The sequence below is a fragment of the Lolium rigidum genome, chromosome 2 (genome assembly GCF_022539505.1).
Source record: "Lolium rigidum isolate FL_2022 chromosome 2, APGP_CSIRO_Lrig_0.1, whole genome shotgun sequence".
Lineage (NCBI taxonomy): Eukaryota > Viridiplantae > Streptophyta > Magnoliopsida > Poales > Poaceae > Lolium > Lolium rigidum.
The window spans coordinates 241,802,949-241,875,037 of NC_061509.1; the positions used below are offsets into that span (position 1 = coordinate 241,802,949).

The window sequence follows — 72,089 nt, forward strand, 5'->3', positions numbered from 1 at the left end:
GACTCGGACTTGATAAAATTAACAGGCATTCCACCTAAAAGTCCTAATCTAACTCCGTAGAACTGAAGAAATCGTAAGAACCATGGGCATTAAGAGAGCGAACAAGATGTTTAGTCATAGATCATCAGAACCTCAGATAGTATGCACATTCCTAAGTAATCCACTAGGTTTGTCCTTATCAGGTAATTCGGGGAAAATGTTTAATCTTATGTAGTATCAGCATAACGGAGATAAAAAGATACCACCCATATTTACATGTAATGTAACTGACCAAATTTAGAAAACATTTCTATGGGCCCAGATGATAGTCCAGAAATAAATTTTAATTTGGTTTGGTGTCAGCATACCAGAGAAAAGATCAAGATAAAATAAAAGATAACATTACCCCTTTGGAAAGGTCTTTTCTCTTCTTCTGATGACTTGGCAGTTTCAGAGGATTCTGATGACGTACCTTCCTCTTCACCAACGACTCTCTAGAAGCACAAGCAAATGCAAATCATTATGAACTACAAACACATGTAAAAATAAGAAAGCAACATTGAGGGAACATACTAGAGAGTACAACTAATTTCTTATCATACTTCGATGCTTCTGAAAGGCAAAGTAAGATTGCAAATTCAGGTTGGTGAAAGTTCAAGCACCAATCCAAAATTAACAGCAGATTTTTGAAACATTTGTATGCATGAAGTTCTAGTAACGACCAATGGTATTTTATTGAGGATAACACTCTTACTTTCCTCGAGACTGTCTATTGTCAGATGTTGTCTTCTTTGCTGACATTAAAAGAAACAAGATACAAAGTGTACAAGATAATTTTCTTTGAACAACTAATCATGAAACCTACATGGAAGCAAGCATTTATTGGTTGGTACAGTCAAACATCTCAATATAATATATCACCTTGGCAAATTCCTCAAGAGTACATGGGACCAACTTCTTGAGGTCATCCATAGATTTTTTGAGTTCTTCAACAGATTTCAGAGCATCCTCGTCATCACTTTCCCCTGATTTAGCTTCATTGCTGCTTGTCCAATCATCATCACCTTCATCTTCCATCTCAGACTCCGAACCTTCATCCTCTGACTCGCCATGCTCATCTTCTTCCTCGCTTTCTGAATAATCTTCCCCAAAATCCTAACAAGTTAGGATTTATTAGGTTTGCAGCTACCGCTTTACATTGTGTATGTAAGGGTTCAGCATCTTACATATGGAGCTAGGACACTGCTGTCCAGAACTAGTAGTGGCACCCGCAACTCATGTGCAAGAGCTCTTACCAATCTCTCTCTGTAGAGCTCAGTTCCTACATTGAACAAATATCAGAATTGGAGAGTTTACATCTCTAAGCATTTTCCTCCTTATCGATTAATACCTGGCAAGCTCTGGAGCAGTATTCTTCCTCCAGAGGATGGCAGCCGAGAGCCATATTCAGATGTGATGCCCTTGTGCCGCAGGTGGGACGCGGTGCACTCCCTCAGCAGCTGTCTTGCATTCTCACTTGCAATCCAAAGCACCAAAAAACACATTAATCTTAGCACACTCATATTAGCTTGGTTCAAACAAAACATCGAACAGATGGTGTGTGCGGCGTCTCACTTGACATAGTAGGGGAAATTCTGCCACGTGAGGTTCCCCTTCTCCCACGGCACGACGCGGCGCAGGAACTCGATGCGGAACCTCTCCCGCCGGGTGAGGAACGGCGACTCGCGCCTCTTGCAGTCGCTGATGAACCTCTCGCCGCTCAGCCACTCCTGCTGGTCCCTCTCCCCGAGGCGCGCGTGCTCCTGCTCGATGCACCGGCCGCTGCTACCCGCCGCAGCCTCCGCTGGCCCGCCGCCTCTGGCCTCGGCGCTGCCTACGCCGCCCTTGGAGCCGTAGAACCGGCACAGCCGCCGCCCCGCATCGCACGGCCTCGGCGCACCGACCGCGCTGAACCTGCGGACGAAGCAACCGCCTCCACTCGTGGAGATTCCTAGGGAGCTGCACTTGCACCAGAGCGGCGGATGCTGGAGGAGGCAACGCAGCCGCATCGCATGGTGCATCTCGGGTAGCTTCCGGAGCAAATGGGGGGAGGAATTGGCGGTCCCCGGGACGATAGGCCGCGGAGTTGGGCGTGTGTCGAGGAGGAGGGGATGGTGGTGCTATGGGAGGACGGGCAACCCGGAATCGGGCCTGTGGGTGGTGGCGGAGACGGTGGCGCGCGGCCGGCCGCGACGGAGGGGAGGGAGACGGAGATGCCACGGCAAGCGGCTCGGCCAATCCGCTTCTCACGCCTTACCGCTCTTGCTTGTGAAGTTGGGACCTTCTGGTATTGTGGGCCCTTGGGCTGGGCTGCATTCTGAATGGGCCTATGGATAACACAGCTGAACCCTGATTTCCCTCCAGTTGTTTTTTTTGTACTTGATTTCTTTCTTCTTCTTTTTTTTGAGTGGCTTTTAACTTGACTTGTCTCCTCGTGTTGTTTTTGTGGAAACGCTCCAATAATAGTTGCGCTCGGGACCGGTATTTCTAACTTTACTAACACCATCAAAGGTGCTTCAAGATCTTAAAAGAACAACGTGAATGGGGGTATCTATTTGTTTTGTGGCTGGCACCTGATGGTACCTCGATCCCAAGCATCATATAGTTGCTCTTCTAAAGGAAGGGTAATATATCATACGCGGAGAGGTCTTAGGGGACAACATCATTCTTATTCTCCTATTTTTCTGTGTTGTCTCTTCGCTTCAGCATGGATGCACATATCCTCTTATTCCATCGTTGTCGCAAATTTTCTGTCACTGTTTTTGCATTTTTTTTCTATTGTCGGCTTCCCCAAAACTCTCAAATTGCTCCTCCTACACCTTGTATCCAAACCAATAGAGAAAATAAACAATAATAAATACATGTGACACTACATTAGAATAGGTTATGCACTCATCATTGTCACACTCCGTCATCATCTTAGTCATCGTTGACACATTTCTCCTAGTGTGCTAACCGTTGGATCTACCGCCTCACACATCATGCTATAACATTTTACTTGGTGTTTCTTCCTGGTCGGCCTCCACCGCATGTTTTCCCTTGCCGCCAAGGAAAGGCCTAGACCTAGGGTTACGAGAGATCCAAGCCCATGTATATATACCTACTATGCGATAGCGTACAAATGAATCGCATACTACATGTAGCCCCTTTTTAATTGAAAACTTATATTTTGAAGTTTTTGAATAATATGATCTTTTCGATATTTATTCCCTAGTTTCAACTCCCTCCAACCAAACACGCTCTTAAGGTTTTCGATATCTATGCCCGATTTGATACATATTTTTTCAGTTGACTGCCATATCGTCATGCCTTAGATTCTCAACAATATGCTGCGAGGAGATATCTAGTGCTACGTGGGCTGCGTGTGCGTGCTATGTAATTCCAACATTCTGGATCGTCCAATCTAAATCAAAGAACATGATGAAATATGACTCCACATGTGCCACCCCATGCCTTATATGCAAATTGGTCCCACTGTTTCTTTGTATTGTGAGATAGGATCCAACCTTTTATAATCTCTCTCCCACACGAGATTCAAATCGCCCCGAAATGCAAGCTAGAATGGAGCAGATCAGCACGCCGATATTTTTTTCTTCCCAAATCGAAGCTAGGTAAATAGAGGTAACTCATCACGCAGCGGCAAAATCCAGTACGCTCCCAAATCGAAGCTAAGTTAGTTGTTGCAGACAAGTATGGAGCTAGATTAATCCTGCCATTATAGGGCTCACTAGAGACAGCATCTACCTGCGGAGATGTACTAAATTAGGTTGTTCTTGAAACCTCCATCTCATGGGCATGCGCAGACTCAAATCAGCACAAATCAGATCGTGGTTATCGCACTGTAGAGTTTCTCGGTATAGGCTAGGAGCTGACCTGAGAATCTTCCATTTCTTTGTATCGGCATGTACTATTGCTTTTCTATTTCTTTTCGTTTATTATTCCACCTTCCTAATCTAGCAAGATTGCCTTAATACTTCCATTTTGGCATCGACCCAGGAAAGAGAGTTTAGATCATAAAGGATTATGTGTTACATATGGTACAAGTAGAGGCACTGGTGGGCATATTTTGTGGTGGGTGGCAAAACGGAACCTTTGATCAATCCCGTTACTTGAGTCAAAAGGAATGGCCTAGATCGTTGTACCACTATATATCTTCTCAATATGTTGTCACATCACTGACATTTACCGAAAATCAGAGAGGACCGTCTTCATTCAACAACAAACATTTGCTCAGCTCATGGCTTATGGACCCCCAGGGCTGGTCCAAATAAATTTTGGATCTGCGGGGAGTTCAATAAATATAATTTACACTAACTATATAACTTATTTTATTATACTATTGTCTTAATAATTGTACCTTTTCCATTACACAGTTCGCATAGTTAATCAAATATGAAACATCACTAATATTAATTGTGTCATTCTTTTTATTGCATCGTGCATTAATTATTATACTTCTATAGTGCTAAAAATGTATTTTGTACAAAAACTCGTGTTACTTTGCACTGCATACACATTGACAAAATTGTACCTATCCTTGTTATTTGCATATACATTGATGTTCAAATATCTTTAATAGTTTGTAAGATGTATCAGTTGCTTATGCTCTAATAAATATCTTAATAGGGATATTTCTAGTGTACCATTATGTAAGAAAATTATATAACTTTTAGAGTATAAATTGGATTGTTTGCCTGATTTTCTATCGGGTTTTCAAGGCCACATATGTCTTACAAGTTACCGTGTGTTCAACAATATTTGACAATGCATGCACTATATACTAGGTACTAAAAATTAGTAATCACCAAATGTCATAAAAATATAACAAATTCTTTTAAAACATTGCTAGAGTCGTCAAGATGCCTTTGTTATACACAAATTGTCATGTTATTTTTTTTTAAAAAAATCTTAATATTAAAAATAAAAATTTAGTTACCATTGCTTTTACTACAACGAGGGGAACTTTCATCAGATAGAGACTAACATATAGCCAAATTCCCTTTCACCGATCAATTTGTTTTGGTCCAATATGATACGATGTTTGTGGTGCGGATTTGCTTCTACCGACGAACATAGTCTTTTTATAGATATCTCATAGTTTGTTAAAGATAATAAAACAATACTAGTTTGATGATTGAGACTTTAGACTTTTGATCATTTTTCTAGATTTACACACTTTAATAAGACCCAAATATGAGAAATATGGCCCTGTCAAAGTAAAATCAGTACTCCTTCCGTCCCAGCTAAACTATCTTACATTTATTAAAACTTAGCTACATCCAAATTTTAACCAATCTAAAACAACATAGTAAAACAGAGGGAGTGTACATGAGATAGTCTGTCGGTGACCCACGGCGGACGCCCTTGGCCCCTACGGATCGGGTTGCAGGGGCGCCCCAACTTCTCGAAGAAAAAAATGGTCGGCTCCACGCGCCGATCCGGCGACGACCGACGAACCGGCAAAGATGTCCCCGGAATCGATACCATGAGTGTTGCATTCATCAGGAACTGTACGTGGGAGGCGTAGTTCAGCCGGCAGAGCTGGAAAGGAACGAAGCATCGATCGAGTGAGTTGTTTGCAGCGGCGAGTGGTCGCCTACACACGGCCCGGTGCTACTCCAGTGGTTCGCCTTTTCGGCACCATCATTTCCTTTCGGGATTCTGGATGGAAGCCGCTAAGGAGTCGTTTGGAAGCCAGGCTTTCATTTCATTTGTAGCATTTTGAAATGAATACATACATTCATTTCATGTACATTGTAATTCCAGAAATGGACACTTGTTTGGTTGTCACAGGAATTGCAAATGACAATATAATTCAATATTGAATTTATAAATGGCTTCCACAAGAATTGCAAATGACATGTCTCAGCTTGGAATTGTGTTTACCCATGGTGTCATTTTACTGGATTTCCTAAATGAAATGATGACCCAATTCTGTGACAACCAAACAGCCCACCTATGGAATTCCAAAATGAATTCCAGAATTCCAGGCCCAAATGATAGATACCAAACGACCTCTAATTGGAAAGGTAGTGCCATAATGGTAGTCTTCGCAATGAGCAAAGGATGAGCTTGACGGTTTTGATTTTAGCAGAAACAAGAGGCGGGGCCGCACCTAAGCTAATGCTAAGCAAGCTGGCAAGGCCGTTTTCAGCATTGAGAACATGTGCCCGTGCTGCTCGATCGGCTTAATTGGCGGCACTGCTTCCATGTTCACTTGTTTTTAATCCACAATCCATGTTTGTTGAAGAGATATTTAGACTGCTCATAGTGGGAGTAACATAGCTAGTAACATCACACATCTCAAGGTATTTTGGTGACATGGCATGCTAATAAATGAAGAAAGAGAGTGAGGTGGTAACTAACTATGTTACCATAACATCACACTTTTCAAGACAAAATGAGTCTACAACATAATAAATATTAGTTTGCATGACACCACACATATGTTACTCTCCACTATGAAGGTAGTAACATAAACTAGTAACATGGCATATGTTACTAGTCTAAGTTACTCCCCACTATGACCACCCTTAGAACCGATTGAGAAGAAAAATTAAGTGCGGCTAGGTAATCAATCAGCACACCACAGCTTTCGGCTTCTATGCAGACTGCACTCCATCAGAGCATCTCCAGTCGCGTCCCCCAAACCGCGTCGGATTGAGCGTTTGGGGGACGTGTTTCGTTCGTGCCGCCTTTGGGGGACGTCGCTCCCCAGTCGCGTCCCCCAAACAAAAATTTGAAAATTTTAAACTTAACGAGATTCGATTAGATTCGTCCAAACTTACATAGATTCGAACGAAATTTGACTAAATTTAAACTAAACCTAATCTAGAACCACTTGCGGCGGCCGGAGGCGTCGTAGTACCGCTCGGAAGTTGTACATCTCCTCGGTGACGACCTCCTCGCTTGACGCGCTCCTCGACGGGCTCGTCGACGGGCTCGTCCTTCACCAAGCCGCTTGGTCCTGCCTCGCCGTCATCGGTGAGGTCCACCAGCGGCTTGCCGGAGTCGCGGATGGACATGGCGATCGCCGCGTCCGTGTCGCCCCTCCGGCGTCCTTGTCGTTCATGGACGCCAAGAACGCCGCCCGCAGCCCCGGGCGGTCCTCGGGGTCGTCGCTGCCGGCGATGAGCCGCTCGCTGCCGCTCGTACTCCGCAAGCGGCGCCGCTCGCGATGCTTCCTCCGGCTCCTCCTTCACCTCCGGCCGGGATGAGGAGGGCGCCGCCGCGCCTCCCTTGCTGCCGCCGGCCGCCGCCGCCGTCACGCCTCGTGTTGACGGGCGTCGCCGGCTCCTCCTTGACCTCCCGTTTGGGGACGGTGTAGGGCGCCGACCGGTACGACGAGGACGGCGTCGATCGCGCCGGTCCCGAGGAAGAAGAGTGCGAGGAGGAGGAGTACATCGTCCTCCTCGACTGCCATTGAGGAGACGGCGACGACGGCATCTCCAGCCTTGGAGCACCGTTGCGGATGCCGCGGATGACGTTGTCGAGGGTGCGCCCCGGAACGCCCCAGAACAGGGCGCGGCCGTCCTTGTTCCAGCTGTTGGGGCCGCCGGCGAGGTTCTCGGTGCTGTGCATCTCGACGTCGTACTTCGCCTTGAAGTACGTCGTCCACCAGGCGTCGTTGTTGGTGACCGCCCACGTTGGATCCAACCGCTCTGCGGCGGTGAGTTGAGCGGCGAGAACTGCAGGGCGTCTTAAAACAGCGGCGGCAGCGGATGGTTGCACGCAATAACTCCGGCGCGGACGGCCACGCGGCCATGCACGACTAGACGCGTCCCTGCGTCGCCTGGGAAAACAGGGACGCCATTAACGTCGCTTGACCAAAGGTAGGCGACAGGGTTTTAGCCTTCCGTGCCGCTGACGGGTCGGCCCCGCCACTCCCCGCCTCGCTTTTCGTTGTGTCCGGCGTGCCCGTGCGTCCCCCGTGGGACGGGGACGGGCTCGGGCGCCGGACACCGTATGGGGCGCGCCGGACAAAATGCGGCCGGGGACACGGCCGAGCGGTCTGTTGTTCAGCGCGCCCCAAATCCCTTTGGGGGACGCGACTGGAGATGCTCTCAGCACCCGGTGAGCTACCACGACGATCCTGTCTCGAATCCACCTTGCCGTGTCTCGACGTCCACTCGCAAGTACGACGAGAAGAACAGTCCCCATCACCCGTCCCAATCTCAGCTCCAATCCGGTAGATTCGGCAGGTCATTCCAACGCAACCTGCTCCTGACCTGGGGAGTAAAAATATGGCCGCCCGTCTCATCACACTGAAGCACGAGCACGGGAATAAGCTTTAATTTGGAAGTGCCGTGCACTATGCGAGAAACAAAAGGCAGAAATGGCGACAAACCACCGACCCTTGCGACGAGACGAGTGGCAGCAGGTGAGTGACATGCCACCCACGCGCCAAAAACCCTCATCTCCCGGAAGGAACCAACACAATCAATCCGATCAGATAAAGAATACTCCACCAGCTACTAGCAGTCAGCGGTTCAGCACCAACCATGTCCAAACACCGAGCACAAAGTAAATCGAGAATCATTTCTCGAAATGTGTTCAGACTTCAAGAGAAAATTGTGCAAGCCACTTCCCGTTGCTTTGTTGCACAAATTTGTTTACATAAACCACTAACTACACATCTGTAACTTGTTAAAATCTGGGAATAAATTGGTTAACAATAAATCTCACAATTAGGGTCCATACATCAGTGATGCTGTGTCGTCCACATACCGACAACTAGACCTTTTTGAAACTTTCAAAATAGGATAATATCCCAATAACTGAAATAATGTAAACTAACGAATATGGGAAAGTTTGAAACAATCTAGACCATCTGTTCAAAATATTTATCACTTTTTGTGAGATTTAACAGAAGATCGCTGAAATTTTCAAGCCTTTCAAAAAATTAAAACATTAGCATGAAGTAACTAAATCTGGGGAAACTTTGGAAGAATTGACCTTCCGTTTAAAAGTTGTTAATATTTTCGAGATTCGGGAAAAATTGATGATATTTTGTAAATTTTCATAAAATCAGGAAAAAATATCTAGTAATCGAAACAATATGGTATAAGTAATTTGGAAAAGTTTGGTATATTTTAGGCAAGTAAATTAGGTACAAGATAAATTTGAAGGTTGAGTAGATTAATCCAAGATTTAACCTCTATGCAACGGATTGCACTTATTGTTTGTGTCTTCTGCAAATGATAGAAAGGTAATTTTTGCAATAGAAGTGAGCATTTTATAATCTACTCTAGACTATAGTAAGTCTATAAGAGCATCTCCACTCGCTCTACCCATACGGCATCCGGCGCAGCTCCTATAGGGACCGTATGGGGGGCGCCTGCGCAAAATTAGAAATAGGGACATGGTGGCGCCTAGCCGTGCATCCCAAACGGCGCCCCCAATATAGTTTCATATATATTTTAAATTTAAACATCAAATAAACTGTGATAATTTATTACAACTTAAATAAATGTTGGAGATAATTCAACAAGTTCAACATAGCACACAAATAATTAAGGTTTATCAAATCACACAAATTTAAAAGTTTAAATCAGAATGGCAAAAAATAAACAAACTAGTCGTCGCCTTTGAGAGTTCACAAATGCTCCACCAGATCATCTTGCATTTGGTGATGAGTGTTGGAGTCTCGGACTTCTTGACGCCTGGCGAGAAAAGCAGCAAATACGGAAGGCACATTGTGATCAACATCTGCAAGAGGGGCCCGTTCATATGGTTCAGTGTCAAACACTGGAAATTCCCTCTCGCTCTCGATGATCATGTTGTGCAGTATGACACAACATGTCATGACCTCCCATATCTTCTCCTTGGAACATGTAAGAGCAGTGTATCGGACAATGACAAAGCGAGCTTGCAGCACACCAAATACCCTCTCCGCATCCTTTCTGGCAGCCTCCTGCATTAGAGCAAACCAAGTTTTTTTCTCCTCCAGGTACAGGGTTCGAGATTGTTTTCACAAATATTGATCATCTTGGATAGATGTCATCTGCAAGATAGTAGCCCTTATCATACTGGTGGCCATTGATCTCAAACTGCACCAGAGGAGCATTGCCTTCGACAAGCTTCTGTAATACATCTGAGCACTGCAACACATTGATATCATTGTGTGATCCTGCCATGCCAAAGAACGAATGCCAAATCCACAAGTCCTGGTCAGCCACTGCCTCAAGCACCACACTGCATGCACCCTTGTGTCCCTTATACATGCCCCGGTGTGCAAATGGACAGTTCTTCCATGCCTAGTGCATACAGTCGATGCTGCCAAGCATCCTAGGAAAACCTCTCTCTGCATTTTGTGCCAATATCCGAGCTGTGTCTGCCGCATTCAATGTTCAAGAAATCGTTAATCTTAACTTATCGGTCAGCCTTAAAATGAAGATTAATCGCTTATCGGCCGATTAATCGATTTTATCGGTCAGCCATTTATCGGTTTATTTTTTGTAAATCCTAATTTTCGACACTAAATTTTCTATAATATGCTATGCAAAAAATAATATTTAAGCATTGCACATAAGTATTACCTTGATTCCTTGCATTTGAATCAATAATAATGGAAAATTTGAGCTAATGCACAATTCTACAAAACCATAGGATAAAAATATCGACTGTCATACCAAATGTCATTGAAATTTCAGTGACAATCAGCCGAAATATCGGCCATGAGAGTGAAAATCGGGAGAAATATCGGCTCTTATACGTGAAAATCGGCCAAAATATCGGTGGAGCGATAAACTGGCCGATATGCCAAAATCTTATCGGTTACCACCCGATTCACGATAAATCGGACGATAAATCGGCATCTCGGATGATTTTTAGAACAGTGGCCGCATTGGGTGTGCGCAGATAGGTCTCTCCAAACACCGCCACAATTTCCCTACAAATCTGTACATGCAATCAATGGCCGTGGAATCTGCCATGCGCAGATAGTTATCTTGTGTATCACCTGCAATTTCATAGGCAAGCATCCGAAGAGCCATTGTGTATTTCTGAATTGTCGAGAAACTAAGCTTGCCGACGGCGTCTCTCTTCTATTTGAAGTAGTTGATCTCTCTCAAATTCTCGACTATCTTCAGAAAGAGTTTCCTACTCATCCGGAAACGACGGCGGAATACGGTGTCGCCGTGCAATGGATCGTCGGCGAAGTTGTCCACGTAGAGCATGCAGTACCCTTCCATCCTTTGCCTTGGCTTGCTCTTGCGGCACCCCGGTGCGGAGCCAATGACCGGCTTGTCCTCCTCGGCGATCATGGCCAAGAGGGAGACAAGGATCGCCAGATGCTCGTCGTCTCCAGCGGCGTCCCTGGTCGCAGACGCGACAACGAGCTCCTCGTCCATGAGCGCGGCCATGATGTCCTCGTCGCCCGAGTACATCGCCTTGGCAAATGGTTGAACACCTTGCGTGCATGGTGGGAGCGCGGTGGGGACGAAGGTAGGTGGTGGGAGCTGGTGAACAGCGACGGTGGGAAGGGCCGACGAGGTGGCGGGGGTTTGCGGCGGAGCGTATGCGGCGGTGGAGTGGGCACTACCGGTGGCAATGGTCCATCACGACGAGAGGTGGGTGCGGCGGCGACAGTGGTCACGGGGCGAGAAGGGGGAACTGTTTGGTATTTTTTGGCTCTGGTCGCCAACAGGGCTGGTCTACAACGTTTTCTCGCCCCGCCGGCGACCCCGCTAGCTTTCATGTAGATTGGGTTCAGCCTACGAAGGTCGGGTGAAGAGTTGGACCACGTCGGTGGAAAAACAAATTTGGAAGCCACAGCTGGGTGCTTGTTTACGGGCCGGCGTCCCTAAATCGGCTGTTGGATTCTTTGGGGAGAGCCATGCAGATGCTCTAACTTCATATCGGTAAAATTGTTGTTGGCTCGTGGGAGTGAGGAAGTAGTCTAGCAGTAGCTGAGAAGGACGTCTCGGTGACTCGGTTGTTTGACTGTGTAAAAAGCTTTGGCCGGTTCCTAGGCTGAGCTTTCCGGTCGCCGGTGGCGGTGGACGCCGGTTGGTTTGGACTGCGATGCGCCTACGTTTCCCTTGCGATGACCCCGACGCCTTCTCGTTTTGGGATGCGTGAGGAACGATCGCAGAGTTCCCTTTGCCGGGAAAGAGAGAAAGAAAAGGATGGCCTGTCGGTTGTCATCTCTTCTTTCAGAAACTTGCCCGCCATGCCGAATTCAAGTTCAGAACGTAGCTTGTTTTCAGCAAGCTTTCGTACCACGCGATCTTAACATCGCCACCTACTCATCCACATTGCCTCGGCGGTCAACATCATCTTGATACAATGGCCGGACCATGAAAATCGCATCAGCCGAGGCGCCCCGGCAGCTCGCTGAGGTTGATGGCGTACTAGACTGGTAGTACCGCCACGATCTTGATTCTTGCTGACGGCTGCAAGTACCATTACTGTTTTCTTGTTTCTTTTAACATGCGCTGGGTACAATAGGACCCAGAAGCTTCATTTCAAGCGGTGGGTACACGTTATATGGAGAACCAAAAAGAAGAAAAAGTCATGTTCAAAAAAAGAAGAAGAAAAAGTTACAAGTGTGTACTCACATTTTCTAAAAATAATCTCTAAAGAAACAAGGAACTGCGATCGAGTCCTTTACAGCCACCGAGACTGCACCTCCGAGCAATGGCCCTCCCCCCCCCCCCCCCCTCCCCCCACCCGAGCACACCACTAGGGATGAGACCACTTATAATGTGTTTGGGCGACAGCAAATCGGGCATGAAATTGGAGAGTTAGAATTCGAACCTTCAATTCCGTTGTTTGGTTACACTTAGAATTTGAGTCCTGAAATGGTGGCCAATTCCAGCCCGTGCCCACCTGGGGCGCATTTTTCTCACTTGCCAATTCGGAGGGTCCGAGCTCTGAATTGACTCAGAGGAAGCCGCCGCCAACGCGGTGAGTCCTCCCTGTCCTCCGCATGCTATTTCTTTTAACATGTGCACAAGTTTATACTGTCCAAACTCGACGGGTCATGTAATTACATAGTTTATATATCCAAACGGAAATTGGAATTGGGTACGCCCTCTGATTCAATAGCAAATTTCAAGCATATTCAAACAACAGATTGCCAATTCATTTTCATCTTAGATTTCGAATTTCCAGTCCAATTTTATTCCAAACCCAATTCACTGCATCCAAGCACATTGTTAGGGTATTGCTGATGTGTGGACCCGCGTCGATGTTGGTGAAGATCCTCTGATTTGGCACTCTGGCCTAGAGGAAGAAGACTCCATTGGAGCATTGATTTTTGAGATGCAAAGTGCTCTCCTTGGCCGAACGAAGCGGCGGCGCAATCTCATCGTTGTTGATGAACTTCGCAAGCATAAGGTTCAAGCACCACCTCAGGAGCTCCAGATCTCCCCATCCCCCACCTCCGACCGCGGCCATCATGGCCAAATCTAGGGAGAACCGATCGACTCAGAGATCCACGAGCTTATTCTTCATCGATGGAAAGATGACACCGCTTGCCACGACAAGCAGAACCAACACCACCTCCGACTGCCATGCGCCCTCCGCGAGCCATGGCCGCATGCCGCTAAACCGGGACCAAGCCCGAACTCCACCCGTGACGAACCTACAACTACTCTGGACATGCCGGCCTCCTCTCTCCCACCGTCTCCAACCAGCGGAGCCGCTAGAGAAGAGGGGGAGAGGAGCCAGGATCTCACGGGAGACTCTCGACTAGGGTGAGAAGAGAGGGCAGGGCCGGCCCTAGGGGGGGGGGCAGGCAGGGCGGCCGCCCCAGGCCCCCGGAAGCGAGGGGCCCCAAGTCCCTGCTATGCATATGCAGCGGCGGTGTGACGCCATTAGAGCAGCCAGAGGATTCTCTTTCTTTCTCTCGTATGGTAGCCAGGACGAGCACGAACCGTTATGGACTAGGGATTTCTATTTTCGTGCCCCTGCTTCGTTAGTTGTACTCAGTTTTCCCCAGCTCGTTAGTTTTTCCTCAGCTTTCCCCTCCCTCTAGTTTGAAACCCTCGAAGACGCGGGTTGCCGTCAGGTCGAGGCCTTACCGGCTACCGTCAGGTCAGTTCCTCTCTGACCGTCTCGTGCTGACGGGTAGCCATCCATCTACCGCTGACGCGTGGGCCGTTTTATTTCCTGATTGTATACGCGGTGTTGCCAATGACAAATGGGGCCGCTTTTAGCCATCCATATACCGCTGACGCGTGGGCCGTTTTATTTCCTGATTGTATACGCGGTGCTGCCAATGACAAATGGGGCCGCTCTATGGGGCTGCCGCAGCCAATGACCAATGGGTCGTCTATTTATTTATAGAAAATTATATATTGCCGCTCTCGTGGGGCCTCCGCAGCCAATGACCGCTGTGGCAGGTGACTATTTTCGCAGCTTAATCTAAAGTGACTCTTATGCTAAACATTGTGCATCCCGACGTTGACCTAGCAGTGGCGGCGAGCATAGCCGTTCTGACCATGCCGATATTGGCATCGACATCGTTTGGAGGATGTGGTGCTCGAATAATAGTGGAAATGCGATATTATTTTTTACATAATATATAGAAAATAGCTAGATCTCTAAATCGATGCATATGAAGCTACATATATATTCTTGGTCATAATCCCCTTATCTAAAGGGGATGGATGCATGGCTTCACGTCGTCGTAACTTTCATCGTCGGCATCTTCGTCGTCCGAGTAGTAGTACTTCCTGCATATTGTTCCGTCGAACACCTTCACTGTGAGCACATCATCGCCTTCATATTTGAAGTGTACGTAGCAGCCGAAATCCACACCGTGCGCGATGGCGAAATTCTCCCAACCCTTGTCGAGATACATCCGACCTTGTCCGTCAAATAGGACCTCCACGGTCCAGAGACGAGGACCGCAGTCAGCTGCTCGCAGATACACCTTAGCTGGCTCCTGGCCGTCAAGATAGTCGGCAAACTTTTTGGGAGTGCTCGCAAAGAGATCGAGCGCCGATCGTTTGAAATTAAAGGTTTTTTAGAACATACCCATAATTAATCACATGCATCATATATGTGTGAACGCGTACGTACCTTCTTGACCAAAGGGTGTTCGTAAATGACGATGAAGAACTCCTCTATGATCAATGGCAGTGTTGACGATGGTGATGGTGACAATGATGATGATCCACCACCCCGACCGCCCCTTCCCCTTCCCCTTCCCCTTCCCCTTCCGGTCCGCGTCCGAGACGTGGAAGCCATGGCAATGGATGATCAAGTGTATGTGATCGAAGAAGAGAGAGGCAGAACCTATTGACACAAGGGATGGCCGTGTGGGTGTTTATAAGGGAGAGATGACCGTTGTAGGGGTTTACACAATAAAATAAGGAGGAGGTGAACGTTGGTGGGGGTTTACACAATAAATTAAGGAGGAGATGACCGTTGTGGGGGTTTACACAATAAATTAAGGAGGAGACGACCGTTGTGGGGGTATATATCTCAACAAAAAAGTAATGCGGACTATCTTGACGGAAATGGAACTTCGTGATATAGTTTATCATTTTACCGTGAAAAGTAATGCCTAAAATAAATGGTAATTCGTGATAGTTTATCATTTACCGTAATGGCTACAACAAATCGTTGATGGTTTATCATTTTTTGCGTGAAAAGTAATGGCTACAACAAAATCGGTGATGGTTTATCGTTTTTTGCGTGAAAAGTAATGGCTACAAGAAATGGGTGATGGTGTATCATTTTTTGCGTGAAAAGTAATGGCTACAACAAAATCGGTGATGATTTATCGTTTTTGCGTGAAAAGTAATGGGTACAAGAAATGGGTGATGGTGTATCATTTTTGTGCGTGAAAAGTAATGGCTACAACAAATCGGTGATGGTTTATCGTTTTTTGCGTGAAAAGTAATGGCTACAAGAAATGGGTGATGGTGTATCATTTTTTGCGTGAAAAGTAATGGCTACAACAAAATCGGTGATGATTTATCGTTTTTTGTGTGAAAAGTAATGGGTACAATCCCTACAAGAAATGGGTGATGGTGTATCATTTTTTTGCGTGAAAAGTAATGGCTACAACAAATCGGTGATGGTTTATCATTTTTTGCGTGAAAAGTAATGCCTAAAAAGAGTTTATAATTTAGCTCGTGAAAAATAATGCAGAAAAACCAAACTTTGCGTGAAGCTAACCGACGACGAGAGAGAGAGGGTGGTGGCCCCGACCGGAGAGAGATAGGGGTTATCCTCGCCCGTTAGATCATACGATCAACGGTCGGCGGGCACGATCCGCGTGACATGGGCTAGACCAATCGGGGCAATGTTGGGCGTCCGTGAGAGTTTGTGAAGGGAGAGGGCAAAACTGAGTAGTATCAAGAAACCAAGGGGAAGTGAGTAGTAAACAGACTAAGGGATTCAAATATGAGATTTAAAAAATGGAAAATGCGTGTTTTGTACAATGAAACCCATCTTGGCCTACCACAAACTATTTGCAATACAAATCTACATGAGTGTGAAAATTATGGCCTCATTCGGACAAAGTATGTTTTGGGGAAAGTCTGTTTTGGGTAGGGCTTATTATGGAAAACCATGCACCTTCATAGCTACTAGGTGATTTGAGAAGTGGCAATTTGTGGTGAAACTTGATTTATCTATGATTTGAGAAGTGGCACTTTGTGGTAAAGACTCCATGAGTAAGTGCCACTCTTTTCGGAATTTTTTGCACATTAAATAACTCATTTAACTAGTTAATCCTATTTGTTGACTCTCTGTTGACCAGCCACTTGAGGGTAAAACTGAGTATATTACACTAGCCAGTATTAGCACTCAAGGAGAAAACCGAGCACACAAAAAATGCTAGTATATGACTCGGGGTATACCCGAGTATATCTAAATTTCCGGGGTTAGACCCGAGTACGCGTGTTGCGGTGCGAAGTGGAAGACGTGCCATTGTTGACGCGTGTCGCGGTGCGTACGTGCAAATAGTGGACGCGGGTCGCATTTAGGACGCGTAAGCCCCTCCCTCCCTCCCTCTGCACACAGTCGTCTCATTCTCGCTCACGCACGAAACCACCCCTCTCACGTCCCATCAACTTCTCCAAATCGAAAAAACCCCAACGCCGTACGCACGCTACCCTGCCGGCGATGGAGAAGAAGAATGCGCCGGCGGCCGTCGTCTCCGAGCCCGTCGCCTCCGAGCCCGTCGCCTCCGCGCCCGTCGCCGCCGCGCCCGTCGCCGCCGAGCCCGTCGCCGCCGAGCGCGTCGCCTCCGAGGGCGGCGCATCCAAGCGCGGCGCCTCCGTGAACTCGGGCCTTCTCTCGGCTGATGGACCACTTCACAAGATCGGCCAATGCTTACCGGCGAACGAGGAGTACGCCGACACCTACTCGCTATGAGGCAAGTCCGTAGAAATTGGCGCTCGGGTTTGCCCGAGCCCGACGTGCACCTGGACGAATGGATCATGCTACACCACGCCCTTCCACGCGTCGCTGAGTTCACCTTCCTCCAACTCGGCACATCACACTACGTCACCATAGATCTATCAGAAGTTCATACAAGGTTCAAATTCCTCCATATCTACCTTTTTATTTTCAATCTTAAACACATCTTAGTGCTGAATGTTATCTTCATCAATATATTTTAGATACTACTTCGTCGGCTTTTGCCGTGGTGTCATCGTGCTTGCCCGGAAGAACCCGCCGCACAAGATACGGCTGCTGAACCCACTCACAAAGAAATCGAACACTACGTTTGAGGCGCAGATGCCATCTGTTTTTCGAAATCGCCGTTGTTATCAAATCCCCGACTATGGTCTTCGTTGCCACACATTACCCGTTGGAAATTGGTTGGGTCGATGAGAGCACTCCAACTAAGGATATAAATGAAGATTGGGGAGAAGGAAGATTTTCGATCAAGAACCATTGTCTGCGTTGCATTACCCCGTTCAATGGTGAACCGTATGCGTAGGCCGGTGACAATTTTGAGATCGGAAGAATAGTGTGCACCAATGTACGGCTTGCGGCAGCGCGCGAGCACTCGTCAAGATGGAGACACTAATTTCATTTCCGTAACTTGGACGACGAAGTTCTACCTTGTGAAGTCGGATGGTGATCTCGTCGCTTGTGTTGTTGGTCGGCGAGGCTTTGGCGGGCAAACCATTGGTGTACCGTGTGGACACTCGAGCCGCTCTCTCCATCCGGTCGATAACATTGGCGTAATGCCTTCTTCATGAATTATATCCGGTGTATCTCCGTCGACACCCGAGTGTACCCGACACTTCGACCTCGGCAGCATCTACTACGCGGATTTGGGTTATATCGTAGAGTACTCTCATGATACAAAGGTCCGGGATGAGTGGCCGTACGTGTGGATAGAATAGGAAGCTACGGTATGAGTAATGAACACGAGCCATACCGTTTGGAGGATGTATTGGCCGCACACTGCGGACGGAAGGAGTTCAATGAATATTTCCTTGGGGAAATGCACGAATGGAGCGACGAAGAAATATATGAGGAGGAATGAAGAACAAATTCATTCATCCTAATCTTCTTGTTGTCCATACATTACGTGCGTCTTGTATATTTTTCAGCTTAGTTTGTCGTGAACATTAACAACGTTATTGCTCGCTTTTGGCTGCTGTATGCAGCTTATGTATTATACTTAGTTTTGTGATTATGCTCGTTGTGAATTTATCATATACTAGCTTCTAGATTTGCTACTAGATTTGCTGCCATATTGGGCAAAAAACGAGGGCCAAAAGGCATAAATAACCCCGAGAGATTTGCTACTAGATTTGCTGCCATATTGAAGAAAGACAGAAATAGAAGCTTCTCTAGAGTTGATACTAATTTGGTGAAAAGACAGAGAGAGAAAGAGGGGAAAAGGTGCTCTTAAAAATGTCAATTTGGGCCGAGAGAGACAAAACCCAGCCTCCTGCTCACGTGCAACCAAACGCTTCTCGTCCTGTCCCACGCGGTCCCTTTCTACCAGCCCCACGCGACGCGGCCCCACACGACCCGGCCCCACACGACGCGGCCCCACGGACAACGCGGCGCAACACGTCGCCACGAACGTCCAAATAAACTGATTCCTTCCGTCTGAGCTCCTTCTGCGGGTTTCAGACATAGGCTTGGAGAAAACTGAGGAAAAACTAAGGGGCTGGGGAAAACTGAGTACAACTAACGACCCGAGGGCACGAAAATAGAAATCCCTATGGACCAATCCATAAGCTTCTGTATCTTGGGCCCTTTTTTCACTTCTTCACGGTCTTATTCCTTTGGTAAGAATGTGCCCTTTTAATTAGCTACAAACGGGGCTGAGTAAGGTGGGCTAATAGTGTGCAAGAAGACCGATCCAAGGAAATGCAACATCACGATGCATTTTTCTGCTGAAAAAAGAAAAATCCACTAATTTTTTTTTGTTCGAGCGTATTTTTCTCTAATACGGTGTTGTTGGCAAAGGTGAAAATCTGTTTGTAAATTTATCGGACGCCAGACTTGGCATTTTTCGGCTGCTCTCTCACAGGAGAGACAATCAATCGTTGGCTCTCTTGTTGCCATGCCCTTTATCGACGATCTGCATAGTTTGCGTCTGCAAATGATTCGCATGTCATGCCTTCATGAATTTCGTTGCTAACGACACGCTCACAATGACATCGAATGTCGTGGATTTAAAGCTTATGAATCAATAGATAAACATTTGAGTTGAATGAGTTACATAGATATTTTATTGATGAGTTAAGTTGGTGTCTATCAACTATTGGACATACAATAATGCATTTGAATGCACTTCAAAATTTATCTGTAATAGTTATTATATTATATAAATATTAATTATTTTAGTGAACATTAAGGGCCCTAAATTTTAGACTCGCCCCAGGCCTCCGAAATCTCAGGACCGGCCCTGAGAGAGGGATGGGGGTAGGACTACTGAGTGGACAGTCCAGCGCCCAAAACGAGCTCCAAGGAGGTCTCCAACACGTGCAACCCGAGCTCCTATGCACGGGCGAGCTAGCCCCTCCCATTTTCAGCCGCCAAACCAATGTTCCCGTCGCTCGATCCGATGCGGATAATCGCAGTTCCAGCCTATCATCCATTCACCAAAACGCATTCACCAAAAGAGCTCCAACCGAAACCGCGCGAGTTAATACGCGTAACGCGCCTACCCCGTGACCCCAAACGCTCTTCGTTCTGCTTCCCGTCCGCGGCATAAAGCGCTCGCCTTTCCCTTTCCCGTTCCCCTCCGTCGCAGGCACCTCCGCTCGCAACCAGATCTCGCCCGCCCCGCCCAGCTGGCCACCTCCTTCCTTCCCGCCGAGCTCGCTCAGGCTCAGCTCCCTATCCACACCCGCCGCCGGCCACTCTGAATCCGCGCTGGTTCATCGTCTCGCTCTTCCCTGTCGGTGGCATTGCGCTGACCTGGTCCGTCTCTTTCTCCCAACGCGTTTATTCGTACTGGATTGCGGATTCTGGGCTGGATTTGGCGGGCGATACGACGGTGGCGCGCCGAGTTCTCGACTGATTGCTGGATCGGGCGGCGGCCGGATGGGCTGCACGGGGTCCAGGCACGCGCTGCGGGGCGGCGTCCGCAAGTCCTTCGCGCGGAGCCGCTCCGGCCCGGCCACGGTGGTGCACCACACCGTCGCGCTCAAGTCCTCCACCCTCGGCTCGCTCAGCCTCGACCGGGACGAGGAGATGATCAAGTGGCGCGCCGACAGCTTCGGCGGCGCCGCCACCAAGAAGACCACGCCGGCGCCGGCGCCGCCGCAGCCGGCGAGGCGGCAGAGGCAGCAGGCGCCCGTCGTCGCGCCAGCCAAGACGCCGGCCCGCGAGCCCCCCGAGGTGATCAATGTGTGGGAGCTCATGGAGGGCCTCGACGACACCGCCAAGAACGCCGAGGAGGTCGCCGATGGCGCGGACGACGAGCCGCGGGAGCCCTCGCCGGAGTTCGACCCGGACGTCATCTCGGAGTTCCGGAAGGCGCTCGGCGAGGTCTCCCCGCCGCGGGACTGCCAGGGAGGCGACGGGGACCTGGTCAGGAAGCGCGAGATACAGCGGTTCCCGGGCATCGTGCGCGCGCGGGTCAGCGCGTTCCAGCAGAGGATCGACGCGAAGCTCGCCAAGAAGACACGCCCTCCCCCGCCCACTCCCCCGCCCCCGGCCCCGCCCTCGCCGCCGCGGCTGCCGCCCCCGCCGGACAGCGAGCGCAAGGTGGTGCTGTACCTGACCAGCCTGCGCGGCATCCGCAAGACGTTCGAGGACTGCTGGGCCACGCGGTCCATCCTGCACGGCTACGGCGTGCGCGTCGACGAGCGCGACCTGTCGCTGCACGGCGGGTTCAAGGACGAGCTGCACGCGGCGCTCGGCGCGGCGGGGAGGCTGCCGCAGGTGTTCGTGGACGGTGAGCACCTGGGCGGCGCCGACGACGTCCGCCGCATGCACGAGGCCGGCGAGCTGTCCAAGGCGCTGGAGGCCTGCGAGATGGCGCCGTCGGGCGGAATAGGCGGTGGCAAAGGGGTCGCTGCCGTAGAGGCGTGCTCGGGGTGCGGCGGCGTCCGGTTCGTGCCCTGCGAGGAGTGCTCCGGCAGCTGCAAGGTGTTCCTGGAGGAGCTCGACAGCTTCCGGCGCTGCCCCGAGTGCAACGAGAACGGGCTCGTGCGATGCCCTCTCTGCTGCTTGTGACCGTGGGATTTTCTTGCCATCTCCGGCGAGCAAGTTCAGTTAAGATGATCGATTGATCTGTACAGAGAAGTGCATATAGCTTCTGTAACATTTAGGACTGATCAAGTAACATTTGTGCTGTATTAGTAGTTGATTTTGCCGTGCTTGTTTCCTCCCTCTGGAGCCGAGTGTGTAAGGGAAAATGACTGTAAATCTGCAATTTGATGCTTTCAATCGGCCAAGCACATTGCTGAACTGAAGCAACGCAAGCAACTGTGAGTGATCTGCCGTCTTCAGTCTTGGAAAAGTGCCAAGTTGTAGCTGCTGATCTGCCGTCGGCGGGCTGGATCATTCCGTGATGTGCCCATCTGAACTATAGTGTAATGCGTGCAGCGGACGACGACGTGAAGCGGAAGGTGGCCGACGGCTGTCGTCTCTAGTGTTTGTCATCCTGCTCAGGAGGCGTGACACTGACACGGCACGCCGTCGCTGCCCGGTCGCCCTGATTCTTATGTTGCTAGACAATATGAAGCATTCCAGATCGGTTATACCGACGCACATCAACTCGATCGGCTTTGCTGATGCAAGTTTCCCAAGCGTGTCTGCTCTAGCACTTCCCGGAGGTGTAGTCACCAGCATTTCGTGACGGATGATTTTCAAGGGCGTGAGTTTGCATGCAGTCAAACTAGATCAACTGCATGCAAAATTTAAGTGATTGTCAACTGGAGTGATAGTTGGGCTTTTTTTTAAAAAAAAAACTTGGAAATATATTAACACTAAAGCTTAGAATACAACATATCTCGGAGACAACACATCGAGCAGGGATGAAAGGTACCTAAACGCACAATATAAAAGAGAGATGACCTAAACACTTGTAGTTGATACCAAAGATTACCTATGAAGCCAAACAATAATCGTTCATCGTCGACAATCCGGACTCGATATTGCTACATCTGCAATCTTCAAGGGCCTCCAACATGATCCATACGAGTTGATGCCTCGCGCGGGGGGGGGGCTCTCCCGGCGGTCTATCCGGTGTATGCATCCGAGGCTGATGATGGATTGAGTTGTAGATTTTGTTGAAGCATCACCGAGCTTAATCTCAGCGGATCCCCACTGTTGAATCTAGGGATCAACAACAGAGATCTTGTCGTCCATCTCTGGTGACATAACCCGAACGGTGGAAGGACATATCTTTCACAAGATGATCATCTGGCAAAAAAATGTGTTGTGCCTTGAGAACTCAACAAGAAACTATCCAGCACCCCAATAGCATTGCCACCGTTAATATTCTTGTAAGCATAGTGTCAACTACAAGATCTTTGCTGTCCAAATATCAGAACTATTGTGTGTGAGCATAATTGATGATTCAAATTTGCGGATATTGAATTGGCTTGGATCCATACGCTCACACTAAGAGTATTATTCCAACGTCGACATTCCAAACCATGAGCAGCAAAAATCATAGGCTAGAAGAATGAACCTAGGATCTCCAAAGGCAGAACATGATAAAGGCTCAACTTATCATACCAAAAGTTGGAGATTAGCAACATCCTGGTGACTAGTTCACATGGCAGATCAACAAGAAATTCATAGTAGTTGTTGGACCACATGAAGGTCTCCGACCACAAAATAATATCTTGGGCATAATCATCATCCTCATGGTGGCACACATCCGCATAAAATTGAGCAGAAAAACAAGGATTAGAGGAAGTACCCGAAATCCTACGAGTTCCCATCCTGCAGCACCATTGTCGTTGCCTATTCGACGGTGCCTCTGAGGAGGGATCCTCATGAGGGGGAGAAGAAATAGGGGCCATAGGGCAAAGAGTCCTCGGGACGGTGGTACACGATTTACCTAGCTTCAGAACACCTGCTCGAGGACAGGGCCTACCGCTGCTTGTCTGGAATTATCTGGGCGCTTTCGCGTTGTTACAATGAGTTGTGGTTGTGTCTCTAGGCTCCCAGGATCCGGCTTATAAAGGCGCCCGGATCTAGGGTTTACACGGAGAGTCCTAGCCGGAATACAAGATGCCTAACTACGGAATATTACATTGCCGTGCACGTCAAGGATCCACCTTCCTTACTAGCCGTAGTTGATTCGGATACTTCATGGGCCTTCACGGATCCGACTCCTGCATAGGTCGGTTGAGATCCGGCTCCTGTTCCTGGGCTGGACTTCATCCATCTTCTATCAACAGCAACTGGGCCGTCCGATGGGCCATATGCCACCATCACCATCTGTGGGCCACCCGAGCTTGCCGGATCTAGACCACGTCGTTGATATAACCATAAAGTATACCCACAACAACCATGTTGTCTTCTGAGCACTTGTATATTGGCCACCCGTCGACAAACAAGCCTCCTTCAAATTGACGAGGGTGATGAAGAATTGGACTCCCAAACATCAGATTCCATGACAAACAACGTAGAGCATATGATAGCCCCGACCTGGGCCTGATTTTTAGTTGCTTCAGCGCACACTCCGGCGTCCGATGCTTGCCAGCATGCTGCTCGCGCCTGAGGCCAACTGAAATTGACGAGGTAGAAAGTGAGACTCGCACAAGGTGGGTCGAGGAGCTTGCCCTGTCCGACCAACTGCTGCTCTAGAACATGGAGAAGAACATCACACAACCAAGGGCCCATCTGCTGCACCTCCAGGAAGGTCTTCAGGCAAACCCAAATCAGAAGAGCAAGAGGAGAAACACCATTCCATTGAAAGAAGTGAAAAAGGGGGGGCATCATGGGAGCGATCACCACCAAAGCAGCGCCCTGATGGCGTGTAACTCACACGTTCGTTGGGAACCCCAAGAGGAAGGTATGATGCGCACAGCAGCAAGTTTTCCCTCAGAAAGAAACCAAGGTTTATCGAACCAGGAGGAGCCAAGAAGCACGTTGAAGGTTGATGGTGGCGAAATGTGATGCGGCGCAACACCGGGGATTCCGACGCCAACGTGGAACCCGCACAACACAACCAAAGTACTTTGCCCCAACGAAACAGATGAGGTTGTCAATCTCACCGGCTTGCTGTAACAAAGGATTAACCGTATTGTGTGGAAGATGATTGTTTGCGAAGAAAACAAGATAACAAGTATTGCGAGAGATTGTATGCGATGTAAAGAATAGGACCGGGGTCCACAGTTCACTAGAGGTGTCTCTCCCGTAAGATAAAAGCATGTTGGGTGAACAAATTACAGTCGGGCAATTGACAAATAGAGAGGGCATAACAATGCACATACATGATATGATAAATATAGTGAGATTTAATCGGGCATTACGACAAAGTACATAGACCGCCATCCAAGCATGCATCTATGCCTAAAAAGTCCACCTTCAGAGTTATCATCCGAACCCCATCCAAGCATTAAGTTGCAAGCAACAGACAATTGCATTAAGTATGGTGCGTAATGTAATCAACAACTACATCCTTAGACATAGCATCAATGTTTTATCCCTAGTGGCAACAAGACAACCACAACCTTAGAACTTTCTCGTCACCGTCCCATGTATCAATGGAGGCATGAACCCACTATCGAGCATAAATACTCCCTCTTGGAGTTAAGAGCAAAAACTTGGCCGCAGCCTCTACTAATAACGGAGAGCATGCAAGATCATAAACAACACATAGGTAATAGATTGATAATCACCATAACATAGTATTCTCTATCCATCGGATCCCGACAAACACAACATATAGTATTACGGATGGATGATCTTGATCATGTTAGGCAGCTCACAAGATCCAACAATGAAGCACATAAGGAGAAGACGACCATCTAGCTACCGCTATGGACCCATAGTCCAGAGGTGAACTACTCACTCATCACTCCGAGGCGATCATGGCGATGAAGAGTCCTCCGGGAGATGATTCCCCTCTCCGACAGGTGCCGGAGGCGATCTCCTGAATCCCCCGAGATGGGATTGGCGGCGGCGGCGTCTCAGTAAGGTTTTCCGTATCGTGGCTCTCGGTACTGGGGGTTTCGCGACGGAGGCTTTAAGTAGGCGAAAGGGCAGGTCAGGGGGCCACACGAGGGCCCCACACGCCAGGGCCGCGCGACCAAGCCCTAGGCCGCGCCGCCCTGTTGTGGCGGCGCCTCGTGGCCCCACTTCCTTTCCCCTTCGGTCTTCTGGAAGCTTCGTGCAAAAATAGGACCCTGGGCGTTGATTTCGTCCAATTCCGAGAATATTTCGTTACTAGGATTTCGAAACCAAAAACAGCAGTAAAACAAAGAATCGGCTCTTCGACATCTTGTTAATAGGTTAGTGCCGGAAAATGCGTAAATACGACATATAATGTGCATAAAACATGTAGATATCATCAATAATGTAGCATGGAACATAAGAAATTATCGATACGTCTGAGACGTATCAGCATCCCCAAGCTTAGTTTCGCTCGTCCCGAGCAGTGCAAACGATAACAAGGATAATTTCCGGAGTGACATGCCATCATAATCTTGATCATACTATTGTAAACATATGTGATGAATGCAGCGATCAAAACAATGGTAATGACATGAGTAAACAAATGAATCATAAAGCAAAGACTTTTCATGAATAGTACTTCAAGACAAGCATCAATAAGTCTTCCATAAGAGTTAACTCATAAAGCAATAAATCAAAGTAAAGGTATTGAAGCAACACAAAGGAAGATTAAGTTTCAGCGGTTGCTTTCAACTTATAACATGTATATCTCATGGATATTGTCAACATAGAGTAATATAACAAGTGCAATATGCAAGTATGTAGGAATCAATGCACAGTTCACACAAGTTTTTGCTTCTTGAGGTGGAGAGAGATAGGTAAACTGACTCAACAATAAAAGTAAAAGAAAGGTCCTTCAAAGAGGAAAGCATCGATTGTTGTATTTGTGCTAGAGCTTTTATTTTGAAAACATGAAACAATTTTGTCAACGGTAGTAATAAAGCATATGAGTTATGTAAATTATATCTTACAAGTTGCAAGCCTCATGCATAGTATACTAATAGTGCCCGCACCTTGTCCTACTTAGCTTGGACTACCGGATCATCGCAATACACATGTTTCATCCAAGTGTCACAAAGGGGTACCTCCATGCCGCCTGTACAAAGGTCTAAGGAGAAAGCTCGCATTTTGGATTTCTCGCTTTTGATTATTCTCAACTTAGACATCCATACCGGGACAACATGGACAACAGATAATGGACTCCTCTTTAATGCATAAGCATGTAGCAACAATTATTATTCTCATATGAGATTGAGGATATATGTCCAAAAACGAAACTTCCACCATGATTCATGGCTTTAGTTAGCGGCCCAATGTTCTTCTCTAACAATATGTATGCTCCAACCATTAAGGTGGTAGATCTCTCTTACTTCAGACAAGACGGACATGCATAGCAACTCACATGATATTCAACAAAGGATAGTTGATGGCGTCCCCGTAAACATGGTTATCGCACAACAAGCAACTTAATAAGAGATAAAGTGCATAAGTACATATTCAATACCACAATAGTTTTTAAGGCTATTTTGTCCCATGAGCTATATATTGCAAAGGCGAATGATGGAATTTTAAAGGTAGCACTCAAGCAATTTACTTTGGAATGGCGGAGAAATACCATGTAGTAGGTAGGTATGGTGGACACAAATGGCATAGTGGTTGGCTCAAGGATTTTGGATGCATGAGAAGTATTCCCTCTCGATACAAGGTTTAGGCTAGCAAGGTTATTTGAAGCAAACTCAAGGATGAACCGGTGCAGACAAAACTTACATAAAAGACATATTGTAAACATTATAAGACTCTACACCGTCTTCCTTGTTGTTCAAAACTCAATACTAGAAATTATCTAGACCTTAGAGAGACCAAATATGCAAACCAAATTTTAGCAAGCTCTATGTATTTCTTCATTAATGGGTGCAAAGTATATGATGCAAGAGCTTAAACATGAGCACAACAATTGCCAAGTATCACATTATCCAAGACATTTTAGAATTACTACATGTAGCATTTCCCGATTCCAACCATATAACAATTTAACGAAGAAGTTTCAACCTTCGCCTTGAATATTATGAGTAAAGCCTAAGGACATATTTGTCCATATGCAACAGATGAGCGTGTCTCTCTCCCATACAGTGAATGCTAGGATCCATTTTATTCAAACAAAAACAAAAACAAAACAAACCGACGCTCCAAGTAAAGAACACAAGATGTGATCGAATAAAAATATAGTTTCGAGGGAGGAACCCGATGATGTTGTCGATGAAGAAGGGGATGCCTTGGGCATCCCCAAGCTTAGACGCTTGAGTCTTCTTAAAATATGCAGGGATGAACCACGGGGCATCCCCAAGCTTAGAGCTTTCACTTCTCTTGATCATAGTATATCATACTCCTCTCTTGACCCTTGAAAACTTCCTTCACACCAAACTTCAAGCAAACTTATTAGAGGGTTAGTGCACAATTAATAATTCACATGTTCAGAGGTGACACAATCATTCTTAACACTTCTGGACATTGCACAAAGCTACTGGACATTAATGGATCAAAGAAATTCATCCAACATAGCAAATACAGCAATGCGAAATAAAAGGCAGAATCTGTCAAAACAGTAACAGTCCGTAAAGACGAACCTGAAAGGGGCACTAGAATTGCTCAAATGGAAAAACTCAAAACTAATGAAAGTTGCTTACATATCTGAGGATCACGCTCGTAATTTTGCAGATTTTTTAAAATTTTCTACAGAAACTTGTGCCAGAATTCGTGACAGACAGCAATGCTGTTTCTGCGCAGACGATCCCAAATATAACATCAACTTTAACATAGAAACTTTACTTGGCACAAAAACATGATAAGGAGAGGTTGCTACAGTAGTAAACAACTTCCAAGACTCAAATATAAAACAAAGTACTGTAGTAAAAACATGGGTTGTCTCCCATAAGCGCTTTTCTTTAACGCCTTTAAGCTAGGCGCAGAAAGTGAAAATCAAGTATTATCAAGAGTAGAAGCATCGACATTACCTTGGGTTTTACCCTTACCTTTCTTGTTCTTTTTCTTATTCTTTGGTTTAGGGAATACATGTCTTCCCCCGGGTGTAGAGGTGAACTTTAGGGTGCCCTCTCCCATATCTATGACTGCTCCCAATAGTTTCAAGTAGGATCTTCCGAGTGTGATTTGTCCTGTTCTCGCACATTCAATAACAAGATAATCAATGGATATTGTTCTACCAAGAATGGTTGTATGCACATCCGCAGCTATTCCTTTAGGAATTATAACGAGTTATCAATAAGAGTTATTTCTTCTCCCCTTCAACGAATCCCCAAAGTTGCAAAGATTCATGAATACTCTTAGGCATTAAGCAAAATTCGGACATAATATCACAATTGGCATGAAGAGTTTGGTCACCGATAACAATTTTAACAGTAGGATCCCATAATGAAGGTTCGAGTTCACTAAAACTTGATCAAGACGGTTACGAACATATCTATAATTTTCATTCAAGCAAGATGCACTTGTCTCAAGAGTGTTTAATCTATTATAAATGCTAATAAGGGCTGAATCAAAGTTATTAGCTGAATCATGTGATGCAACCAACTTCTTTATGGCGTTAAAAGCTTGATCCCCATTGCAATGAAGGAAATCTCCTCCCACTACAGCATCCAATGCATATCTATAGCGAATCATAAGACCGAAATAAAAATTAGTAAGGAGCAAACTTAGCGTCATTTGAGGTTCAGCTTTACGATAAGAAGTAAAAATTCTCGACCAAGCATCTTTAAAACTTTCCTCATCCCCTTGTTTAAAAGTAAAAGCTAATTCCTCAGGTGAAGAAGTAACAGGTACAGAGCTAGACATGATAACAAAAGTAAACTAAATGCAAGTAACTAATTTTTTGTGTGTTTTTGATATAGAGAGCAAGACAATAAATAAAGTAAAACTAGCAACTAATTTTTTTTGTATTTTGTTTAGGTGCAGCAAACAAAGTAGTAAATAAAATAAAGCAAGACAAAAACAAAGTAAAGAGATTGGGAAGTGGAGACTCCCCTTGCAGCGTGTCTTGATCTCCCCGGCAACGGCGCCAGAAAAAAGAGCTTGATGGCGTGTAACTCACACGTTCGTTGGGAACCCCAAGAGGAAGGTATGATGCGCACAACAGCAAGTTTTCCCTCGTAAAAGAAACCAAGGTTTATCGAACCAGGAGGAGCCAAGAAGCACGTTGAAGGTTGATGGTGGCGAAATGTGATGCGGCGCAACACCGTGGATTCCGGCGCCAACTCGGAACCCGCACAACACAACCAAAGTACTTCGCCTCAACGAAATGCAGTGAGGTTGTCAATCTCACCGGCTTGCTGTAACAAAGGATTAACCGTATTGTGTGGAAGATGATTGTTTGCGAAGAAAACAATAAAACAAGTATTGCAAGTAGATTGTATGCGATGTAAAGAATAGGACCGGGGTCCACAGCTCACTAGAGGTGTCTCTCCCATAAGATAAAAGCATGTTGGGTGAACAAATTACAATCGGGCAATTGACAAATAGAGAGGGCATAACAATGCACATACATGATATGATAAATATAGTGAGATTTAATCGTGGCATTACGACAAAGTACATAGACCGCCATCCAAGCATGCATCTATGCCTAAAAAGTCCACCTTCGAAGTTATCATCCGAACCCCATCCAGCATTAAGTTGCAAGCAACAGCACAATTGCATTAAGTATGGTGCGTAATGTAATCAACAACTACATCCTTAGACATAGCATCAATGTTTTATCCCTAGTGGCAACAAAGACAACCATAACCTTAGAACTTTCTCGTCACCGTCCCAGGTATCAATGGAGGCATGAACCCACTATCGAGCATAAATACTCCCTCTTGGAGTTAAGAGCAAAAACTTGGCCGCAGCCTCTACTAATAACGGAGAGCATGCAAGATCATAAACAACACATAGGTAATAGATTGATAATCACCATAACATAGTATTCTCTATCCACCGGATCCCGACAAACACAACATATAGTATTACAGATAGATGATCTTGATCATGTTAGGCAGCTCACAAGATCCAACAATGAAGCACATAAGGAGAAGACGACCATCTAGCTACTGCTATGGACCCATAGTCCAGGGGTGAACTACTCACTCATCACTCCGGAGGCGATCATGGCGATGAAGAGTCCTCCCGGAGATGATTCCCCTCTCCGGCAGGGTGCCGGAGGCGATCTCCAGAATCCCCCGAGATGGGATTGGCGGCGGTGGCGTCTCGCAAGGTTTTCCGTATCGTGGCTCTCGCATCGGGGGTTTCGCGACGGAGGCTTTAAGTAGGCGAAAGGGCAGGTCAGGGGGCCACACGAGGGCCCCACACGCCAGGGCCGCGCGGCCAAGCCCTAGGCCGCGCCGCCCTGTTGTGGCGGCGCCTCGTGGCCGCACTTCCTTTCCCCTTCGGTCTTCTGGAAGCTTCGTGCAAAAATAGGACCCTGGGCGTTGATTTCGTCCAATTTCGAGAATATTTTGTTACTAAGATTTCTGAAACCAAAAACAGCAGAAAACAGCAACTGGCTCTTCGGCATCTTGTTAATAGGTTAGTGCCGGAAAATGCGTAAATACGACATATAATGTGCATAAAACATGTAGATATCATCAATAATGTAGCATGGAACATAAGAAATTATCGATACGTCGGAGACGTATCACGCCCTCGTCGTGAATCAGGAAAAGACGCAACGTGGTGCTGGCATAAGATCCACCGCCAATCCAGCTCCATCCCTCCGCATCGTTGTTGTGAGCTTGAGGGAGAAAATATTGAGGAAGAGCTGAGGTGAATCCGGATCTAACCGCCATTTTATTTGCATGGGAGATACTAAAGAAGAGAAATCCTAAAACTACAGGGAGCCACCCCCCCCCCCACACTCGCCTCCGATCACCATGGCAGCCGACGACGGGAGGGAGAGATACCGACGAATAGATCTGGAGAAACGTTCAAGGAAGGAAGAGACCACGCAGGTCAAGTTGCCACATATGGGCAGTCTGATAGTTGCTCTTAAATGGCAAGTTGCTTAAATCACCTCCGCCATTCAGCCTCGTTCAAAGTTTTTTGGGGAATGCAGTACTCTTGATCAGAAAATTCGAATGTTTATCCAAGTTGATATCCACCTACAAAAATTGACATGTGATGACTATAACTTCACCTATTATAGGTGATCCGACTCCAACTCACCTATTATAGGTGATCTTGCATACTTCCTACTCATCTTTCTTATGCTTAATTCACCAGATGTGTTCAACTCATTGTTTTAGATCTACTCAATGGCCCTTTGATTCGTTATGAGATCACCAAAAGGCAACACAATGACGATATGATTTCATTCCGGCAATCGATCCCGTGTTTCGTTAATTGGAACTCTTCGACTTCATGTTTAGGTTTGTATTGATTTTAGACCGATATCGTAAAATTAGACACACATAGTTGATTGTTTCAAATTTTCTTTAACTGCTAACTCCATCTTCTCGTTCTAAACTTTCTTAGGGTAAACAGTGGGAAAATCCCACTGTAATTTTTATATATTATATATATATGTATAAAGTATGTACAAAGCTCTGAAAAAAATAGAAAAAAAAAGAAAGGCCAGGAAGGCTAAACTAGATGCTAAAAACTACACTTGTGTTTGTAACCATTCTCTGAAAGTCTCTACATTTTTTTTCTTCATTCTATTTGCCATCATTCTGAGTTCTTGCAGGTATATTGCTTTCAACTCAGGAAGCTTAGAGCTTGATTATTGAATTTTTTGTTATTTCTTGATATCCAGATACCCCACGGAACAAGAATAATAATTTCCATAGAGAATGATAGCTTTATCCTCATTTTCAAGTCTGTAAAAGATTTCATGACTAAAAGGTTCTTTGCTCTTTGGGGCAGATAAAATCCCAACACTACTTTGCGAATGGACATGACCATAAGAGATGAATTAACGTTTTCTCTTGATTTCATTGGGTATGAATGTAGATGGCAGTTCTTTCTTCTCTGCAAGTTTCTGGTGTCCAGTCTATCTAACAAGAGCAACCAACAGAAAATTTATGTTTAGCCTAGCATAAATATTTCCAGACCCAAGAAAAGGTGAGGATGTGCAGGTTGAGATCCCATGATTGTTTTATAAACTTGCTTTGGAGAAATAATTTTATTATCCCAGATGTAGGACCACATGTCTTGACTACCTTCTTACACCTTCATTTGAGTAATACTACAAATTTCTTTAATATTTTTAAATTCCTCATAGGCTTGCTGAGAAAGTGGAAGGTTAAATAGGTCATGTAGGAATTCAGTCTTTAGCACATGCTCAAAAGTGTAGTCAGATTTTTTGGCAAATGAAACAAGATGAGGAAGCTGATGGTGCATGCAGTTATCAGACCAAAGGTCAGTCCAAAAGAGTGCAAAGTTCCATCACCCAAATTACATCTAACCATCAATTTAAAAATGGGCAACAACTTAATGTGAGCTCTCTACTAAAAAGATCCTTCCAGGTAGCTTGCCATTCGAATAATTTGAGTTTTTGATTAACTGCAACCAAGGGATATCTATGTTATCAAAGAACTTGGGAAAAAATTTCAGTAGCAAAGACTGCTTCTTTTGAACTTCCAAATTTAGAGCACTAAGTCAACCTTGGGTCTGCAAATTTTCTTCCAAACCACAAGAGAGTACATTTTGCCTGAGCATATGTATTCCTCTTCCTCCACAAGAAATGTTTCATGTACTTCACAACCTACTCTTTAATGGTGACTGGCACATCCAAACAACACATTAAGAAAATTGGGAGAGAAGCAAACACAAACTTAACCATTTGCAGTTTACCACCATATTTTAAAAAATCAGCAATACCACATAATCTTCTTTGAACTCTTTGAACCATTGATAGATAATATTCCAGGGATGGATTTGTGATTCCAGATAATTTCATTCTATATTGCTTTCATGTTGTAAGTTCATTTCAAGGCTTGTATAGGAACTGGGTATGAGTTACAATCACTCGGTTGCTATGACTAAAGATCTCTCTATATCTATCTCATGAGATTTATTGTTTTAGTTCATCAGTTCGTGATGAGTTGTACATAAAAAACTGCACATCAATGATGTGATTCAATTTCGGCCGATACTCATAACTCTTGAACTATGTGTTCATGTTTGGAGATTTTGATCAATTTTGTCAAATTAAATGCACATGGTCAATAGTTTCAAATTTCTTTGTCCACGAGATTTGTCTTGTTGTTCCATAGAAAACTCATGTTGTAAGTGGTTTTTAACTTTGTCGTTCACATACGAAGTGGCTACAAGTTATTTACAAGTAGTACTATTTACAAGTGTGATAGTGAGACCAAATAAGAGGTATGTTCACCACGCTAAGAAGAGGTGATAGTGCAAAACACGGTTTGTTGCTTGAATGCAGCTGTTTAGTCCTCAATGTGCCAGGATCCGTAAAAATACAATTTAGCAATCACGCCCTTAATTAAGCACACATTGGTAGTCTGGATATTGTCGATATCCGAGACTAGCAATTCTAATAGATGAGATTTCCGCCTTGTGTTTTTTACGAAGCTTGTAACGGGCACCCGTCTTCAAATGTCTCAATTGTAGTTTTTTGGTCAACTGGTGTAAATGTCTTACTATCTGTGCATCGAGACGACTTTGGATACCTCTTTTTGCAAGATGATGATCCTAAGCAGCCATAGCATTTACCAAATGCTAGTTCCGAACATTTTTGTTTGACTTTTAAAAGTTGCCACCACCTTGCGTCTTGCCAAATTAGTAAAATGAGGGAATCGAATCAAATGGATGGTCCAATTAATGCAGAATTTTACTAACTAGTAAACCAATGTAATTTGTGGGTAGACTTGTGGTAGAGAGGAAGAGTTTTTTTTGCCTTACGTTTGGCATCAATTGATCCAGGCTTTTGACATCGATTAGGTTGGACATGAATGTAAATCTAGCATACTGATGTCAATATTACCAATATGGCAATTTGGTATCGTATAAATTGGGAAGTCCTAACTCCTCTTTTCTCAATGCCACCATGTGGACTTGGCAGGGTAATGTAGACCTTTTTTAGGTGGTATCCATTGAATTCTGTGATTAATTTTTCAACCCTCTTGAACAAATTTTGACATCCCCCATCTAATATTTTATCATCGTAAACAGTTTTATTTTGAAATAGGGGCAATTTTCACAATGTAACCATTTTTAAATAAAAAGCAAAAACATAAATGGAATATAAAAAGAGAAAATAACATAGAAATATCAAAATATGGAAGAAAAAAGGTACTCCCTTAAATGTTCCCCAACCCACACAGGGTGGCTAATCTGAATTTCATAAAAATAAACTTACAAAAAAACCGCCCAATTGGTTGTGGGACGAAAATAGGCCAGCCCATACACGCGTTGTAGGTGTGTGTTGATTTTGCTTAAGGCCACGGCAGCGCCTATGCACCGACCCGTGCGGCGCGAGTGCCACGCCGCACACCCGATGCGATGTGGTTTGGGCCAACCTTTTCTATACTTTTTTCGTTTTTTTTCGTTTTTATTTTTTTAAAGTTGAATATTTTTAAACCCGTTTTTTTTTTAAAAAAAATCTGATGGTTTTCAAATTTTGATTTTTTAAAAAATTGAATAGTTTTTCAAATGTTTGAATATTTTTAATCTAAGTATTTTTAAAAATTTGAACATATTTTGAGATTGAACATTTTTTTTGGAGAATTGTTTTTTAATATTTTTGAACATATTTCAATTTAAATATGTTCGAGATTTAATATTTTCAGATATGAACATCTTTAAAACTTAAAAGTTTTTATATTTAATAATTTTTAAAATTTGAATATTTTTTTAGAAAATGTTCAAATTTGTACATTTATCGAATCTAAACATTTTTCAAATATGTACATTTTTAAGATTGAAAATTTTCGAATATGAACATTGTTAAAGTTAAACATTCATATTTAAATATCTTTAGAAAGAAAAAAGGAAATAGAAAAGAAAAAAACCGGAAAACATGAAACAACAAACAGCAAATAGCAAAATAACGCTAACTGGGCCGATCAGGCTGGTCCATACCGCGCGCGGGGTGTGGGGCACGTAGTAACAACCGAGCTGGTTGGCATATAGGATTCGCCCATAAATTTGGTCAGTCGTATTCCGAAATCTCTAAAAAAAGGCCGACCTTCGCGAAGGTCCGAAAGTCTCTCCGCATGCGACACGTGGCGCGTTGTGCTGCCAGATTTTTGGTGGGAAGTGGTCTCCCTGCTTGCCAAGTGTCGCAAGGGGAAGCGAGTGGGATAGGAGAGGAGAGAATGGTCCAGTTTTCCCTTTATTTTGTAGATTTGTTTTTTCAAAATGAAATATCTTGCGAACCGTAAGTCCAAATTACGAACCGTTTTCACTTTTGAGATCCTCGCGTCGAGATCTTCAAAACTAGATCCCATGTTGATAGGTTTCGAGATACTTTTTTTTCGTACTTCTAATACTAGTGTGATTGTACTCGTGGTGTATACCTAATTGTACTTGTGCTTGAACTGGTAAGTACTTCTGTTTTTAGTGTATTCGGTGCAGTTTTTCCCTTTACTCGTGTGCGTGACTGTACATGTACTTGTTCGTGTGCATGACTGTACCTGTCTCGTGTGCGCGACTGTACTTGTACTCGTTCGTGTGCGCCACTGTACTTACTCGTGTGCACGACTGTACCTGCCCATGTGTGCGACTGTACCTACCCGTGTGCGCGACTGTATTTGTACTCGTTCGTGTGCGCCACTGTACCTGCCCTTGTGCGCGACTGTACCTACTCGTGTGCGCGAGTGTACCTGCCCTTGTGCGCGACTGTACCTGCCCTTGTGCGCGACTGTACCTACACATATGCAAGACTATACTTGTACTCGCTCATGTGTGTTACAAGGTAGCTAGCTGGAGGCGGACACGAGTCAATTCATCTCGTGAGGCATCATGCATGCCAGGGGAGTACGTATGGGCATGTGGCCGCGTAGCTCCCCCGCGAGGCGCGCTAGCTGATCGATTGATCAATCTGATTGGGTAGCTAGGGGTGTCCTGCGCGAGACGAGTACCACGCGGCGCCGGGACGAGTACGCGGGGTTTGATCTACGCGCGCTGGGTCGAGTACGCGACGCGGGGTTGCATGTACGGGCCGCGGCACGAGTACGGGACGCGGTGCGTTGCCACGCGTCATTAATTGGTGGTTCAACTTCCCTTCGTAAAGGTTGGTCTTTATCTAGTGGTACCCGTCGTATTCCTACTATTACGCCGAGAAGGCTGGACACAAAGAGTCGGCATTTCGGCCTGCGAACTCGCTCATCGGGCCTGACGTTTTTCTTCCCAAATCAGGCCTTACCACAACCACGTCAAAAGGCCTAGCCATAGGAGCCATCATCGAAGGATAGCCTTTTCTTTTGAGCGAATCATCCGATAACAGCCTGTGTGGGCTCGTTTGACGACAGCCAGTCCTAAAAGGCTACCAAAAGTGCAAGCTCCATGTGTCAGCTAGCCTCACTCAAAAAAAAAGTGTCAGCTAGCCCATCGAGTCCGTCAGTTCGTTCTTCTGCACGCTGCCATAGACCCAGATCATAATAAGCAGTTCACGCTGTGCCACAACATACACCGAGATGATTGATATCTGAATGAAGGATGAACATGATGCCCCATTCAAGTGCATGATAAAACCAGACAAATCAGAGCCAGACGCTCCACACAGTTCATGGGCGAAACCTAGCTAGCTATCTAGCCGTAGCATGTCAGCGTCGATCCAGTCGTATTCCTTAACCTTCCGACCCGGCCTTGTTGCAGCCACGAGAGAGCTACTAGAAGGGTTAAATTTCATGTCGAGATCAGCGTGAGGTAGCCGCAATAATGAGGGAGAGGGGGGCAACGAGAACGTAACACCAACCGGTGTGGTGTGGATCCCTTTCTTTCTTGTTCGGTCATGCAGCGTATAGCCGCTGTACGTGACAACGCTGACAGAGACGGATGAGTGTTGGAGTAATCATTTATCTTGATGGAAAAATGTCCTTCTCGTAATCATTTCTCTCCATGCATGCATTTCATTGACAAGCCGGAGGAGCAAAACTATACATCTATTACTCGGTTACTCGATCAATGCCTTCGCCGGTGTATGCAGAATTAATCGGTTAAATGTAGATGTAAATGGTATAGATAATTTCCGCTTCAGATTCACGTCCCCTTTTGAGGATATGGTAAGCACTTTAAAGAATTCGCTAGATATGGATGCGGATGTGGATATTGATCAAACGGATATCAATGGATATGGTAGCGGATATGGTGTTGATAATATCCAACGGATACAAATTATCTAACAATTTTTGCGGATTACCCGAGGTTCTCAAATACAATTAACTCATAATAATTAGGTGAACCTCAAATTCCCGGACAACCGAGCATGTTAACTTCACTTGTTGTGTTGTGTTATTATCGACATTACCTCCACCGCGGTGTGGTGCCAAGGCGCAAACTGATTTGTTGCACATATAAGTTCTTTCCAATCATCTATGCATAAAAGGAACATACTTTTATATTTGTGTGCGAATATATTTGGTTATCCGTTTTTTATCCGAGTCCGCTCTGAATCCGCAATCCAATATAATCTACATTTTATCCGCATCCAGCCATTATCCGCTATGATCCGTATGCGACAAAATAATATGGTAAAGGATATGAAAAGAGTAATATCTGATTTGTTTACATGCCTAGTTACATGGGGCGTGTTTGGTAGCATGCAGCTAATTTGGGGCTCTCTAGAACATGACCATGGATGATATACCCTGTCCGAAACAAGACGTGGGTCATGTTCTTCACTTTGATTTGTTGTTTACCATGTAATTTTCTACATGTGATGGGCAACTATCCCCTCTGTTTGGTACACTTCACATAACCAATTTTGGCTTAGCTGATGCAAATCAAAACTGTTTGGTTGCAAGTAGCATGCTGATGTGGTAACAACTTATATTGAAGTGTCGAGGTCACCCATCACTAAATACTAAGGAGTTCAGATAATCCATTCGTCAAAAGGGGTGGTGATATTAAGCACCAGCCAAACTAACAACTGCCCTAATGGCTGATACACCACGAGTAAAACACATATAGCTCATTTTTTTCCGATATGGGAGCATAGCCCCGGCCTCTGCATCAATAGATGCACACAGCCATGTCTTTTATTAAAAAGGATGTTCAAAGTGTATACTTATTACAATCATGCAGTATCTAAGGTCGCAACAAGGACCAACCAAACAAAGATGAAAAGTATACAAAGACTATCCATCTTCGATTCTTCTAATATGTCGCCACCCAGTAGCCTGGAAATAACAATCCCGTGTGACCGTCAATAGATGGTTGCATCCAGTAACCATAATATCCCGCTGCTCCTCCGGAAGAAGGTAAGCCCATAGCTGTATCCAATGCGCCGCACGAAGAATAACCTGCAAAAAATTGGTTCCCTTCTGTTTATTAAACACAATGTCATTTCTAGTAGTCCATATCGACCAGCAAATTGCAGAAACACCAATACGAATACGTTCTTTATCTTTCTTATTCACTCCATTCAACCAATTACCGAACATATTTGTAATATTGGATGGAGGAGGAATGTTATAGGAAAAGAAAAGCATTCTCCAAATTAATTTTGCAAACGGACAGGAAATAAACAAGTGGTCAATAGTCTCATTCTCATCACAGAAACAACACTTTTGACAACCTGTCCACTTTCTCTTTGTCAAATTATCCTTAGTCAACAACACCTTATTGCTAAGGAACCACATAAAATTTTTAATCTTAAGGGGTATTTTGATCTTCCAAAGATACTGACGCAGAAATCTAGTATGACCATTCATAAGATCCAAGTACATAGATTTAACTGAAAACAAACCCGACTCTGTTAACTTCCAGATAAACTTATCAGCTTCATTAGTTAGCTGTACCGACATTAAACGCTCACATAGATGCAGCCACAAAGTCCACTTATGTTCATTTAGGGATCTCCTAAAACCAATGTTAATAGGCACTTGCCCCAAAACCGTGGAAACCATAACATTTTTCCGTTGGACAATATTATAGAGGGACGGATATTGCTGCGCTAACGGCACCTCACCCAACCATACATCCTCCCAGAACCTAGTCCTCGACCCATCCCCTATCTTAAATTGTCCCCGCTTGAAGAAATCAGATTTAACCCTCATTAAACCCTTCCAAAATGGGGAATCAGTGGGTTTCTCCTCAACTTGAGCTAAAGTCTTATGTTTGAGATATTTATTATGTAATAGTTGTTGCCACATTCCCTCCTCCGTTAGTAATTTGAAAAGCCATTTTCTTAGCAAACATTTATTTTTCAATTCAAGAACTTCAATACCTAAACCCCCTTGATCCTTCGGTCTACATATTATATTCCAACGAGTCAATCTATATTTCTTCTTATGTTCATCGGATTGCCAAAAGAAGCGAGATCGATAAAAATCAAGTCCCTTTCTCACTCCTATCGGAATCTCCAAAAAAGATAACATAAACATAGGTAGACTAGTAAGAACTGAGTTGATAAGGGTAAGGCGATCCCCATACGATAGCATCTTTCCCCTCCAACAACCTAACTTTGCATCAAATCTATTTTCCACCGGATTCCATTCAGAGTTACGGAGCATACGGTGATGAATTGGAATACCAAGATATCTAATAGGCAAAGACCCAGAAGCACACCCAAATATTTCTTTATACTGGTGTTCCATCTCTGATGCTTTACCAAAACAAAATAATTCGCTCTTATGAAAATTTATCTTTAGTCCCGATAACTGCTCAAAAATGCACAGGATAAGTTTCATATTAACCGCTTTTTCTATGTCATGCTCCATAAAAATGATAGTGTCATCTGCATATTGCAAGACCGACACCCCCCCCTCAACCAAATGGGGGATAAGACTACCCACATGACCAGCTTCCTTAGCCCGCATAATCAAAATAGCTAACATATCAGCTATGATATTGAATAAAATAGGGGATAACGGGTCTCCCTGCCTCAGACCCTTTTTTGTTTGAAAATTATGACCAATGTCATCATTAACCTTTATCCCAACACTTCCCCCTTGAACAAAATTTTTAATACGATCACACCAAACTGGGTTAAAACCCTTCATTCGCAAAACTTGTTGAAGGAAAGGCCACTTCACCTTGTCATATGCCTTCTCGAAGTCAATTTTAAATAGAACCCCATCTATCTTTTTACGATGTAATTCATGGATTGTCTCATGCAAAACAACAACCCCTTCTAAAATGTGTCTACCAGGCATAAAGGCCGTCTGAGTAGGTTTAACTATTTTGTGTGCCACTACCGACACTCGATTAGTGGACACCTTGGTGAAAATTTTGAAACTGACATTTAGTAAGCATATAGGCCTGTATTGCTGAATTTGCACCGCATTTTCTTTTTTAGGTAGTAGGGTAATAATCCCAAAGTTAAGCTTGAACAAAGGGAAACCACCAGCCTGGAAATGACCAAACATAGCCATTAGGTCTTTTTTAATGACATCCCAAAATCTTTGATAAAACTCCGCAGGAAACCCATCCGGCCCCGGCGATTTGTTATGTTCCATTTGAGATATGGCTTCAAAAACTTCTTCCTCCGAAAAGTCAGCGGTTAGGAGAGCATTTTCCTCATCAGAAATTTGAGGAATATCATCGGTACGAGTTTCCATCATTTCGAAAAAGTTATCTTCAGGAGGTCCAAAAAGTTTCTTATAGTATTCAGTGATGTAAACTTTCAAATTGTCATCACCCACAATAGTGCCTTCTTCTTGTTCTAATTGGAAAAAAAAATTCTTCCTATGTTTGCCATTTGCAATCAGATGGAAGTATTTTGTATTATTCCCTCCCTCCTGTATATGTTTCACTTTAGCCCTTTGTGCCCATTTGATCTCTTCTTCTCGTCTAAGTTTATTCAATTGATCGTTCGCTTTTTTTAAATCAAGCCTCTCCCTCTCAGTTAGAGGACAAGTTTCAGCCTGAATGTCTAAGAAGTCAATTAAATTCAGCAGTCGTTCCTTCTCTTTCTTGTATTTTCCACTTAAATTTTTTGCCCATCCCCTCAGAAACCTTCTCAAATGTCTAACTTTATTTTGCCAAGTCCCAATCGGTGTTTTCCCAACAGGACCAGCCGCCCATTCTCTCGCCACTATCTCATCGAAACCATCTTGTTCAAACCAAGATAGTTCGAAAGAGAAACGAGCATTGTTAACCCGATGAGCCTTACTACCTGAATCAATTAGTAGTGGAGTGTGATCCGATCCCGCTTGGGACAAAGCTCGCACCGAAACAAGAGGTAATTTTTGTTCCCACTCCACGCTTGCTAGTACCCGGTCTAACTTCTCATAAGTTGGGATAATTCTCCTATTCGCCCACGTATATTGACGACCAGATAAAGCAATTTCCCGCAGATTTAAGTTCTCAATGATTGCGTTAAACATAAAAGGCCATCTAGGATTAAAGTTATCATTACTTTTCTCCTCTGGTTTACGAAGTATATTAAAATCCCCAGCCAAAAGTATAGGCAAAGACTCAGTATCACAGATCCTAACCAGTTCAGACAAAAACTCAGGTTTACGAGTGTCTTGTGCCGCTCCATACACGGACACTAAAATCCATTCAAAACCATCATGTTTACAGCGGACATGGAACTTAACACAGAAATCCCCATTGTCCACTTTTTTAATTTGAAGAGTAGATGTATTAATACCAACCAAAATCCCTCCAGACCGACCCATTGGTGGCAAACAAAACCATGCAAAGTCAGCATCCCCCGACAAACTGGCTATGAATGCATTTGAAAAATTAGATCTTCATGTTTCTAACAGCGCAATAAAATCTAACCTATACTCCCGAATCGCCTCTTTGACAAACAGATGCTTTCCAGGATCTCGAAACCCCTCACTATTCCACGACATACCTCTTAGACCCTCCATTTCAAGAGTAAGATTTTTTAAATTTGGTTCGGGTGCTTCTACGAAGAGGTGCCTTATCAATGGCCTTCTTCTTCTTTTTAATCGCAGCACAATTTACTACAGCCGGTTGCTCAATAGCAAACTCATCATCTACCAAATTTTCCTCATCATTCAAATCATCACATAAATTTGAAACCCTATTAACCACTAGGCATATGGGAACTTCATCAGTATTCTCATTTGGTTTTAAAAAAGTCAAAGACCTCGTACGTTCATTGTCAAGAATCAACTTAGCAGAATCATTTTCTATCTCGGCTGAATTGCCCAAAGACACCCCCATAGACTTAGCCTTGTCAATAATATTGGAACATGTAAACGATAACAAAGATGCTTTGTTCGGAGTTGACGTACCAGGCATATTGTACACCAACTTTCGCTGCGCCGAGCTCATTGCCCGCTGCATTTGGGTGTCATCTACATTGGGCTGAGCTCCAATCCTTGCACTTGATCGAGCCCCCCGTATGCTTTCCTCCGAAATCCCTCCAAACGCAATAACCTCATCACGAGAATAAGTTTTTGCCTCTTCCAAAACAGGGGCTGCATGTACAGTAATATTTCGCAAATTTGAGTCTATATCTGGTGACTTGAATTTGTTTGAAACATTTTCGGATAAACTAGAATGATCCCCGATCGACGTACCTCGTGCCGCACAACCGATACCATGCATACTGGGCTCGGCATGCAGCATGGGCTTCAGGCTTTGTTGATGCATGCCGGGCCTTGGGCTGCCGTCGGGCCACACAGACGCTGCGTATCGCAGCTGTCTACATGGGCTGGCAGGCGTCAGCGAGCCATCGCTCACTGTCAAATTGCACGCTGCCTGAGTACTCCCGCCATACTGCCTTGGATCATCCGGCACATGTGATGATGGACGTGAGCCAGCAGCACATTCTAGGATTGGATCGGCTGCCCCATGCAGCGATGAGCATGCACCTTCACCAACGGTCAGAGTAGTGGACAATGGTGAAACCAGACTCGCCGGGAACTGAACAGCGGACAATTGCTGCTCTCTGTCCTCGGAAGAAAAAACATCAGTAAATGTAGGTTCTAAGAATTTAGGAGTAGGATACATATCAACATAATTGGAATTTTTGTACCTCAAGTTATCACATGATTTGGGTAGCCATACGTGCTCCAGTATCAGAAAACCATGTATTTTTCAAAACCTTGAAATCCACAGTACCTAGCGACACCGGCGAACTCATGAGATTAGTTCCTTTACCAACCGTACCTTGTGGATGCAGAGTTGGGTCACCATCAGTTTTGTTATCAGTAACACCTTTGGAACGTTTAGCCTCTCGATCAGTTGCACTATCCTCAGAATGCCCCGAGCCATTACCATTGGGATCTTCATCATCCCCTGGTACACTCGTCATCGTAACATCCGCAGGGATATTAGGCTGCTGCCCCTCCACTTCAAAACGCAGCCGATAAAAATCATTCTTAATTTTCAAATCCCAAGTAGCCGGAATAAGTGAAGGATCCAAACAAGTAATTAGCATACGCAACACATTATTCTTGCGAGTGAAAACAATATCAATGTCCTTAGTTTTTCCAAACACATCTCCAAGAGCCCACATAGCCAAAAAATCATCAAGAGCAGAAGGAGGTAATTTATGCACTCTTACCCAAATATCTTCTGGTGACCATACTGGTTCTATTTCTTTCTTCCAAAAATCAAAGGACATAGATATACCCGAGTCTGGAATATTGAAACGACCAAAGTGCTGCACACGCACTAAGTCAAGCTTACTTGGAAAATTCACTCTATAAACATCCTTCTCCACTTCCTGTACCTCCCATTCATATTGCTCATCAGGAACAATCCATTGTAACTGTGCAATTACCTCTGACAAAGTAAGAGAACCCCCAGAAATAGAGACCCTCCCAATTCTGGTATTCTCAATTCTAGGTTTCACAGAATCAGACAATGGCAGTTCCCAAAAGGATAGGTCGGCATGACCCAATCCATACATAGCCAATCTAGGCCTCGGAGCCTTCAGCAAGGGACACTCCGTGGTGATGTGACCAGCTCTCTGACAGCAATCACACAAAACAACTTCACATTCATTCAAACAATGTCCAGGTTTCCCGCACCTATAGCAAGTTGGCCCTTTTTTCTTACCACCTGCCGCATTATCACCCATACTCGGAGCATCAGCTGAAGTATCTGCTGCTTGAGGTGTTATACCGGCCACTGCCAAGAGGGTTGCTTCCACACTTGGCTGCCGAGGCGGCACCACTGAACGCTGCACAGCTGCAGCAACCCGAGGTACCACCTCCTTCTGCACCTGCACATTGGGTTGAGAAGCATTTGGTGCAACACGAGCATCAACTGCCCCCACATTATGTCCCGCACTATCTGCGAATTGCCGAGCCAGAGCCTCAGCTGTCTCTCTAACCAACTTTTCCTGTATGTCATTCAAACTAGTGGAATTAGGCGGGATCCGATTATTGCCATACCTCTCAAAATTCGGACCATGATTGAACCGGCGCTGATTGTATCCATTGTCCCCGAAATAACGACGGCCATCGCCATTGTTGTTCCGGTTGTAGCCATTGGTGCGGTACCCGCCCCCATTATCATTGGGACGGGCATGACCAGCCCGAAACACCCCATCTCCAAACACCGTGGATCGATTTTCTTGGCCTTCCTGAGAACCGCCATCGTCCCCGGCCGTCCCGCTCGGACCCCCTTGCACAAAATTGCCGCGGCCACCATGAGGACCACCGTCCCAACGGCTTCCACCACGACCTCCTCTGAAGGGTTCCCTCCCACGATTGGGATTCCCACCGCCTCTGTTCATGGCTGCAGCAAGAACTCCCTCGGACGTAACAGACGAACCTGTGAGCGGCGGCTGCCAGGATGCTCGACCGAACCCTAGACAGCGCCTAGCCCCGCGATCAAATTGCGGTACTCGACGTTCTGGGTGGCCCTCGATCGTAAACTCTAGGCCCAGACAGCCCTTCACTTGAGTCATACGATCAAAAGTTTTCTGGCCCGAACGGCCCACATGCATGAACTTGAAATTTGAATTCCTCGTCTCCGATCTGTGAGCCTCAGATCTTACCGGCGTCGATCGGCGTCGCTGCCCCCGGCGCACCCCCTGTTGTCTTCTTCGACGTCGTTGAACTGCTATCCACTCCGCAGCATCAAAAGACTCCAGTAGGAAGGTTGACGGCGATAGCACCGGAACTGACGAAAGTTTTGCTCTCCGATCGATCCTGCAACGGTTAACGATGGCAACATCATCAGCAAAACGAAATTTCTCACCTGTATGCAGCGCTAGCGCCGCCTCTCGTTGTCGTCGTCTCTTCTCTTCCCGCCTTCGGATCGCCGACAGCGACGATGCCTGCAGCGAGCAGGCAGCCTCCGCCGGTGAGCGACGCAGATACGTCGACCCTTCCGTCCGTGTGCCAAGCTCCCATCCCGGCGAAAACGAAGCAGGATCGACCTCCTCGTCGGAGATGTCCGCGATCGCCCAGAACCTACCTTTCGTCGCCTGTAACGGCTCTCCGCACATCTCGCCAGGTGTCAACACATATAGCTCATGATGTATCACAAGTTCATCATCACCCAGATTTTTTTTACAGACCCTAAGGATCTATTTTAGTCAAGTCCTAGCTAATGGAGAAATATCCTACCACCTCCCAAAATATATGTGATGTCATCAACATGTCATGACCGCCATTGATAACAGATGAGCAACAAAGCAATATTACTAATCAAAGTGCCTACGTAGCTAGGTCCTAAGCCAGACCCTCTTCTCACCTGGTGCCATCTTAGCATAGACGCCACTTTTAATGTTGTTGTTAGTGAGGTAGTCTATATCCTTGATTCAGAAGCACGTATTGAAGAGTTGGCCAGAATGAATAAACCTGGTTGTGAAGATCGTCCTCATCTGAGCGTATTTAACTATGGATTTGTTCAACAAGCCATCATGGTTTGGGCAGTTCTAAGATTGAGAAGAGTGTGCAGATCAATATGTAGGCTACGAACAAGTGAAACAAAAAATAGTGCCATGGTATCTTAGTTTGAGGTGCTACCTCAGCTTCTCATCCTTATCGTCGTAAAATGCACGATTTCCTTGCACCATATGATCTCCCCTTGCTCTCTAATCATGCATATCCTCTTCCCCCCCCCCCCCCCACTTTCTAATATAGTTGTGATACCAGTGAAGTCAAGAACATCATTGACAATCTTCTGCATCTGACTTTCTATCAACCCGTTGTGACAACTTACCATTTTCAGGACGAACTCTGATAGAGAAGCTTCCCAAACCACTGAAAGTTTGCAGGCATACATAGCCGTATGATAATCATTATTGGGATGTTCCATCAAGGACATGTCAGTCAACATCACCGAGGGAGCAGACATGTCGGGGAAGCTAGTAGGCATAATTTCCTACGGTAGGTTAACACATTGTAAGTGTGATTCTAAATCCTACAACGCTAGCAATAGCAATGGTGAGCATGATACAATGGTAAGCACCAAACTACACAAATAATCTCTACTCGAAAACGACATAACAATGGTAAGCATGATAGTCGGTTGCATATCCTCTATCTACACACTCACTAGCAACAAGCACCATCAGATCCTTATAAATATACATAGATCGAGCACGATCTAAGCTACAAGCAGATCAAGAGTTTGAGCTTCTTACAACCAGCGGAAGAGCCAACCACACATGCCGGGAAGAGAGAGAAGGTCTGCGGAAAGGCCCTGTTCTCAATTTTGGCTGCTGCGAGGTTTGAGAATTGCTCAAGGGAAACGGCCGATTCGAACGATTTCTAGCGGGCTAAACCTGGAGTTGCTTTGATTATCGTGTTGGCGACAACGCGAAAGACAGTCACACATCCAATCAGGCCATTACCAGCAAGCAAACACGTCCATATACATGTAGATGTAGCACACAAAAAGATAAAGGGTGTCAAGTTGTTTGTTCATCTACAGAAACAGTGGCTGGCTAGCAAGTTGTTTGACACTCGATCCTGGTAGGTTTCCGGTACGCGTCGTCCGTGAGGCTCAGGCGAAGGCACACGTGTAAAGGATGGCACCCCCTTGTCAATCAATCATGGGTTTGTGGATCGTTAACTGCCCCGGTCCTTTTCTTATCCCTTTCCGACCCAGGCAGCGAAAAAGAGGGACGGTGAGCCGAGACGTTAACCTCCATTGATAATAATCGTCGTAATGGCGGCAGCCTCGCCGTCGCTGGCGCTAGTGGCCGATCGAGCTGCATGCATGCGATCTCGTGTACGCGAACAGACAAGGAGGAAAGGGTTAGCAGCAGTAGTCGTAATCCAATCCGACGCGGGCGCAGATAAATAAATCGGGATAGTAAACAGGGGCAAGGGGAAAGCGAGGCGGGCGGCCGGTGTTTTGCGCAAGTGCACCAGGCATCGCTCGCTGTCAGGAAAAGGCTCTTCAGGATGCGCAGATATTACGCACGACGGGGAAGGCTAGCTCCTCCTTTTTTGACAACAAGGCAAGCTCCTCCTAGTTGCTTGCTTAAAGAACTAACCGACCAGACGACCAATCGTAACACGCCTTCAAGTTCGCACGATCTTCGCACGCGATATCTTCTTTAGTTCCTTGCCGTTCGATGGTCACGAAATCGTTGTAAGTTAGACAACACGATGACAACGACCAACGATCCACGAGGGCAAGACTAGCCACAGTAAAAATTATCATAGGTAGTATCATGCATGTCATGTTGGAAAAAATCTAATATGACACAGCAATTAATGAGAAGAAAATTGAGAGTTGTGTATCATAGATAGATACAGTATCATAGCACGTAAAACTAGAAAACTTGACGGTAATTTATACACCACAAACACATATATTTCAATGCATTTTTAGCCAAAATTTAAAACCATTTTACGGTCCGATGGATTATGTGTCCCTCCATGGCCCGGCCGCAAGTCTGGCCTGAGTTAGTGGGTGCTAGGAAGTTGCATTCATGTTCTTGATAAGAATTACATGTTAAGCACAGTTAACCTAAAATTAAGCTAATTTTCAAAAAAAAAACCTAAAATTAAGTTAGACCGGTCTATTGTTGCCGGCACCGACATAGCTAGTTTAGCGGTCACTGCCTTGCCTTTCGCCCTCGTTGTGCCACCGATGTTGCCATGGCCCTCAACGACATGAGGACTACCAGAACTTTCTTGGCCCTCGTTGTCATGGCCCTTGCACACCACGACACAATGGCTTTGTTGGCCTGACGCATTCTCTCGGCGACAGCCACCTTCCGGTTCCTAATGCTCGAGGCAGTCATGGCCTCCTCTTCCGCCGTCTTCATCAAGGCCATCGCTTTCGCTTCGGTAGATGCTTCGATTTCGGCGGCCCTAGCCACCTGCCGCGTCACACTACTAGAAAATTTCTAAACAGTGGCGCACCACATATGGTCATCAGTCGCCACTGCTAATGGTTAGCACTGGCGCACTGTGCGCCACTGCTAACCATACTGGTGCGCCATTTATGGCCATTAAGGGTGCGCCACGGATATCTCTTTGGGTGCGCCACTGCTACCTTGTAGAGGTGTGTCACTGCTATCTTCTGGGGTGCGCCACTGCTGTCCTTTAGAAGTGTGCCACTGAGGTGCGCCAGTGCTATATTGAGTAGTGCGCCACTGATGTGCTATTAGGTGCGCCACTGCTAATAATTCGAATATTTAAATTTAATTAGATTTTCTGGTATTTGAGTAGGTTAAACAATACAACACAACATATCCAGATTGCAATACAGTGTACATAGACAAAACTGATTGTATCAATAGCAAAACAGTAATAACACGATCTCAATCATCATAGTTCTTCACATTAGCCTCAGAATTAGAAGTAGCAATCACAAAGTTCAAATATTAGACAATTTACGGTCTCGAGATCGATTAGTAGAGTTGTCGTCACGTCACTTTGAGCATGATCGCGGTGAAAGTGGTTTTCATCTGGTTCCTCCTCCTCTCTCCCGCTAGATAGCGCGTATATCCGTCTTCGGACTCCGCTCTAGTGGTGTACCCTTTGTAATTGTTACTGCTAAAAGGTGAACCTGTCTCCGACACTCCTCCCAGTCATCGTAGACTCTGGGAACCTTGCCCTTTCACACGACATACGATGACATCTCTCTATATATGCACAAGCCAATGAAACATTAGTATCAGTACCAAATTTTAGAGACACACACAAAACGAAAGGAGATGTTGCTAGGTGTAATCATAGGTCTTTGCAACGAATAAGAGCGAAGTCAAATACGAGCCAAGTAGTATCAACTAAATAGCACGCCCCATATTTTTTTGGTCGAAACAAATATTAACATTCATGGATGGCGTCAGCGAGATCAAGTATAAGATGCACAAGAGAATGATATTTTTGCCATCACACCAGGCTCACTAGCGCCATCCCCGAGTGTATGGTGACCAAAAAAATTAATCATCGGAGAACTCCAATACGAGCCAAGTAGTATCAACTAAATAGCATGCCTTATACTTTGTTGGTCGAAACAAATATTAACATTCATGGACGAGTAAGTGAGACCAAGTAGGATGCGCAAGAGATTGATATTTATGCCATTACACTAACGTCGTTGTGTCCTCCCGCAACCGCTCGGCCGCCATAAAGCCTTCATGACAACGAAGACACGATGGCGGGTGGCTCAGGCCTCTTCCGCCTCCAGCGTGACCGTGAGGGCAGCCTATTGACAAGCACCTGCTTCTGCCACCTGACGAGCCTGCAAATCTGCAAAGGCATGCCGCTTTTTCACCATAAACTGGACGGTGGTTGGGTTCCTCCATGGCTGCCGTTTGGCTAGATAGCTGGACGATCCTTTCATCGACGGCCGCCTCTGTAGCGCGCTGGTGCGCGTTATGGAAGGACTTGAGGAGGGTGGCCTACTCGGAGCTCGTCGGCGCCCGAAGGTCGTCCTCTTCATTGCTATCGTTGTCCTAGTCCTTCGTGTCTTATTCGTCATTTTTCGTCAGGCTGGGTGGGTACCGCTCGGCCACGGCCTGGCTAATCTCGGGCCAAGTGGTGGGATGGTTGCGAGTCATGGTTGTAGCTGCGTTGTCAGAGGCGAGACTCCGACGACTCACTTTATAGCCACGCGGTCTCCTAAATGGGAAAAGGTGAGGCTTCGATGTCGGGGAAATGGCGCACAAGGGCGTGAGAACACCGTGGAAAGATATGGCACGGGAGAAAAACGGTGACACCGCCATTAACATCCGGTTAGCAACGCTGGCCTTCATTAATCCACTGTTTAGAGCCGTATCGTGGACCGCTGGCCTCACAAATGTAGCGGCATGACACGGTCCTCCGGTCGATACACAGGTCATGGCAAACGAACGAAATGGGTCGTTTCGATGTTCAAAATGGGGCCCGCCGTTACAGATACCAGAGCGAGTAAATCAGCGCAGACATGCATACCCATTTTTTCTGGAGGAAGTAGTAAGGCTGGTCATAGTGCATAGTATCATGCATATAATACTTATCTATGATACTATCTTTATAGTGGGTGTGGTCGTATTATAGAGTAGTATCATAAACTTCTAAATTTATTACTTTGTAGAATCCTAATGTAAATCTATGTACATGATCTATTTGACATTTATTTTTCTCGTAACGTGCGTTATGATACAGTATCCACATATGTTAGTACTCTAATCTTATCTCTCGTCCTTAATTACATGCAACATCATTATTTTAGTGGGAGTAACTAAGGTAGTAACATAGAGCTACATGCATTGCCAACTATGCCAATTGATGACATGTCATGATATTAAATGAAGAAAGAGATGGTTGTGGTAACTAGGCGAATTTTTTTAAATAATATACTTTTTATTATTAATTCCAGGAATAATAGCCGTTTTCAGCAAATTTCAGAAATAATACACCGTCGGGGTGTGTGAACCCGAATTTAGAAAATCGGGCTGGAGAATCCCGAAGCGGAGGGAATCTCGCATGCGAGGCCAAACTCGGGTTCGACGAGCCCGAAACGGCGTTGTCGGCCACGCGCGGCCCGTGTCGGACTGTCCCCTGGACAGGAGCAGATGCTGTCGGGGCGGAGAATCCCGAGGCCGTAACTTCGGGCACGCTGAGCCCGAGTTGGGCATGAGGAACCCGAATCGAGGCGATATTAAATGCGCCGCGCGCGCTGCTGCCTCGCCCGAGCGCTCTGCCCTTCTTCTTCCTCCTTCAGCCTCAGTTCATCTGCTTTCTCTCTCTCATTTGCTCTTTGGCCAGCAGCGTTTTCTCTCATTGCTGAGCACTTTGTCCAGCCATTTGCTGTAGTTTGACCACCAAAAGCTGTAGAATCATCTGATCTATACATGGGTTAGATTTTGAAGCGTTTTGGTGGAGGTGTTGTTGGTGGTGGTGGTGGTGGAGGAGCTGCTGGTGGTGGTGGTGGTGGTGGAGGAGCTGCTGGTGGTGGTGGAGGAGCTGCTGCTGGTGGACGAGCTGAGCTGCTGACGGAGGTGTTTGGCACGCTTCAAGGGTAAACCCTAATTCCTGATATTAGATCGTGTAATGATGCATGTTGCATTCGTTAGCTTCGCAGATTAGTTACTGAAATATGTACCGGTATAAAGTATTTATTTTAGAGTGTAGGTGCTAGATTTTTTTGACGAGTCTGTAATTTGTATAGGTGAGCAGATATGTCAGATATAGTAAAATTCGTTGTTTACTTCGGTCATGGCACGGTCCGAACAACTCCGATGGGAGCTGATCTGAGCGAGTTTCAGTATGAGGATTTGGATCTGACAAACCCAAAAACATGGCGAGTTAGTCAGTTGAAGGAGTGGTTGACTGTGAATTTCGGGCTTAATCCCGAAGCATACACTGTTGGTGTGCATGCTTTGTGGAGCAGCTCAAGTACCGAGATTTTCTGGTGGTTGAAGCCGATTGAGCGGACCTCTCAGTGGGTGCACTGGTTGGAAGCGTGCGAGCGCAGGGGAACTCACCCCATCGCCTTAATGCTTCCCAAGGCGAAGGTGGTGAATTCCCAGGAAGGCGAGGGTGAGTTCCATCCAGGCTAGAGCAGTCAAAGTTCGATGCCGGCGGCGGCGGTTTCCAATCCGGACGGAGTAGCCATGCGAGCAGGTGGTCATGACGGTAGTGTCGAGCTTGAAAGCGAGGATGAAGAAGAAGACCGGATGCGAGAACATGATGGACGAGGAACACGAGGATGGAGTGGACTATGAGCTTGACTCGGATGAATCCGGTGGATCCGATACTTCGATGATAACGACGAGGAGGATCCGATCCCCTCTTCTTGGAACCATGATTTGTCGGATGCAATGATAGTCGATGATCGGCACGATTCTGCACAGGAGTACAATATGAACACCATCTCGGTTGGTGCTAGATATGCCGACAAGAGACATCTGCGAGAAGCAATCACTCGAGTGGGCAATGAACACGCAAAGGGTATTCAGAACCACCGTTTCAAGTCGAAATTCTTGACAAGGTGGCTGCAGCGATGCTAGATGTCCAGCAAGGGTGCATGGGTACTGTCCGAAGTATGACACAACATGGGTGGTGAGCGACCGTGTGCCGCACACTCGTGTCCTTACGAGTATGTCGAAGGATCACCGAAACCTTACATCCACTCGCTTGCTCGCCTGTTCTACAAGGAGATTGTAGAGAATACAGCGATGGGGGTTAAAGCCATCCAGAGAAGAGTTCACCTTCAATATAAGTATGAAATTGAATATGGCAAGGCATGGAGGGCTAAACAGACGACACTGGAGAACAGATTTGGAACCTTCTTTGATGCTTATGACGGTGTCGTCCGTCTCCTGCAGACATTGAAGGACCGGAATCCGGGCACCCATGTGGACATACAAGACTTTGTGATACCCGAGTTCCCTAATGTCAGGGTTCTGCACAGGGTGTTTTTCGCATTCAGCATATGCATCGAGGCTTTCATGCACTATCGTCCGGTGATGTGTGTAGATGGAACTTTTCTGACTGGGAGGTACAAGGGACAGATTCTGACCGCAATTGGAGTGGATGGCAACAATCGAATTGTGCCTCTCGCATTTGCATTTGTTGAGAGCGAGAACACTGCTAGCTGGTTATGGTTCTTCAGGCAGTTAAAAAATCGATAGTCAAAGATCGCCCAAATGTGTGCGTGCTCCATGACAGGCATGCAAGTATACTTGCGGCTATCAAGACGCTGAAAGAAGCCGGACTCCGATGAAGAGACGCCATGGCGAGGATATGCGAGTAGGTGGTGCATGCGCCACCTTAGGGCCAATTTCTTCTCGCAGTTTAGGAGCAAGAGTCTTATGAATCTGTTCAAGAAGTTGTGCAAGCAGAATCAAGAATGCAAGTACACGTTTCTCCGCGGCAAGCTGGATGAGTTCACTAAGGACCATGTGCGGCAGAGGTTAGCCGCCCGAGCTGCATTAGCAGCAGCTCATGCAGCAGCTGTGGCACAGGGTACACAGGTTCCAGTAGCCCCCGAACCAGATCCTATTGGGCTATGTGACCTGCCTGGATTTGACCCACCCAATACAAGAAGGAGGCCTGGACGACGGATTAAAAAAATTGCAGAGTGGATAGAGCACGAGCCATTAGAAAGGTGGTCTTTGCTGCATGACACACATGGAGCTAGGTATGGTGTGATGACTACCAACCTAGCTGAATCATACAACTTCGTGCTTAGGGGAAATAGGGCATTGCCTTTGACAGCCCTTGTGGAGGGTATTTTATATGGCACTATGAATTATTTCAAAGAGAGACGACAGTTGGTCGTGAGTCATATGCTTGGGAAATCCAAACACTCCGTACTTGTCGGGCCATTATGGAATATATGGATGTGAAGATGAAGAAGGGTATGTCACACACTCGTTACGGCCATCGGTAATCAGGAAAGGAGGTTCGAGGTGCGCTTACCAACCGACAAGTTTGGTTGTGTGAATGCGGTGAGAACACATGAGGTGAGAATTGGAAATGAAGAATGGCCATCGTGTGAGTGCACATGCAACAAACCGAAGTTGCTTCACCTTCCATGCTCCCATGTGCTGGCAGCTACCAGACAACTAGGGATGGACTCAATCTCTTTCGTCTCTCCGTATTACACGAAAGAGGCTGTGATGAATACCTGGACCGGTGAGATGTTAGGATATAGAGTTGTGGGAAATTTCACTACGGTGATACCAAATGAAAGGCGGTACATCCCTGACCCAAGGTTATTGCGTACAAACAGAGGTCGACGGGAGACAAGGCGCATTAGAAATGATATGGATGAAGCAGAAGCGGGTGGTCCCACTAGGCAATGTTTTCTCTGCAACCAATTTGGACACAGGGACCCCCTATGTCCCACTTTCTACCCAGCGGCAGCAATGGCGGCGGCTAACCGAGGAAGGCGAGGCAACCGAGGAAGGCGTGGGAGGGGAAGAACTAGAGGGAGACAGTAGCAAATTTGTAATATTTATAAACTATGCTTAAGTTGTAGTACGTGTGAACCATCTTAGTCTGAACAATGCTACAATTTGTAATATTTATGAATGTGTTACCACCCGATTTTGGCCAAATCAGGAGATGGGCCGTAAGTGAAGATGGGCTTGAAGGACGTACACGTGGAGCATCTTCGAAGCGGCTTTGCGCTAAGGGTTTGGGCTAAATCGCCCGTGTATCTGTAATTTAGTAGATCGTGTTGTATTTAGATTAAAAAGATAGAGTCTAGCCCGTGCACGGTTAGGTGCACGCCTCAATTAGAAAGTCCCTTGGACTATAAATATGTATCTAGGGTTATCGGAAAAGGAGGACAATCATCGTTCAACCAACACAAATCAGGCGCATCGCCACCCCTTTCTTCGAGGTTTCTCCCGGATAAGCACCATGCTGCCTAGATCGCATCTAGCGATCTAGGCAGTATACGTTTATTCGTCAACCTTGTACTTGCTCGTGCTTGAAGCCTTGTTGATGGCGAGCGAGTACTATTTATCCTTAGGTGTTTAGGGGCTTGCATTGATGCTTTCACGTGCATATCTGCGTGGCAATGCCGTCCCTCGACACCTAGCTGCCCTTACGTCTATCCAGACGTAAGGGCAGCATCTTGCTTGTTTGTTACATAGTAGATCCGATCCGTTACAGTTGCTCCTTGCTCCGCAGGGATTAGTTTAATATCTGCATAGTTAGGCCTTATGCTGGGGTCGGACGATCCGGTAGTGCGTTAGGTGTTGTTCACCGTCCCTGCAAGGGATGTTCCGGGAATCAACGTTACGTTGGTTTTTAGGCCTCTCGTAGGGGTGGTTTGCATCATCTTCCGTAGCTGCTAGGCCCGATCACACGTAGGACGTTCCGGTTATGCGGTGAAAACCCTAAACTGTCGTGGATCGATTTAGCTTTGTCCTGATCAAGCAGGATCCCCATGCCATTGTAAATCCAACGTGAAACATGGGGCGATCGGCTCCTTGAGCCGATCCACGGGAAACCTGAGAGCCGATAGGGCTCGTATTTAATGTTTACGTGTCTACCATGCGGGAACAATCGAAGCACTCTAACACCTTCCACGATCGGGTCTAGGTCGGGTGGCACGCCTAGCAACCGCCGGGACGTGGGCTGGAAGATTTGCGGGACGACGCGAGGTGCCAGGGTCCACTAAGCGGCCCTGGGAGCTTCCCGGCTCTTCGTGTTGCTTAGCCATTGCCCGTCGGTGGGTTTTGGAGGGTAACACATTCTGGCACGCCCGGTGGGACAATCTTCTACAACATCCACGTCAACATCGGCATCCGAGATGGCGGAGGAACAGATCACATACGAGGATCTTCCTCCTGATCATAAGAAGAAGTACGATGAGCTGAAGGCCATCGTTGAAGCCGAACTCATCGGCTCCTTTGAGAAGACCCGTTCACACGGCATCAGGTTCAAAGGATTCACGCCACAAGGTGTCCTCGATGGGTTGGATTTATCCTTCCCTTCGGATGAACGTACCGAGCCACTGCGACGGAAATCAACTACGTGGTGGCCCATTCACTGCATCGGCATTCTGAGAGCCTGGTGAATTCTTTGGAGCGCGTTGCGTTCCGGGTGATCCAAGAGATTATGGAGCGTCGATACTCCCCTTCAGGACCTGCTCTAGGGACTCACCAAGGAGAAGTGCAACTCCACACCAGGCCACCATTGCCGTACTTGATGGCAGCTCCACAGCAACAAGGTTCACCGGCATACGTTGTCTACAAGGTCGGAGGTGATCCGGGCGACTACCAATTCTTATATGAGCCGCCCAAGGAGATCCCACACGGATACGTGTGCACGTTTGTGCCGGACTGCAACAACTGGACACAGGCGATCCAGGCTCCAACAGGAGGGATTGCCGGAGCAGGAGCCATTGTTCCGGCGGGAGGAACGGCCGCAACGGCCGGGGTTTGGGAGCGGAAGGCTGAGAAACAGGCGTGGCTAGCCAAGTATGCCACTGCACCAGCCCAGGAAAGCTCAGCTGCCACTACCTCCACCGCAGATCAGATCAGCGCAGTCCTGAGAGATCAGTTCGGCATCTTGCCGAAGAAGAAGGTAATCGGCTATTCCAAGCCGTACCCCAATGAGTTTGACCTGATCCCACTACCACCTAAGTACCGGCTTCCGGACTTCAACAAATTCGGTGGGTCGGAAGGATCTAGCTCCATCGAGCACGTGAGCCGATACTTGGCCCAGCTGGGCATGGTTTCGGCATCGGATGAGCTACGGGTGAGGTTCTTCTCGCAATCCCTCACCGGCCCGGCTTTTGGATGGTACACCTCGTTGCAGCCAAATTCAGTACGATCATGGAAGCAGCTGGAGGAACAGTTTCACACCCAATATCATTCAGAAGCTACTGAAGCTGGTATTGCCGAACTGGCACGGAGTTCGGCGAGGCGAGGAGAGACGGTGTCCGAGTACATTCGGCGTTTCGAAGCTGTCAAGAACCGATGCTATTCGGTTCATTTAACTGAGAAAGAAGCAGTCGACTTGGCTGTGGCAGGCCTTGCAGCGTCATTCAAGGATTTGACGTTCCAAGTGGAGTACAAGTCGCTGGCGCACCTGGTCAGTCGACTGACCTTATATGAACAGCGCCATCCAGAACTGTACCAGGACAAGTTCAAGCGCGCGATAACCCTGGTCAATGCTGATGAGGATGAAGATTCTGCGGAAGATCAGGAAGTTGCGGTAGCCGAGTGGACTCGGACGCCGATACTGTGTCCTGCAAATGGGTGAACCCGCCGGGGCCTCCAAGAGGGTTGGACTTTGATGTGAGCAAAGCTGAACGGATCTTCGATCCGCTACTGAAAAGAAGCGAGTTGAAGCTCCCCGAAGGCCACAAGATCCCTACGGCGCAAGAGATGAACAAAAGGCCATACTGCAAATGGCATCATACGTTCACGCACGCCACCAACGACTGCAAAGTATTACACGCACAAATTCAGATGGCGATAGAATCAGGCCGATTAACTTTCGGACAGTTTGCCATGAAGGTAGACATGCGTCCGTTTCCGGACGTCAACATGGTGGACCTAATCCACTCCATAAGGGAACCTGGGTTCTCTTTTGATGTCAATATGGCAGGGTTTGTGATCCGCCATGGCAAAGATAAAGCCGAGAGCAGCCACTCTCGTGGCAAAGATAAAGAGGAGGTCGTTCCACGCGACCGGCCCCAAGATGAGGATAGACGGTACCTGACCGAGGAGGAGGTGAAAAGTATACGGTATCAGCGCCCACTCTCCGTGCATCTCCTCAACAAATATGAGCAGCAGTATGACCGACGTGGGCGCTACGACGAAGACGATGAAAAATATCGTCGGTCTGATGCGGAAAACAGGAGGTATCGTCAGCATGACAGGAACAACGGCGGGTACGAACGCCACGCTAGAGGGAGGTCAAGGGAGCAAGACGACATGGATAAGCACTTGGGACTGTCCCTTCTTCAAACATTGCTGGGACTCGGGAATGAGCCGATTGCCAACAATCGAGAAGCGCCGAGAATGCAAACGGCGAAGGGGAAGGACAAATGAAGTTTCAGTGTTCGAACGTCTAGGACCTCTCCCACCTATCAACAAGCGAGCTGAGTCATCTCAAGAAGAGGACTTCGAGGAGTCAGATGGAGAAGAAGATAGGTATCACCGACCAAGGTGGTGCCCTGATGGACTCAGCCATTCTCAGAAGCGTAGAGTGTAGCGGCTGCGAAACCTGGAAGAGGCCGAGGCACGTGCCCTGTACACGTTGAGAAGAGCACGGCCCGATCTGGCCGTGAAAATTCAGCAAACATTGGAGACGAAGGCGCGCCCGCCAAAGAAAGTATGGCGCCCAAAACAGCCGAAAGCCGATGCACAGGCATCGGCTGATGCCGATGCAGAGACATCGGCTGACACAAACATGGTGTTTATACTCCCGTCGGAGTTTCGCGCTCCAAGCGACGAGGAAGTTTCAGTGGCTCAATTCGACTGCGGTCCACGACCAGTTATCTTTGAAAAGCCACGAGATAGAAGCTACGAGCATCCGAAAGCCCTATACTTGAGGGGTTACATCAACGGGCAGCCTGTCGGCAAGATGTTGGTTGATACCGGAGCGGCGAGTCAACATAATGCCGTATTCCATGCTACGTCGTTTGGGGCATTCCAGCGACGATCCGATCAAGACCAACATCACATTAAGCGACTTCAACGGCCGGGCGTCGAAGCGAAAGGTGTTCTGAATGTAGAGCTTATCGTAGGCCGGAAGACCATACCTCTCTGCGTTCTTCATCGTCGACAGCAAAAGCAATTACGCCGTCCTATTGGGAAGGGACTGGATTCATGCTAAGCTGTTGCATCCCGTCTACAATGCACCAATGCATCATACGGTGGGATGGAGATGAAGTGGAAGTCGTTCAGGCGGATGACTCAATCGAGATATCATTAGCTGCCATGAGCGTGTGGGAAGCAGATAACCAAGAGCCGCTCTCTGGAATCAGTTTAGAGGGTTGTGAGCGCATCGAAGCCTCGAAAAATGGGGTAAGGCTGGTTTTATCCACCGGCCTAACAGAGTAGCAGATCCAAGACATTGGACGTACATGGCAAGGCCGATCCCTGAGATCGGCCCTCAATGAAAAGCAAGGGATCTTATCTCCAGCATGCCACGTAGCTACAGCGGAAATCCAAGAAGTTGCAAACCATCGTCAAAGCATTGCAACGGAAAAGGAGGCCGATTCCCGCAATCGGCCAAAAATATCCTTAACATACCTTTGTTTGTGTTCAGCATTGATCCAACAGATGCCTGAAGAGCCGATACCATCAATTACTTGACAGAATCGACTCGGGGGGCACACAGAGGGATGAGACACGAGGATACGAGGCTGAGAATGGATATCAACTACCCAGCAGAGCAGCTCAAATATGGGGGCCGATACATAAACAAATCGGCCGCAAAAAATCGAAAATACATAAATTTTTGGGCACAGCCGATGCGTAGACATCGACTTAAGAATTCAAAGCCGATGCACGGCCATCGACTCAAGGGATACAATTGTTACAAGCGGAGGCCTAATGGAGCAGTCATCAAGTTACGTGGCAAGGCTCTACTGAAGGAGCCCCTCAATGGAATGGTTGTAGGCTCCGTTAGCAAACCTTCAAGACCGGCAGCACCAGCAGAAGCATCAGTTTGGGTGTCCAAGACGGCCCTCTGTCTCATTTAAGCTGTTGGTATTTGCCGGCGAGTTTGAGGATCGCAGCCCTGGCCAACAGCAAGAACAGCATGGACGTGCAGATCAGGCTAGGATCATGAGAACGACCGACGGTCGTCCAGTTGGACTAAACTGCATTCTCACCAGAGGTTGCCTTATTGGACTGAAGAAGCTCGGGGGGCAGTTCACGTTGAAGGTTCTCTGCTTTTGAAAAGTCGATTTGGTTAGAATCGGCTGATGCTGCACTACAATTGGGAAGCCGATGGTGGCCCATTCGGTGGATGCACTTTTATCCTCGCCTTGACTGAGGTTTGGGGGGCAGCTGACCTTGGAAATTCCTCGTTCTGAAGAGCCGATGGTGTTGAAATCGGCTATCTCTGCATCGTAACCATGTTGAAAGGTGGCGAGCTCTCGCAGAAGAAAACCACCAGGTTGACAGGAGGAGTTTGAAGAAGGAGCCATCATTGTTGATCAGGCTCTAGACCAGTTTGTCGCTGCAAGGAAACAGGGCATCACAGGGGAAGCTGTGAACAAATAGCGCCTGTTTACAAGAGTGTCAGCTTCAACATCAAGGTTGGCAGCAACGGGTCAAGAAGCTTTCCTGGGAGCATTAACCCAGGAGTTTTGCTATCAGGACGAGCATCCCGATCGGATGATTTTAAAGTCTAAAGATCTAAGGGTATCAAGGCTGCGCGTTGGACCCGTTCGATTGGAGGTTTGGGTCTGAATTTCGTGGATTGCAAGTTAACATCTGAGAAGGCGATTGGATCGGTCTGCCTTGCAATTTGTTATAAAAGCTGATGCATTACCATCGACTCATCGAGTTTCGACAAAGGGGAGAATCGGCTAGTCTAATATGAAAGAAATCGACAAATTCAAATTGGAGGAAATTCTTCATTGATAAAAGGGGATTTCTTACAAGAAGGAGCTGATTGCTCTCAAAAGGAACCGCTGGAGGGATACATTGCCCTAATTTATTACTCCTAGTTCTATCCTATCTAAGGGCCGCTGCTGCCCTCATCGTCGCCGTCGCCGCCGTCGGTGCTGCTCCCGGCTGGTTCTTCGTCGCTGCTGTAGCGACCTCCGGCGGAACCTTCATTGTCCTCGTCCTCTTCGTCGGCGTCGGTATCGTCGCTGTCGAAGTCGCTCATGTTGCCCGGCCAAGGGCAGAGACGCTTGGCCGGCGGCTCGTCAGAGGAAGCATCGTCCTCCTCCTCTTCCTCCTCCTTCACCTCCTCAGCGGAGGAGGGACCATCCCAGGAGAAGCCGTCGTCGTCGCTTCCCTCCTCCGACGACCCAATGGCGAGGAAGCGAAGGTCGCTCTCCCCGTCCGTTAGGGACCTGGTCATCTTCGGACCGAGACGGAGGAGTCGTGGGTCGACTCGTCCCCGTCGGCTATGGCGCGACGGATGTTGGCCGCGTGGGCCTCCTGCGGGTCCCATTCCGGCGTCGGCTCGCGAGAAGGGGAAGATTGGGTGGAAAGACTCGATGAGGGAGAAGAAGAGGAAGAAGACATATTGGCCGAGGAGGGCTTTTGGAAGTGCTAGTGCGAGGAGGATGAAGAAGGGAACTACAGGGAGTGGCCAAATAAAAAGGGGAATATAGCGATTTAATGCCTAAGCAGTTCCCAAGGACGTGGTGCCAGAACCGTCAAATCGTGTAGAGAAGGCGAGAAGGCAAGACGTCATCATGAAGAAAACTGCGACGGTTCTGCCATGACATGACCCTTCGAAGGAGACAGATGGTTTTGCATTATCATTATCAAAACCAGGGGGGCAAGTGTTACCACCCGATTTTGGCCAAATCAGAAGATGGGCCGTAAGTGAAGATGGGCTTGAAGGACGTACACGTGGAGCATCTTCGAAGCGGCTTTGCGCTAAGGGTTTGGGCTAAATCGCCCGTGTATCTGTAATTTAGTAGATCGTGTTGTATTTAGATTAAAAAGATAGAGTCTGGCCCGTGCACGGTTAGGTGCACGCCTCAATTAGAAAGTCCCTTGGACTATAAATATGTATCTAGGGTTATCGGAAAAGGAGGACAATCATCGTTCAACCAACACAAATCAGGCGCATCGCCACCCCTTTCTTCGAGGGTTTCTCCGGGTAAGCACCATGCTGCCTAGATCGCATCTAGCGATCTAGAGCGATATCGTTTATTCGTCAACCTTGTACTGCTCGTGTCTGAAGCCTTGTTGATGGCGAGCAGTACTATTTATCCTTAGGTGTTTAGGGGCTTGCATTGATGCTTTCACGTGCATATCTGCGTGGCAATGCCGTCCCTCGACACCTAGCTGCCCTTACGTCTATCCAGACGTAAGGGCAGCATCTTGCTTGTTCGTTACTTAGTAGATCCGATCCGTTACAGTTGCTCCTTGCTCCGCAGGGATTAGTTTAATATCTGCATAGTTAGGCCTTATGCTGTGGGGTCGGACGATCCGGTAGTGCGTTAGGTGTTGTTCACCGTCCCTGCAAGGGATGTTCCGGGAATCAACGTTACGTTGGTTTTTAGGCCTCTCGTAGGGGTGGTTTGCATCATCTCCCGTAGCTGCTAGGCCCGATCACACGTAGGACGTTCCGGTTATGCGGTGAAAACCCTAAACTGTCGTGGATCGCTTTAGCTTTGTCCTGATCAAGCAGGATCCCCATGCCATTGTAAATCCAACGTGAAACATGGGGCGATCGGCTCCTTGAGCCGATCCACGAGAAACTCGAGAGCCGATAGGGCTCGTATTTAATGTTTACGTGTCTACCATGCAGGAACAATCGAAGCACTCTAACACCTTCCCGATCGGGTCTAGGTCGGGTGGCACGCCCTAGCAACCGCCAGGACGTGGCTGGAAGATTTGCGGGACGACGCGAGGTGCCAGGGTCCACTAAGCGGGCCTGGGAGCTTCCCGGCTCTTCGTGTTGCTTAGCCATTGCCCGTCGGTGGGTTTTGGAGGGTAACAGAATGATGTTTTAATTTGTATTTTTTATGAACTATGCTTAAATTTGTAAGCTTTGTGATCAATGGTTTAATTTGTATCATCTTCGAACAATGCTACAATTTGTAATATTTATGAATAATGTGTTAATTTGTATTTTTATGAATGATGTTTTAATTTGTAATCTTTGATATCTTTATGCAGATATGGCGGCCCGACCGTTGCTCGATCCAGGGGGGTAAACTTGCAGCCTTCGCCTTCACCGGCCTAAAATCCGGGTCAGAGCACGGCACACTCATGATGGCTAAGAGTGAGCAAACAACACAAAGATAGAGATACAAGAACTTGTGCAATCCAGAGTAGCGGCTGCTCGCTTTTATAGGCTAAAATTCGACACCAGCGCGGGAGATGGTGGCGGGAAGGACTGGCGGGATAAAATTGACGGGAGATGGTGGCGGGAAGGAGTGGCGGGAAGGGTGGCGGCAAGGGCGGGCGGGAAACTGTGTGAACGCAAAAAAGCGGGAAAATTTGCTGCTTGGGTTCAATAAGCCCGATTCAGTGGAATAGGGTTCACCTAGCCCGATTTTTCAAAATCGGGTTCACCGACCCCGATTCATTTAAATCGGGTACTTCTACCCTAATTTTTTCTGGTTTGTTCTGGCGCAGCACAGGTATTCCTGAAATCGGGGTTCTCCAACCCGACTTTGCCCATTCGGGTTTCTCTAACCCGATTTTGTGAATTCGGGTTCCACCACCCCGACGGTGTATTATTTCTGAAATTTGCTACAAATGAATATTATTTCTGGAATTAATAATAAAAAGTGTATTATTTAAAAAAAATCGCGGTAACTAGCTAGTATGTTAGCATAACATCACAGTTTTCAAGATAGAATGAGTCTACAAGCTAATTAATACACGCATGCATGGTACTACATCTAAATTAGAGCTATATACACTAGTAGTCCCACAACTTGCGTGAGATGTGCAAATTAGTCCCATAACTTGTAAAACGGGATACCGTAGTCCCACAACTTGCTTCTCTGTGAAAAACTAGTCCAACCGATTCAGGAGGAGCCACGTGGAGTTGACATTTTTTCCAAAATACCCCTGTATGTTTTTCTATTGAAACATGTATGCAGTTCTGACTTACCTGGTCCCATATGTTAATGAGATAATGAGATATATTAAAATAAAATGCGCCAGTACTGTGTGTGATTCGAAACAAGAACATTCGCTACTCTGGCCACGTGACTATAGCCAATGTGGCACAAATTCGTTTCTGTTTGAACATTTACTGTATTGTTATATGAAACGATATGCGTAGTTCATGGCTTTCTCTAAGAGCATCTCCAACAGGCGCTCTATCCCGCGATGTATTCAAAAAAGTGTCTGGTTTAGCGCGTAGACGTAAAATGATGCTCCAACAGGTGCTGCAACCGGTGCTGTAAAATAGAGCTTGGACAAAAGCGCTATGTCGTGCACAATATCTAGCGCGCCGGAAAGAGCGCGCTGTATAAAATCGCGCGCAGAAACAACTACGGATTTTACAGCTCCAAGGTTTAGAGCTTCTGCTGGAGGTGAATATGCCTTCACGCGCAAAACGGAGGTGAATATGCCTTCACGCGCAATCGTGCTAGCTATTGGAAAGCTTGCCATGTCCATGTCTAAGGTTGCTAATCTGAGTTTTCATAGGTTTAGAAACTTGGTCGATTTCTAGAAAATACGGTGAGTTTGTACAAAAGGACGATGAATACAACTAGAAGCTAGCGGCGGTCCAAGGCGTTGTAGTTGTCGTTTTCTGTGTCGTCGCCCCTATTGTCGTCGTTGGAGAACTCCTAGTCATCCTCCTCCTCTTTCGGTGTCGGTGGTGGAGAAGGCTCAGCGGCAGCGAGGTCAACAAAATTGCCGGAGTCCCTAGCGGACCACAGCTCCGCCTCCCGTGTGATGTACGCCACGTGCCAGTAGTCCTCGTCGATGGGGCGGCGAAGTTCAAGCCGCCCACGTGGAAGCGAGGCAGGCGCCTCCTTCTTCACCTCCCTCTTCACTGGCACCGACGTGGAAGAGCTGCCTCGAGCGCCGTCGCCGATAACGCTGTCGCCGGACGACCGTGCGTATGACGCCTCGTAGTTGTGTGCCATTGATTGGAGACACGGTTAGGGATGGATTGGAGGCAGCGGCAGCGACGAGTTGGTTGCTATAAGAGAGCGTGATGTTGTAGGTGCCGCCACAACGCTACAATGGTGCCACCCGAGGCAACTCGCTCTTCACGAGTCAAGCGATGATGATGTCAACCAGACTGCTGATGCCGAGGAGGTGACTGATACGTCTCAAATGTATCTATAATTTCTTATGTTTCATGCTACTTTTATGACAATACTTGAATGTTTTATACACACTTTACATCATTATTATACATTTTCCGGCACTAACCTATTAACAAGATGCCGAAGTGCCAGTTGCTATTTTCTGTTGTTTTTGGTTTCAGAAATCCTACAAAGGAAATATTCTCGGAATTGGACGAAATCAACGCCCAGGGTCTTATTTTTCCACGAAGCTTCCAGAAGACCGAGGGAGAAACGAAGTGGGGCCACAAGGCGCCGCCACACTAGGGCGGCAAGGCCTAGGGGGGCCCGCGTGGCCCTAGCGTGTGGGGCCCCCGTGACTCCTCCGACTCCGCCCTTCCGCCTACTTAAAGCCTTCGTCGCGAAACCCTCTGTACCGAGAGCCACGACACGGAAAACCTTCCAGAGACGCCGCCGCCAATCCCATCTCGGGGGATTCAGGAGATCGCCTCCGGCACCTCGCCGGAGAGGGGAATCATCACCGGAGGGCTCTACATCATCATGCCCGCCTCCGGATTGATGCGTGAGTAGTTCATCCTTGGACTATGAGTCCATAGCGAGTAGCTAGATGGTTGTCTTCTCCGCTTGTGCTATCATTGTTTAGATCTTGTGAGCTGCCTAACATGATCAAGATCATCTATTTGTAATGCTACATGTTGTGTTTGGTGGGATCCGATGAATCTAGAATATTATGTCAAGTTGATTATCAATCTATCATATATGTGTTGTTTATGTTCTTGCATGCTCTCCGTTGCTAGTAGAGGCTCGGCCAAGTTGATACTTGTAACTCCAAGAGGGGGTATTTATGCTCGATAGTGGGTTCATGCCTCCATTTAATCTGGGACAGTGACAGAAAGTTCTAAGGTTGTGGATGTGCTGTTGCTACTAGGAATGAAACATCGATGCTTTGTCTAAGGATATTTGTGTTTAGTACATTACGCACCATACTTAATGCAATTATCTGTTGTTTACAACTTAATACTGGAGGGGGTGCGGATGTTAACCCGAAGGTGGATTATTTAGGCATAGATGCATGCTGGATAGCGGTCTATGTATTTTGTCGTAATACCCTGATTAAATCTTATAGTAATCATCATTGATATGTATTGAATCTTTATTTGTCAATTGCCCACCTGTAATTTGTTCACCCAGCATGCTAGTTATCTTATTTGAGAGACACCACTAGTGAACTGTGGACCCCGGTCCATTCTTTTACATCTGAATACAATCTACTGCAATCATTGTTCTTTACTGTTCTTTGCAAACAACCACCATCTTCCACTCGATACACTTAATCCTTTGTTTTCAGCAAGCCGGTGAGATTGACAACCTCACTGTTACGTTGGGGCAAAGTATCTTGATTGTGTTTTGCAGGTTCCACGTTGGCGCCGGTTTCACTGGTGTTGCGCCGCACTACACTCCTCCACCAACAACCTTCACGTGCTTCTTGGCTCCTACTGGTTCGATAACCTCGGTTTCTTTCTGAGGGAAAACTTGCTGCTGTATGCATCACACCTTCCTCTTGGGGTTCCCAAAGGACGTGTGCTTCACGCGTTATCAGTGACACTCTCTCGGCAAGCCGCTGTAGATAAGATAGAGAGGGAAGAGCACTATGGGCAGTTGCTAAGGGTCGGCGGTCATGCCAATGTTAACTGAGGGAGTCATCAAACGCCACACGACACAGTTGACGTTCAGAGAAAGTAAAGGATTGGATGGTGCCACGTACAACTTATATATGCACGTGGTACGGCATTGGTCGGCCAGTCCATGCTCCATGCTAACACAACCACCACCAACAACAAAACAGGCAACACGGTGCCAAAATAAATTGTGTACAACGAATTGGCATTGGACCCAAATGGATAAGTCGGCTAGGAAAAATGAATAGTAATGTTGCCGTGAGGATAAAAGCAGAAGAGGTTGTTTTCCTCAGTGGCTAGCTTCACGCGGCTTGCAACAGAAAGACACAATGTTTGTATGATCGCATCGGCGAATTAAGTTTTTATATCCTCCCTGACAAGGTGGGACCTGCACGGTAAGGCAAAACTGCAAACACATTTCAATAGAAAAATATGCAAGGGTATTTTTGCAAAAAATACATCTCCACGTGGCACTTTTTGAATCGGTTGGACCAACTTTTGCCCATCAAAACAAGTTGTGGGACTGCGATACCCAATTTTACAAGTTGTGGGACTAATTTGCACATCTCATGCAAGTTGTGGGACTACAAGTGTATATAGCTCTCTAAATTACTATGCATTACTACCTCCATACCGGATTAATGGGCAATTACGAATTTCGAGAAAAAAGTTTAACTATAAATTTGGTCAACAAAATATGAGATATATGCCACAAAAATTATACCGTTGGATTCGTATTTAAAAAATGTTTTCAATAATATAATTTTTGTGATATATATCTTATATTTTATTGACTAAATTAGTAGTCAAACTTGTTTCTCGAAATGCATAATTGCCCATTAATCCGGTATGGAGGTAGTAACATAGAGTAGTGTTATATGCATGACACTACTATATATTACTCCTCACTGTGACTAGTCTTAGTCTGGCCAGACTAAGCTCGGGCGAGTAAATCAGCGCAGACACGCATACGCATTTTGTCTCCATGCATTTACCGTGTAGCAAACGAGCCTCTTTCTTTCCTTGTTGCTTTTCCGTACGGGATAACTGCGGCAGGACACGAGATTTTTCAGCTAGAGGAGTGATTGGCCCAACCGGTGATGGAAAGTACGAGCGCTCCCGCCTCACCCGTCCCTGTCCATCAAGTTTGGGAAGAAGGTTGGCTGGCTGGCTCGTCGTCGCCGGGTCTACCACCAGATCGCACAAAAGAGTTCCGCTGGGGGCCGGACAAGGAGAGCGATACGGCAAGGCAACGGAAAACTTGAGCTCGAAAAGGCAGCGAGCGAGAGGAGGCGTGGCCGCATCCATCGGCATCAGCCAACCAGCCAGCCAGCCAAAAAACGCAGACTAGTCTCGGCCGGCACCGGCCGCCGGTGGACCGGTAATGGTAGTGCTCTGGCCATCTGGTGAACTCGACGCGCTCCCTGCCTGCCTGTCTAGCAAGCATGCTTTTTCCCTGCTAATAATTCCCCGTGGCCGTGGGTGGGCTCGATGGAGGAGGTGGACGTACGTCTGTGGCGAATTTCCGTTCGCCGCCGGCCGTTGAACGAACGACCGGGCTCCATCGGGTTGCCGTATCGGGAAAGAGTTTGGAGCTTGCGGGGTAGCTTTGTGCGGTGTGCATGCAAGCCCACGGACGGGATGAGCCGTACGCGCCTCACCTGTCTGTGATACGTACGTGACGATGGTTTGGCGGTGCGCGTTGCGTGCTCGCCTCTGGTCTTCTCCATCGGGTTGGCTGGCGTGCGTGTCGTATCTGGGCACGGCTGTGAGATCAGCCCGTCTGCAGAGAAGCGTGTGCGTACGTGCGTGGTGGGGAAGGAAGTGGACGCGCGCACGTAGGTCCGGCAAGCTAGGAGCTAGCTACCTAGGTGCGCGAGCTTGACGAAATGGGCGTTGCCCCGACTCCTTCTCCGTGGCTATGGTGATCGGCGGTGAAGCGCGCTCACGGTTGAATTGGTCTTAACCCTAGTAGTTCGCCTCGTAAGGAATTCATTCAACACTTCGATTCGGAAATATAAAAGCTCTATACTAGTCCACAGCAGACTAGTTTAAAATATTGAAAGAGTTTAATTTGGAACTCCTTGAGCTGCAAATTTTGATGGACAGAACTCAAACAATGCGACACGTGTTTTCAAAAAGGCTTATATGTTGCCGTGCATCCATGTCCAGGTTTCATCGCTTTCTACGAAAGAAACATGGTCCCACTAAAACAAAATACACTTTGTTGTGATAGTATACTTTCCAATCCAAGAGAAATGACCATTTTGCGGTATCTCACTTCAAACCTCGTGGCCAAGTCTGGTCCGCACGTGGGCATGCATGGAGCTGAGCACATACAACGTCTCAATCATCTGATATACCGAAAGTATGTAGATACGGCACGGTTTATGCATGGTTAACCCGCATACGTTTCTACTCGTGCCTGGCATCAACTTCGGTGGATATGATAGGAGTTATGAATACATGGCGAAGGAAACACGGTTCCTTGTGTGGCTCCGAACATTATGACCGACAGTAACATCGTTTCTACTACTTTCAATCTATAGTTTTACTCGTTGTCCGGCTCCCGTAGTTGAAATCGATACATTTATGTAGAGGTTCCAAAAATAATGTTGATAAGATTTGAATCCGATGCTAAAAGGCATTCTATTCCAATACTTACGAGTTGTACGTGACAGGGAATGGAAGTTATTCACTCTATGAAACTTCGCCATCTCGTGGAATACTGTATAATTTAAAGGATTTCAGTTTATATGTGGTATTTCTATTAGGGAAACATACATGTCGATTTTCGCATGCAAATTTGCACTCATATACACCATAGTATAAAAATAAGTACAGAAACATTCAATTTTATTTATTTATTTATTTATTTCAAGTTTACTTTTCATCCTAGGAGCATATACTCTCAGGCCCCAAAGATCCACGCCCGGGTTTCTTTGTTTTCTACAAAAGAAACATGGTCCCAACAAAATGAAATAAAAAATTCACGACAATACTTTCCAAAAGAAATGTCTATTTTGTGCTATCTCACTTGAAACTTTGTGGCGAAGTTCGCACGTGGGCATGGAGTGGAGCACATGCATCCCAATCGTCCGATATACCGAAAGTATGTGGATACGACATGGTTTATGGAAACCGACATACGTTACTACGGTTCCTGATCGGCTTCGATGGATATGGTACGAGTTATGATATATGATGAAGCGCAAAATGGTTCCTATTTTCATGCAATATCCATATTAATTTTTGTAACCGAGATTATTCTCCACATTCAATCTATTAGTTCTACTTCTTGTATGGCTCCCATAATTGAACTATATACATTTATTTAGATTCCAAAACTGTTGTTGATAGGTTTTGAATCTTCCTCTAGATGATTTATGTTCCAATATACTTATGCTTGATGTGACATGGAAATGGAAGCTATTCAGTATATGAAATTTCGCTATCGTGAGGAAGACAATATAATTTGGAGGGATTTCAGCATATATTTGTGGCTATTGCATCCGGAATATTACCCAAACCAATTTGTGGTAGGCGACAACTCTGGGGAATATGTTATTGGATGCATGCATGCCAATATTCCTCATGCCAAAATCCAATACCGGGTTATTCGCAAAAAAAAAATCCAATACCGGGTTTCTTTGTTTTCTAGGAAAGAAACGTTGTCTCAATAAAGTAAAATTCACTTTGCATGGCAGAATTTTGCAAGAAAATTTATCATTTTGTGGTATCACATATCAAGCTACGCTTCTAAGTCTGGTTCACACGTGGACATGGAGCGAAGCACCTACTCCTCGACCGTCTGATCTACCGAAAGTATGTGGAAAGGACATGGTTTATGGAACCGGCATACGTTTCTCCTTGCGCTTGGCATCGACTTCGCAAGATACGATAGGAGTTACGATTCTTTGTTTTCTAGTAGAACAGAAACATTGTCCCATTCAAATGAAAATCTCTTTGCCATGACAGTATTTTCTAAGAAAAAGATCATTTTTTGGCATCACACTTCAAGCTTCGTGACGAAGTCTGGTCCACACGTGGGCATGGAGCGGAGCACATACATCTTGATCGTCTGATATACCAAAAGTATATGGAGAGGACGTGGTTTATGGAAACCGACATACGTTACTACTCGTGCCTGACATCTACTTCGATGGCTATGATAGGAGCTATGACACATGGCAAAGAATACCATGATTTATATTTTGACGCAATATCCATCCTAATACCTGCAAGGAGAGGTTGTCCACATTCAATCTATTGCTTTTACATCTTGTCTCGACCTCATAATTGAAACCCGATACACTTATTTAGATTCCAAAACTAACACTGATAGGATTAGAATCGGGTTCCCGGAGATTTTTATTCAAAAATACTTAGGCTTGGATGTGCCATGGGAACGAAAGTTATTCATTATGTGAAATTTGGCTATCATGAGGAATATGATATAATTTAGAGGTATTCCAATGTATATTTTGTCTTTTTAGGAAACATACTATTGATGACATAGACCATAGTACATAAACCTTCATAAGTATGTAATCTTACTCTCTCCAAAAAACTATGTAATCTTACTTTCTGTTTATTTTGAATCCATTGTTCATCCCTAAAGCATATACTCACGGGTGCCAAAAACAGTACTTTCCAAGAAATGAGCATTTTCTATTTTTAAAAATCAAACTCACTTTTCCATGACAGTATTTTTCTAGAAAAATGATCATTTCGCAGCATCACAATACAAACTACGTGACGAAGTCTAGCCTACACGTGGGCATGGAACGAAGCACATACTTTACAGGCGTCCGATATACCGAAAGCACGCAGAGAGGACGTGCGCGGTTTATGGAAACCGACATACGTTACTACGCGTGTCTGGCATCGACTTTGTTGGATACGACATACATG

The 72,089-nt window shown here is 46.3% G+C and overlaps 2 protein-coding genes and 1 pseudogene across 2 annotated transcripts; 1 reads left to right on the plus strand and 2 right to left on the minus strand.

Annotated features, from left to right (window-relative positions):
* Positions 1 to 2,244, minus strand: part of LOC124690704 — a 4,705-nt pseudogene extending 2,461 nt beyond the window's left edge.
* An 18,258-nt stretch (positions 2,245 to 20,502) lies between these two features.
* LOC124688413 (uncharacterized protein At5g39865-like) lies at positions 20,503 to 21,852 on the plus strand. Its single transcript, XM_047222097.1, has one exon. It carries the CDS (start codon positions 20,503 to 20,505, stop codon positions 21,637 to 21,639), a length of 1,137 nt encoding a protein of 378 aa, XP_047078053.1. The 3' UTR covers positions 21,640 to 21,852.
* Positions 21,853 to 38,906: 17,054 nt separating this feature from the next.
* LOC124690705 lies at positions 38,907 to 45,439 on the minus strand. Its single transcript, XM_047224057.1, has 8 exons — positions 44,765 to 45,439; positions 44,386 to 44,668; positions 43,864 to 44,046; positions 43,272 to 43,679; positions 42,984 to 43,169; positions 41,888 to 42,265; positions 39,735 to 41,680; positions 38,907 to 39,071 (listed from the first exon to the last, which is right to left on the minus strand). The coding sequence occupies exons 1-8, from the start codon at positions 45,437 to 45,439 to the stop codon at positions 38,907 to 38,909; spliced, it is 4,224 nt and encodes a 1,407-aa protein (XP_047080013.1).
* Between the last annotated feature and the right edge of the window lie 26,650 nt (positions 45,440 to 72,089).

Coding starts and splice junctions, on each gene's coding strand:
- LOC124688413 (XM_047222097.1), top strand. CDS start 20,503: ATGGGCTGCACGGGGTCCAGGCACGCGCTGCGGGGCGGCGTCCGCAAG.
- LOC124690705 (XM_047224057.1), bottom strand. CDS start 45,439: ATGAACAGAGGCGGTGGGAATCCCAATCGTGGGAGGGAACCCTTCAGA. Junction 44,669..44,764: donor CGAGTATGGGTGATAATGCG/GCAGGTGGTAAG, acceptor GATTGCTGTCAG/AGAGCTGGTCACATCACCAC. Junction 39,072..39,734: donor AGGATGTATGGTTGGGTGAG/GTGCCGTTAGCG, acceptor AATTTTTTGCAG/GTTATTCTTCGTGCGGCGCA.